This window comes from Urocitellus parryii, chromosome Y, assembly GCF_045843805.1.
Source record: "Urocitellus parryii isolate mUroPar1 chromosome Y, mUroPar1.hap1, whole genome shotgun sequence".
Lineage (NCBI taxonomy): Eukaryota > Metazoa > Chordata > Mammalia > Rodentia > Sciuridae > Urocitellus > Urocitellus parryii.
In genome coordinates this window covers 1,105,237-1,176,934 of record NC_135548.1, presented here as the reverse complement: position 1 = coordinate 1,176,934, position 71,698 = coordinate 1,105,237, and the positions used below count along the sequence as shown (strand labels likewise).

At 41.1% G+C, this 71,698-nt stretch overlaps 4 protein-coding genes and 1 pseudogene across 4 annotated transcripts in view; all 5 read left to right on the top strand.

The window, feature by feature from the left end:
* The window catches only part of LOC144251140 (uncharacterized), a 10,195-nt pseudogene extending 3,677 nt beyond the window's left edge, over positions 1 to 6,518 (top strand).
* Positions 6,519 to 29,120: 22,602 nt separating this feature from the next.
* Positions 29,121 to 31,799, top strand: LOC144251062 (uncharacterized). The gene is made up of 4 exons (XM_077794192.1): positions 29,121 to 29,241; positions 29,426 to 29,486; positions 30,050 to 30,111; positions 30,439 to 31,799. Exons 1-4 carry the CDS (start codon positions 29,121 to 29,123, stop codon positions 31,797 to 31,799), a joined length of 1,605 nt encoding a protein of 534 aa, XP_077650318.1.
* A 5,107-nt stretch (positions 31,800 to 36,906) lies between these two features.
* Positions 36,907 to 56,557, top strand: LOC144251138 (uncharacterized). Its single transcript, XM_077794235.1, has 4 exons — positions 36,907 to 37,047; positions 53,837 to 53,963; positions 54,143 to 54,203; positions 55,357 to 56,557. Exons 1-4 carry the CDS (start codon positions 36,907 to 36,909, stop codon positions 56,555 to 56,557), a joined length of 1,530 nt encoding a protein of 509 aa, XP_077650361.1.
* Positions 56,558 to 59,895: 3,338 nt separating this feature from the next.
* LOC144249041 (uncharacterized) lies at positions 59,896 to 61,062 on the top strand. Its single transcript, XM_077794234.1, has one exon. The coding sequence runs from the start codon at positions 59,896 to 59,898 to the stop codon at positions 61,060 to 61,062; it is 1,167 nt and encodes a 388-aa protein (XP_077650360.1).
* A 10,201-nt stretch (positions 61,063 to 71,263) lies between these two features.
* LOC144251137 (uncharacterized) overlaps positions 71,264 to 71,698 on the top strand; it is a 10,685-nt gene continuing 10,250 nt past the window's right edge. Inside the window, exon 1 of the mRNA XM_077794233.1 lies at positions 71,264 to 71,330. Within this exon, the coding sequence (XP_077650359.1) occupies positions 71,264 to 71,330 (67 nt within the window). The remainder of the gene's footprint in view (positions 71,331 to 71,698) is intronic.

Here is a 71,698-nt window from a genome sequence, read left to right as displayed (position 1 = left end):
GGTAGCCTCAACAACTTAGGTGCTGAACTACTTAGAGAATTCCTCTGCCAAAATAGAAATAATTAAAAATAAAAAAAAGTGCAGTCGATGTGGCTTATTTGTTAAGCAACCCTTGGTTCAATCTTTGGTACAAAATATAAAGAAATAAATGAATAGAAAGAAAATTTAGCCCAGGGATTCTGGAGTCTTATCTTACTCAAGGATGGTCAATTTAAAATGCTTTATTTCCCATTCATGAGTCATGTTTTCCTGTGTGTCAGTATTCTTTGTACTTTTTTTTTTTTTTTGATAAAGTGAATGAAAATGTGTTTCTTGGGGCTGGGGTTGTGGCTCAGTGGTAGAGCATTTGCCTAGCATGCATGAGGCACTGAGTTGGATTCTCAGCTCCATATACAAATAAATAAAGTTCCATTAACAAAATTTTTTTTTAAAGAGAGAGAGAGAGTTTTGATATTTATTTATTTATTTATTTATTTATTTATTTTAGTTTTTCGGCAGACACAACATCTTTGTTGGTATGTGGTGCTGAGGATTGAACCCGGGCCACACGCATGTCAGGCAAGCACGCTACCACTTGAGCCACATCCCCAGCCATCCATTAACAAATTTTAAAAAATGTGTTTCTTTCTTTTCTCCTATAATGTGGGTCCTGTTTGTTGAAGGCTTCATGCCTTTGTGTAGAGACTATGACTATGAGATCTGTTTAGTAAATATTTTGTGTTCAGCTCTTTTGAAAGATTTCCCTGAATGCTAGGGTCATCGAACAGAATGGAAACTTTAACAGTTTCAGAGATGCCAGGCTCTGGATTTGCAGGCTGACACCCAGGAGCTGTGCTCTCTAACATTTCACCATGCAGGCTAGCAGCAGCTACAGATACCTGTAATGCAGTAGCACAAGTAGCCAACAAAGTAGCAGAGAAAGAACAATCCCTCTTCAGGTTGAGCATAGTAAAAGTCCCTAATATGTTTGAGCTGAGTCTTTAGGCCATTAACAAGCTTATTTTCATATAAGAAATATAAAATTCTCCCTCCAATATATTGCCCCAGCTCCCTTGCCTGGATGTCCTCAAAAGTTTTTATGTATGAAAGTAAAAGCCCTGCTGTACTCAGGGCTCAGGCTTTGGAAATTATTTTTCTGGGTTGTGGTGCCACCAATAAAGTATTGCTGCTAGATCTCAGTGACCCCTGGCCTCATTTCTCCATACACCAGAAACTAGAGAAGAAGAGTAGAAACAGCAAAACCTCACTTGTCTGGTTTTTGTGGGTAGTTGTGCTGTGTTCTCTGCTTTAACGCACAGTGGTGCTATTTAAAGCTCTGCTGGGCCTTTGCTCTGCAGAACCCAGCCTGTGAGCAACCACTGCTGAGCATGAGTGTCATAGGCCTCTCTGAATGGTTTCCTCCTAGTCTGTGAGCTTCCTTCTTTCCTCAGAAATCTCCATTGTTTTATTTGGGGGAGCATACTGTGCAGTGAACCCTCAGGTGCTTAACCACTGAACAAAATCCCCAGCACCTTTCCCCTTAGCTTTTTTTCTTAAGTTTGATTCAGGCTTTTTCCAACTTCCTAAGGGCCTAACTAAGTGCTAAGGCTGGCATTGAACTTGCCTGCCTCAGTCTCCTGAAACTGGGTGTTTTTGAAACCTGATTTCTAATTTGCTGCTCTTGCCAGATGCAGGTTGTTTGTTTACTTGAATCCTTCTAATGAATTCCTGCTGATTTTTCACAGTGATCACTTCTGACATAGATGAGTGAGAATTGGTATTAAGACATTAAGATATTTCCATGGTGATATTAGTAGGAATTGCCTAAACTTGGATAAGATGTGCTGCATGTAGTCTGGAGCCAGTGACCAGGCTCTCACACTGAGATTTCAGGCCAGTGTCCTGCATCGGAGAGGGTCAGTCTGAAGGGCTAGTGAAGGTCACACCATGCTTGCTGCTCTGCATTCTTCTATATGTCTGCTTCATGTACCTGTTGGGAACCTTTCAGGGCTTTGGGGCATGATGACATTGTTCCGATGGTTCTGCTTGTGTTTCCATTTCTGTTCTACTTCATGGCAGTACTGAGATGGTCCCAGGCTCCCTGTTGTGTCAGTTTGCTATGAGTTTTTAATTTTTCCCTTATTCTCATCAGTATAGAATTGTATATCTTGCTCTTTTGCAAAACTAAATTTCCACAGGTGCAATGGTGCATGACTGTATTCTCCTTAGCTGGGGAGACTGTGGCAGGAGAATCATAAATTTCAATGCTGGCCTCAGCCTCTCACAAGGTCCTGAGCAAGTTATTGAGTACTGTGTCAAAATGGCAAATGTGGTGGGGATGTGGCTCAGTCATTAAGTGCCCTATGTTCAATCCCTACTCATTTTTTTTCTAAATATTTCTAACCACAAATAAATAAATATCATGAAATTTCTTGTGAGCTTATTAAAAGTATTTTAGTGTTTCACATTTGAACATATACTAAATGGATTTTGTCTACAGAATTGAGGATGTAGTGCCTTTGGCCACCTGGATTCCAGTTTGCCTGGACGATCATGTGATCCGTATCCAAGACACCTGCTGTCATTCATCTTTCCCTCCTGTGAAGGCTGGCCCACTGAAGGCTTCCTCATGGTCTCTTGCTCACCTCTGCTAATACTGTGCTGCTCAGGATGTGACATGTTTTAAATCCTTGAGTATGGTTGTGTATCATTGGCAGGAGCACCTTCTTGTAGGTGATCTTTTTGGCTGCTCCATCACAGTGCAGATATCATAGTATTATTATGATTGTACATAGAGTTGCTTGTTTCCCACCCAAATTGTGTTAGATAGGTGAGGATTCTGGGTTGCAACCTTGCTTCTTTACCACCCTGGAAATGCTTCTGTCTTAGGTTTGCACCACCATCATTACAGGCAGGAGGAAACTCTTTCACAACAGACATCCAGTGCACATGTGGTCCACTCTTGATCAAAGTGTCTTGAGCAGTACAAGGCTATGGGCCACATGAACTTATAGCAGTGAAGTGACTGCTTTTCACTAGAGTTTTAGACACTTGATGTGCATTCAATGTTGCTATGAGATTTAGAAATTAGTGTCGGCTGTTCATTAATAAAATTGTGCTGAGACTTATAAAACTTTGCAAGGTTGTTGTTTGGACAAGGTGACATCTTTGGGTCATTGGTTTATATCTAAGTCATGTTCCATCATTTCATCTTACCACATTCTGCTTTAACATGAGAAACCATCAAATTTTTGTGTTTATTAATCATTGTGCTTGTTTACTATTTGACTTTTTTTTTTTTTCTGGAGAAATGTACCTGCAAACATCTAGTTGTTCTCTTGGTGTAATCACAAAAAATGAACTCAATCCCCAGCACAAATTGTGACAACCTGAGTGTAAAGTTGTCTAAATGTAGTCTGTAGGGGAAGCTTCTTAGTGATCCATGTTCGGAAGTTAAGGGTGGGGTGTTCTAGACATTTCTTTAAAGATGGAACAATAGACTGTCACAAGGAATCAAGATATCAGTCAATGCCATGTTGTTCATATTAACTCTGTAGGCTCAGTGAGTCACTGTGGTTGGCAGAATCTCTCTTAAATTCTGAGTTTTATAATTCCAGCAATTTCCTTCTCATTCAGTTTCTTTTCTAAGGGTAAGTACTATCAGGGTTGCTAATATCAGCTCTGCACTGGACAGAAGGTTTTAGGACTTGTAATAGAGGTGCAACCAAGAAAGAAGTTAGGAGTGACCCAGGAGCCTGTCTCACTTCCTGTGAACTCACCAAAGGAAGAGAGTAAAATACTAAGTTGCTTGCCTTCTGAGTGACCCAATTCTAGTGTTGGAATGTCTGTGAGGAATTGAGTACAGGAAGGATTTGATGGACCAAATCATACAATTAATCAGGCATTCAGAGATTCATGTGGACATCAAGCATGTTGACTATACATTTCTCATGCTGTCAATCTCTCCTGGCCTCCACTATACATTTGTGGGATATTTTAGATCTCAGTGACCTTTGAGGATGTGGCTGTGAACTTCACCCAGGAGGAGTGGGCTTTGCTGGATCCTTCCCAGAAGAACCTTTACAGAGATGTGATGCTGGAAGTCCTCAGAAACCTGGCTTCTATAGGTAATAATAATTTTTTTTAAAATTAATCTACTAGAGAACTCATGTTTATTTTGGTCATTTATATACAATATAAAAAGGGAATCAGTTATTGAATTATTGCAGCATAAAAGGCACCTGCAATTTGACAAACCATTCTGTCTCCTAAAAATTCATAAAGATCGTTTTGGTTTCTCATTTTAGGAAACAAATGGAATGAAAAGAACATTGAAGATGAGATCAAAAATTTTGAGAGCATTCTAAGGTAATTGTACTCACAAGAGAAATTCTTAAGGGAATCTGAGAATGTCATATAATTTTTAAAACAGACCAACCCAAGAAGTATGCACAATTTGAGAAGTATTTATTCTTATAATATTTTTTCTCCCAGAAATATATACTAAGCTGTAACAGATATTCAGTCTTCTCAAAGTACTTGACATGCCAAAAATATATGAAATTGCATGTGAATATCACTATTTGGATAATCACCATAGAGAGGCTGCATTGCAAAGGGTTGTTTCCTTTCAATCTGTAGATTTTCAGGCAATTTTAACACATCAGGAAACCTCACCTTACCTGATGTTGATAGTAATGTAAGCCTAGGTCCTATAAATAAGTATAAAATCATGAATGAATTCAGCATTGATAATGTGCTGGTCATTGTTCAAAGAAGCCATATGGTAAACTTCAATGGCCCAGAAGATAGTGTGGGGAAAGTTTCAATGAGATTCCAGTTCTTTACTGGACAAAGAAAACTTTTAATAGAGTAAATCCAGGCTGGGGATGTGGCTCAAGAAGTAGTGGGCTCACCTGGCATGCGTGCAGCCTCGGTTCGATCCTCAGCAGCACATAAAAACAAAGATCTTGTGTCTGCCGAAAACTAAAAAATAAATATTAAAATTCTCTCTCTCTCTTTCTCTCTCTCAAAAAACAAAAGAAAACTAGAGTAAATCCTTGTGGTTGTTATATGTGTACCAAAGACTTCATATGCCCTTCATTCCTTCATAGGCAGATCACATCTCAGAAGCCATGTGAATTTAAACAGTATAGGCAATCCCTGGTTTCTCTCAAAAGTGTTCACAAACAAGTATTAACAAAAACTGGAGATGGACCATATGAAAGTACAGTACGTGGGAAACTCTTCATTTCCAGTGACATTCAAAGGCATAAAGATACTCATACTGGGTGGCAACCCTATGAATATCAACAATGTGGTGAAGCCTCATCTTCTCCCACAGCTGTTCAAAGACACACGAGAACACACAGTGGAGGTAAACCTGTTCAATGTGAGGTATGTGGGAAAGCCTTTCATTTCTCCTCTTTATTTAGAAGAATTGAAAGAACTTATTCTGGAGAGAAACTCTGTGAATGTAAACAAGGTGGTCAATCCTTTATTTCACCCACAAGTCTTCAAAGGCACAGGATCCCACACAAGGGGAAAGCACATTTCAAATGTACAGTATGTGGAAAAGACTTTGCTTATCCCAGTTTACTTAGAACACATCAGAGAACACATACTGGAGAGAAGCCTTATGAATGTAAACAGTGTGGCAAAGCCTTCACTCAGTCCACTCACCTTCACTCACATGAAAAAACTCATACTGGAGAAAAGCCCTATAAATGTAAGCAGTGTGGCAAAGCCTTTGCTAGCTCCGGTAACCTTCAGAGTCATGGAAGAACACATAGTGGAGAGAAGCCCTATGAGTGTAAGCAGTGTGGGAAAGCCTTCACTCAGTCCTCTGGCCTTCAGTCACATGAAAAACTTCATACTGGAGAGAAGCCCTATGAATGTAAGCAGTGTGGCAAAGCCTTCGCTACATCCAGTTACCTTCAGATTCATGGAAGAACACATACTGGAGACAAGCCCTATCAATGTAAGCAGTGTGGAAAAGCTTTTGCAAATCCCAGTAACCTTCATAGACATGGAAGAACACATACTGGAGAGAAGCCCTATGAATGTAAGCAGTGTGGCAAAGCCTTTGCTATGTCCAGATACCTTCACAGACATGGAATAATACATACTGGGGAGAAGCCCTATGAATGTAAGCAGTGTGGCAAAGCCTTTGCTAAATCCAGTCACCTTCACTCACATGAAAAAACTCATACTGGAGAGAAGCCCTATGAATGTAAGCAGTGTGGAAAAGCCTTTTCTACATCTAGTTACCTTCAGATTCATGGAAGAACATATACTGGAGAGAAGCCCTATGAGTGCCAGCAGTGTGGAAAAGCCTTCACTCAGTCGTCTGGCCTTTACTCACATGAAAAACTTCATACTGGATAGAAGCCCTATAAGTGTAAGCTTTGGGGCAAAGCCTTTGCTAGTTCCAGTGACCTTCAAAGATATGGAAGAACACATACTGGAGAGAAGCTCTATAATTGGAAGCAATGTGGAAAAGCCTTTGTTACATCTGTTCAGCTTTATTTACATGAAGGAACACATCATGCAGAGAAATTGTACTCATGAAAACAATTGGCAAAGTCTTCTGTTAATAAAGTTTCCCTTTTAACATGTAAGTTTTCTGTAGAAAAATTCTTTGAATGTGAAATTTGGGAAATCAGTATTGTTACAAAGAGAAGAAAGATTCATTGATTCTGATATATAGCACTATCTATCTATCTATAAATTGTACTTGGGATTTAGTCTGAGGTCCCTCCATCACTGAGCCATATTCCTTTTACTTTTTATTTTGAGACAGGGACTTGTGGAGTTCCTTAGTGTCTTCCTAAGTTGCCGAGTCTGGCTTCACATTTGTGATCCTTCTGCCTGAGCTCCCCGAGACTCTGGGATTCAGGGCCGACACCACCACATCTAACTGAATAATGCTTTAAATGTAAAAAATTTGGAAAATCATTCCATTTTCCCTGGTGCCTTCAAAGCCATTTCACTGACACCGGGGGGGGGGGGATCCTCAGAATGTGGAGGATTGATACATCCTGTTAGCTTCCCATCTCAGCCCTGCTTTCCTTCTCCTATATGAAAGTACTCATGGAGAGAAACCCTGAGAATGTGAGAAATGTGGGAAGTCTTCTAATTTTCCCACTTTTTTCCCAAGGACTGGTAAAATTCATGTCAAAATGAATAAATTGTATGCAAGTAAGAAATACAAAGGGCTCAGGTGTTCTAGTTTTGTTCTGTTGTATGAAAGGACTCATACTGTAGAAAATCCTGTGGATGAGCCATATGGGGCAGTATTCAGCTTTCATGGTTTCCTCCAAAGACAAAAGGATTCACATCAGGGAAACCCTATTAAACAATGTGGTAACAGTTTCACCTTCCCAGCTTCTTTTTGAGTATCATGGGAGAACTCACTCTGGAAAAAAGCCTTGTATATAAAAATGTGGTGAGACCTTCAGTTGTTCCAGTTGGTTTTAGACTTACTCATCAAACTTGAGGGAATTTTTTTTTACTTTATTTTATTTTACTTGTTTTGGTACCAGGGATTTAGCTCAGAGACACTTAACCACTGAGCCACATCCCAGTTCTTTTGAATTTTTTTTTTCAAATAGTTAGACATATTCTCACTGAATTGCTTAGGTCCTCACTATGTTGCGGAGGCTGACTTTGAACTTGTGATCCCCTGCCTCAGCCTGGTTTTTCACTGGAATTAGTCATTCAACCCCTGCAGCAAGGAACCTTTTTTTTTTTTTTCAGGAAACCACTGTATGTGTAAAAAGGGTGTGTGCCTTCATTTTTTTTTGTCTATTTAGAGGTAATGAGTGTGCACCCTGGAGTGGATGTAGGGATTGTTTCAGCATGAAGATGTGAAAGCAATATGTTTCTCCCAGTTAAATATCTCTTCTTGTTAGATTTAATTTTTCTATATTTTAAGTTTTTTTTCATCTGTAGTCATCTCTCACATATTATGCCATAATAAATATTATTATCATCATCATCACCATCATCACCACCACCACCACCACCACCATTATCATCATATCTGGAGTACTTAGGCACTGATCACATCCCTAGATATTTTTATTTCTTAATTTTGTTTGAAGATCCTGGTAAATTCTTTTCAAGAGCCTCAGTATGTTGCTGAGGCTGGTCTTGAACTTGCGATCCTCATTCTATAACCACTGGGATTAGACATGCTACCATGCCCGACTCCTGGGTGTTTCTTGAAACCCTGATGTAAATCAAAATATGCCTTTTTGTGTAGAATTTCCAAGTGTTAACTGGTTAAGAAGCAAGAATTAGTTAATATACATAATGTGTTTATGTATATTAATGCCATTCAATTTCTAAGATTCTAGAATGATTCTGAGCATCATCAGAACATTAATTCACACCTTATACTCTAAATTTTTATTAGTCTGGTTGGACTAAACTGAAGTCCATTTGGAAAAAGTTTATTTTAGATAATTTTTGTTAAAAACAGGGTGGGAGGTCTGTTCAAATATTTAAGGGAACAGACTATTTCTATTAAGACCTTACGATAGGATGAAATTTAAGTAATCACAGTGAGTATTATCAGATTTTTAAAAAACAATTTGTTGTTCCCTCTGTGCACCAGGCATGAGCTAAACAACTTTGCAGAGTCACGGGGGCTATGGACATTGCCTGGTGCTCATGTAAGTGTTCTCTAGAGCACAAGTGAAATGACAAAAGCAAACACCTGGGAGGTGAGTTTTGGCATCCACACATGCACACTCACACCCATGTGCACACACATACACGGGATCAAGTCACCTTTTTCTGTACATACACTCCCTAGTGCAGTTCTTTCTTCCTCACTGTGTAATGCAACTATTGATTTCTTTGATTTTTCTCACAATGTTGCTGCCCACTATTTTTTTTTCTCAAAAATCAGTTGTTCTTTCCTGACTTCACAATTTATTTGTGTCTTTCTAAAGTTTTATTACAGATTATGTATGTTAGTTGAGGCTTCTCCACTCCAGCCTTAAGTGCAGATTAGTGAAATGTCTTTTCCTTTCCCTTTGCTTCCTTCCCTCCTTCAGATTTCACCGGAAGTGCTCCTCCACTGAGCTTCACCATAGCTCCTTTGTTGTTTTCTGAGATGGGTTGAGGCTGGCCCTGAACTTTTGCTCAGCCTGCCTCAGCCTTCTTGCAGCTGGACCATAGAATTGTGCCCTTGTGTGTCCTGCTTCTGGCCTCTTTCTTTTTCTTAATGCCTGTTCGGTCTGTGGATGACTCTGGGACCACCACTGTGTCACTCTTGCTTGTTCTAAGTCTCAGGTGTTTTGTTGTATATAGGCACGTTAAAGAGCATTTAAAAAAAATGTCATTTGTATTTATTGCTTCAAAAGGCACCTTCTCAAAACATTTGAGTTGCCTTCTCTTTCCTTTTTCTGGTGCCAGGGTCCCAATCCTGCCTTGTGCATGCTAGGCAGGTGCTCTAACACCTAGCACTCCCCTAGCTCAGGTGGTGAGTTTGCTGCTTCTGTGTGTGTGGACTCCGCTACTGTCCATGTCAGTAGATGCAGCACTAGAGGGCTTTATTTCACATTTTCAGCTAGTCCCTTTCTTCTTGAAGGTTTTTGACATCAGTGAATTTTAAAAACTGACATCCACTTAGCTTCTCTCCTCATAGTTAATATTAGTTGGAATATGCCAGAAAATCCAGGCTGGACTTCTCTCTGTGTTTAGAGTACCTCAGTAACCCTGAGAATATCATGTGATGATTTTTTTCCTACCCAGTGTGTGACCAAAGGCAAGGTAAGGAGGGTCCCAGTCTGATGTCCTAATGTAGTGGCACTCCCTTCTCCACCTCAGAATCTTAAATAAGCTTCTCCAGAGATTCTCGCCATAGTTTTCTTTAAACACAATGTCAGGAAAAGGTTTTGCAAAGAACTCAAAGTGGGTTAGAACTCAGACTTGATGACCTTACTTCTGCTTTTCTGGGAATGCTTAGAAAACCTCTGACTAATCTCACAAATGGTACAAAAAGCACTTTCTGTGAACTAAAAAAGAAAAAAAAAAACTTTATATAAACTCCTAGAAACAATGTACACCTCCACCCCCTCCCACTGGGTGTAAACAATGAAATTTCAAACTCGAGGTCCAGAAAATTTTAGGAATACCCCTCTAAGTCCTGCAGCTAGTAAGTTGGCTCCCTGAATCTTCCCTGGGTGTCCAGCCTCATCTGCCCCACATCATTAATGGGGCCTCCACTGGTAAAAAATATCCCAGGTCATAGCCAGGAATTCTTGTTTGGACATGAGTCAGCAGGGTCTCTGGTGCGAATTCAGGAGCACTGGATTCAAGGTTTCCAGACACTTTAGAGCTGCAACCTTCTTACCCAGTGGTCATGGCCCACACAAAGTCCACAGTGGGTACAGCACCCCGGAGGTGGTCAGCACTCATGAGGGTAATACCACTCTCAACACTACAGCCAATAAATTCCCAGGAGTCCTGCTTCCCAGGGCTTGCCCTGTGCTGCAGGGGGGTCCTACTTGTTGCTATAATCTTCTTGGTGTCCTTGCTGTGCTCTGCTGGGGTCATTCTACCAAGAAGACCTGGAAACCACTGGACCTGGGATCTGGAGGCACTTGCACAGATGCCCATTTACCCCTGGCCTGATGACCTTCCTGTGCCACCACCACCCAGTCGTGTCTGGATCTGCTCTTCACTGTCTCTTTCTTCCCTGCACTGCCTGAGCTCAGAGTCCCCTCATTCTCCACACTCACATTCATTTTCCTGATGGCTTTGGTGATCACCAGAGACCATGCCCCCTATCGTGGGGCCTCTGGGGCTCCTTCCATCCCTCTCTTTGCACAGGGTCACCCAGGTGTGTGCTGTAGGGATGGCATCTCCCCCTGCTGTGGAGCCTTGTTACACTAGGCCCCGGGTGTGGTGTGTGCCACAGGTTGGGCATCGCACCCTGTTCTGTGGAACCCTGGGTATACTTGGCCCCTATCTCAGTATTCAGCCAAGATAAGAAAGAGCTTATCCAGCAAGAACCTGAGTTCTGATCTGCTGCCAGCATGTGGTTTAAGTGACCTCCATTGACCTGTCCTTGGCCACTGTAGGGAAGACTCTGCAGGTATACCTATTTGTATTTTGCTTCCTGAAACATGCCACCAGGAAGAACTGTGTCATCTCTGTGTGGCTGTGATTTATGATTTAAGGTTTTAGTCATAGTCTGAGGTAACTATAAAACCCATTCAGCCAAACATGAGTCCACCAAGTGGGAAAAGGTTTTGGGGATGCAATGTTTTTTTTCTCTCAATCATTTTTTGTTTGAATATTCCTTCTTTGGTGTTCCACATTAAGGCCTATTTTTGCTTTGACTTGAAATAATTTTTTTGTCAGCAATTTGCTTGTTTTGTCAGTGCCTAAAATATGCATGAGAATGGTAAAATAACCCCTGAATTTGCCAACCCCTAGAATTGATCCAAATAGCATTTGAAAAGGGTCTGCAGTACATACTGTGGAGAGGGCTATTTCTGCTTAGGCTAAGGGATTCACTCACCTGTCCTAAGGATTCAAAGCATCCTGAGAAAAACCTCACCCACAACATATTCAAGAGTCATGGGTCTTGTGTGGTCATTGAGTAGAGTTTCTTATGTACTTGTGTCCAAATATTTTAGATGGCAAACATGATAGAGATCAGTGATTGTCACTGTTATCTTTGTTACCAGCCATTTGCTGCATCTCTCATAGTGTTCATTTGGAAAGGAAGGTGGAACTTCTGATTTTAACAAAAACAGCTTAAGCTATCCCATAGCATTTAGTCTCAAAAGACAGTTTTTGAAACTCCCATGATTACTGAAAACTTTCTGTCCGCCTAATGAGACAGTTTGGCCATTTTCTAATATTTCATCTTTGATTCAGTAGAGATATTGCATAGTGGCATGTGAGCACTTGATGCAGTCTGGACTGCTTTGTAATGAATCCATTTGCCAAAGGCAGGAGTTATAGGCTTGTTACTGGCCAGCATGAGTGCATGCACCTATGCTGGCATGCAGGCATTGTCTGTAGTTCAGCCTTGGTGAGTACATCAGTGCAGGAATCAGGCTCCTGAGAGGGCTACAGAATGTCCTGTGAGGACATGCCTACTGCTTCTGGGCAATAGAGTTGGCATGTCGGCTGCCAGGTGGAGGACCACCTTCTGATGTGTTTGGGTGTGTAGCTGAGCCAGTTGGGAGGATGTACAATGATTTAAATGAGAATTAAAATATTCTTTGCTATACTGAAGATATTATTTGGCACCAAACACCTTAACAAGTAACCTCTTGGAACTTGAGTCTCATGTTTTATTTTATGTATGCATTTTCCCACAAGCTTTTTTTTTTTCTGAAGAGAGAAAGTGGGAGAGAGAGGAAGAGAATTTTTAATATTTATTTTTTAGTTTTCAGTGGACACAACATCTTTGTTTGTATGTGGTGCTGAGGATCAAACCCGGGCCGCATGCATGCCAGGTGAGCACGCTACTGCTTGAGCCATATCCCCAGCCCTACCCACAAGCTTTTGTAGAGTGATGCTTTTGTGGAATAAACTGAGATGAATATAAAGAGGCTTACTAATGGTATAGCATACTAGAAGTTTTGAAGGCCTGCAGCAGACTGAAATTGCAACTGTTGTTATAATTTTATGAAAGACTGTGAAATTCTCAAAATGCTTGTGAATCACCATGTGCTATGGCACACACCTGTACTCCAAGTGGCTTGAGATGCTGAGGCAGGAGCATTGTGATTTCAAAGCCAGCTTCCAGGAAAGAGAAGCACTAAGCAACTCAGCGAACCCCTGTCTCTACAAAAAAATAGAAAAGAAGGCTGGGATGTGGCTCAGTGGTGGAGTGCCTCCAAGCTCAATTTCTGTTACTCTCCACAAAAATTCATTAGGCAACAAGTTTTCATAAACTGTATGATGGGTGGATGGGCTCATACATTATATTGTTTTATGGGTTTTAAAAATATAGATATAGCAAGGGACTTGACAGGAAGCTTCCTGCTCTAGGACACCTCAGTAATTGATAGTCTCACAAGCGGCCATCGTCTCCTTATCATGAAGTGGTTGTGAAAGCTTCTGCTGTGCAAGGGTCTCTGAACGTGCTAAGAGTTCCTGTCTTAGAGATTTTGGGTGGAGGAAATCCATATGGAGGTCTCTGATTTTTAGATGATGTCACTGGGGAGATCAAGTGAGACTGATAAGGAAAAAAAAAAACGTTGTCACATGGTCAAGTGCAGCCTAAAAGATGTCAGATTTTCCTGTATTTAAGGAGTGTGTCAGGGACATTTGTGAAAGACTGATGAGTAGTCTGAAAATTTATATGGTCTTTTCAGTGGTAAGAACAATTTGCAGTAGAATGCTATTGAAAAAGAGAAAACAGAAAATATTAGCCAAATCTGAGACCAAAATATATTCCAGTTGTTGATTAGACAGGATTAGTAATTTAAATTATATTTGGTATTGGGTGTGGATACTTATAGATGGGACCACATCATCAATGAGCAGTAGTGTGCCCCAGGCAAAAGTTAAGATAGAATATATCTGTGTTTCATTGTTTCACTGTGATGATTAATGCTACTGTGTTGAAATATTTCAGGATACCCAGATATAATTCTCATTTTTCCAGATTTAATGAACTAGACAATATTAGACTATTAAATATTCTGAGATCACTACCCCAGCTCTCTAGGAACCCAGTTTTATAGCCCAAAATATGCAATGAGGGGTGTCTTGAGAACTTACAGATAACAGGATTTTGGCAAGCATAACACAAAGGCAGACAGTAGGTTAATGAACTACATGGCTTAACATTTCAAGGTAGGGAATAAATTCAGATTCCAACATCAGAATTCATGAGGTGCTGAACAAGGAGCCTCTACCTCAGAGCAAAGACTATCCAAAGAACCCTGGTCCTTGGAAAGACCCACAGAGCACTCCTAGGTACATACCCACCCTGCTGAGTTGTTTGTCTGCAAATAATGGGAGAAATCTTCAGAGCCAGGTGTCCCTGACTCAGTCAGGCTAGGTGAGGACCCATTGCCACCCCCTAGCAACCACCAATGAGCATGAGACAGGAAAAATACCTGGGATGCCAGATGACCCTCCCTGTAGTTATGGTGGTTGATAACATGTTGGGAAACCATGTAGTTCAGCACATACTCCCCTTGTGGCTTAAATCAATCAGTTCAATGGAATCCTCCTATTGTACTAACCAATCACCCTTACCCAACTTGTTCCCACCAGTGAATATGCTAATCGTGTTTTAGAGTTGTTTTATGATTTTTGCAGGGTGTGTGATGATTTGCTAAGAGATGCTACGACATATGTGGGGTCCCTGCCTTCCCCAAAGAGTGTATAAGACTGCTGCAAACGCTGGGCTCAGGAACTTTCAGTGTCACCATTTGCTGTGTGCATGCAGAGGACCCAGCTAGCTCGCCATAAACACTTGTTTGCTGCATACATGGATCTTGGTGTCTGATGGTGGTTTGGGGGTCCTGAATTGGAGCATAAGGGTACCACTGAAGTTTCAGAGAGGGTTGTTGTCTGCTCAGGAGGAGCCAGGTATGGGTGACTTCAAGGGATGTGCAGGCATTCTAAGCAAGGTTAGAAAACACAGTAACTTATAGTAAAACAGAAATTAGTTTTCATGAGTTTTGGATGAGATGGCTCCCAATCTTAAGAAGGAATTAGAAGGAGTTTGAGAGTTTCATTCTCAAACTCATTACATTTATGCTCCCACCCACCTTCTTTGTACCACAATAGAAAAAAGGGCTGGGGGTGGAGCCCAGGGGTTTTGTATCCCTGCCATGGATTCAATGGGGGGGGGTTGTTGGGGGTGCACCTACAGTTGAGTTCTCAGCCCTCAAGGGTTATGTGGCCACTATTCCACACTTGGGGAAATGTGACTGTTTATATATAAGCCCCCCTCCCCATTCTCATTGGCAATATTGGTAAGTAGACTGAATTTGGGCCAGTGTACAAGATGTGAAAGACTTCACCAATTCAAGTGAAGAGTAAGAAATAAAATTGTATTTACTTTCCAGGAAGGGCAGATACTGAAGCCAGAAATAGACAGGCAGTCAGTATAGACAGGTAAATGGAGTCAGGTCTGATCTAGGAGGCCAATGTTGAGTGAGTCTGGCAAGTTGGAGACTGTCCCCTGAGGGATGGAAATGTTAATCCCTTCAGAGCCCTTGCTCCACCCTCATCAAGGACCTGCCCTTGCTCCTTCCTGTTGCTAAGGTAGCCTGTCCCAGGAATTGCCCCTCCCTACAGGGGGCTATAAGGTTGTTAATGTGTCCTTGGCTGCTGCATCCTGCCCTTCCCCCTTCAGCCCCGCTGTTTGTCACCTTTGTGCCATCTCACCAAGCATTCCTGGGCCTAGTCACCAAGGCAGGAAGGAGAAAGATAAGGGGAAAGGCATGGAGAACACAGGAAGCCTAGGACTCATAGAAAGCTGAACACCTTGCTTCTGGTGATTCCAGGATACCAGCTATGGTCCCCCCTCTTTCCTGGGGAGAAGTCTGTATTACTTCTTTTAAAATGAACCCTGCTTTGTGTGCTTGCCTGGGCTTGCTTCTCTAATGTTCAAACTTCAACGTGTGAGGGAGCAGAACTCCTCCCCCGTAACCAGCGGTATCAACACCACAGGCCATATGGGCCCCAAGTGGGGTTTCCTATGCAGGCTTTATGGGCCGAGCTGAGCAGGGTTATTGTTTCTTTCTGGTTTAACTATCAGTTGAAACCCAGGAAGCTGAGAGCCCTGGGTCAGCAGCTAGGGATATGGTGCTTACCAGGCAGGAGCAGGTGGGCTTGTGGCTTTTCTTGAAAATGTTGGTGGCTCTGAACCATTGACATGGATAGAACACATGGGACAGGACCCTTCCTGAGAGGTCAATTCAGGTCAGCCTGTGCAATGGGGTTATGTGTCTCAAGGCGGCATGTGACCATGATCTCACTGATATTTTATGAGACCCACAGATGCCTGAAGTTGCAGCCAGGTTTAAAGTTAGGTAGTGTAGTTAGGTAAATCGGGTCTGATATGGAGTAAGATCCAAAATGGAGGCCATGATTAGAATGAATTCCTGGAAAAGTTGAACAACTCTTGGAATATTAATTAAGTCCCGGAAAAGCCCAAGGCCAAAGCCCATCCCAAAGAAGTGTTAATGACTGTCCCCAGCAAACTTGAAGATGCTGACTCAAAAATCATTCCTGCCCTGAATACTCCTTTGGCCCACCTGTGCCCCACCCTTGACAGAACAAAGGACAGGAATGTGACAGGAATGCCGGAGAGCTAAATGAAGATTTCAGCTATAAAAATGGGAGACAACCATTTCATCTCTTGGGTCCCCTTCTTCCACCAGGAGAAGTCTTTTCTGCAGTCCTTTAATAAACTTCTATTTTCCACTCTGACCTTGCCTGGGCGTGCTTCTCTGGTGTTATTCTTCAACATTGGGGAAGCAAGGACTCATCACTGGTCAACAGCGGTAACAAAGTCACAGGTGACACCAAACATGCATAAACTTTGCCCTCTACACGCATGCCTATGACTGAATTAAGGACCCCCCAAAGACCATGAGAGACCAAGATCTATGTAAGCAGCAAAGAGGTGTTTATTGCAAGCTAGCTCCGTCCTCTGCGTGCACACAGAAACTGGTGATGCTGAGATGCCTGAGCCCAGGGTTTGCAGCAGTTTTCCAAACTCTGGAGAGGGCAGGGACTTCACATACATCATAGCATCTCTTAGCAAATCATCACACACCGCAGGAAAATCATAAAACAACTCTAAAACATGATTAGCACATTCACTGGCAGGAACAAGTTGGGTAAGGATGATTGGCTAGTAAAAGAGGCGGATGGTTTAAGCCATGAGGGGGTACTTGCTGAACTACATGGTTTCCCAACATGTTATCAACCACCATAAACTACTGGGAGGGTCATCTGGCATCCCAGGTATTTCAGTGTCTCATGCTGATCGGTGGCTGGGGGGGGGGCTTGCTATGGGTTCCCACCTAGACTGACTGAGTCAGGGACACCTGGCACAGCAGATCTCTCCTGTTATTTATAGATAGACAACAAAGCAGGGTGGGCATTAGCCTAGGAATGTTCTGTGGGTCTTTCTGAGGACAAAGGACAGGCACTCTTCCTTGGACAGGCTTTGCTCTGAGGTCGAGGCTGGCTTTTCAATTAGCCTTTCTATAACAGCCCCTGAAGAGAGGGCTAAGGACATGGTGCCCTGGTCTTCCTGGTGTAGCTTCACTGATCAAAGTTCCTTTCCTGCTTTTCATCATGAACTTTTCTGTTTGGTTTTGGGGTAAACAGATGACCTGATGTGTGGAATCACCAGAGTGAGGTCGTTTCCTACAACTCCCCTAATAGTGGAATGTAGAACTTGGACATTAAGCACAAGGCATCCATTATATTTCCAGCCCACATTGCTGCCTAAGAGGATTGACTCCCCTCCCCTGTTTTCCCCCTTTCTGCTGGGGAGAGAACACTGAGTGAAATCACCAACACAATTGCTTCCTTTCTTAGCTCATGCTATATCCTCAAAAAAAGATCAGTGGTAGAAGGTGATGAGAATTACTGCAACTGTTTTTATTTTTAGATATCATACATGTGTGATATATGTGATATCTTTAAATATTGTTTTAAAACTTTTGAGACTATGTCTTGATAAGTTGCCTGAGGTCACACCAGCTGATATTATATATGTATATAGGTATCTTTGTCTTTGAGGTTCTGTGGGATAATCCCTGTGGGGCTCAACCTCTGAGCTAGATCCCCAACTCTCTTTATTTTATTTTAAGCTAGGATCTCCCTGTTTTTGAAGCCAGATTGAAAGATCTGTGTAGCTAGATAAATGGAGTCTAATATAAGGTTCAATAAAAAAAAAATGGAATCTTACCTGAGCCTGGGAAACCAAAAAAAAAAAAAAAAAAAAAAAAACACCTGAGGAGTAAGTTTTCATGTCCCCATAGCCTTGGGCAGGTCCCAAATAAGGTTAAAGAAGTAGCTCCCAGTAAAACAGGGAGATGCTAATCAAACCCCCCTAGGCTGTTCCTGCCCAGGTTTCTGCTCCACGCCCCACTAGTCCACGAGTTCCCCACCCTCTGTCCTTCCCACCCATATCCCGTACCATGTGCACAATAAAGGGAAACAAAGGACAGGAATGTGGGAGGACAAAGAAGACCTTAGGTTTAAGAGGGAGAAGACCTCCCCCTTCCAGGGATTCTGCCTTTTGGGTCCCCTTCTTCCTGGGGTGGGGGGAGTCTTTTGTGCTTTCTCTGATGAAAGCCTTCCACTTTCCACTCTCCACCTGCTTCTCTGGTGTTATACTGCAGGATTCGGGGGGAACAAGGACTCCTCACGGTAAACAGCATTAACATTTGTCAATGCTCACCTGAACTTGGGCTCCTCGTGCCTTAGACTCCTTAAGTAACTGTTTTTTGTTGATTTTTTAATTGTTTTTTTTTTTTTTTTCTTTCTGTGGTGAGGTTAAAACGCAGGGCATCACCCGTGCTGGGAAAGCACTCTCCCTCAGCCAGAGCTCAACCCCAGATGTTACCATTTGTACCAAGTTCAAGCAAAGGCTTGCCACCTGGATTAGTTCCCAGCCCAGGAAAGAAGATCCACCTGAAAAGGGCTGGGGCAACTCTAGGCAATTTTGGTTAGTGATTGGATAACCTTAGCTGTCAGTCACAATGCAGAGGCCAGACTAGAGGAGGCCCATTAAGGATGCTGGGGTGGAACTGTCCAATCAGGTTCCTGGACAGAGGGGAAAGGCGGGCTTCCGCAATCTCGCGGGGTTTTCTTTCTCACCAACTCTGCTCCTTCCCACGTGCTCTGCCCAAAAGGCCTGAGTGGTTCTGAGCAGGCTGTGTTCCCCTTGATCTCGGCTGCCTTGAGGTCCTCGAGAGAACTCCAGGTCCCCTAGAAAGACAAAAATGGTGAGTTTGTGTCCAGGGCTGAAGGTACCTGCCTTGGGCCCCCTCAAACGGGTGAGCTGCAGAGCCTGGCAGAGTCACCTCTGGAGGTGGCCCTGGGCCCTGTCCCTTGGCTTCCATTGTTGGATGGGCTTCTCAGGTGCCCAGCTTCCCCTCCCCTCCCTGCTGCTGGTGGCCCGCCCCACTCTTCCAAATGTGTAGGAAGCAGGATCCCAAATCCACTTTCCTTCCCCCAGTTTAGTTCCTCCAAAAGCTGCTGGAGGTCTTTCAAATTGCAGTTACCTGCTGCATCCTAAAATGCCACCATCTTTTCCACTTCCCGTCATAAATATCTGGTCTTCCTCCTTTGTTTCAAATGGACACAGCCTACTAATTTTCACTTTTTCTCTACTGATATACTGCAAAGAATATTTTGTTTTTGTATTGAAGTTCAAAACTAAAGAAGCTTTATCTGAAATCCTCAGGCATACCCCCTCCCAAATTAAAAAAAAAAAATATGAGATGTTATCCCAGTTGCTTGGGACATTGCCCTCCAACTTCTTTTTTTTTATGAGAGAGAAATTTTAATATTTATTATTTTTTTTAGTTTTGGGCAGACACATCTTTATTTGTATGTGGTGCTGAGGATCCAACCCAGGCCGCATGCATGCCAGGAGAGTGCACTACCACTTGAGCCACATCCCCAGCAAAGCCCTCCAACTTGTGATCCTCTTGCCTCAGCCTCCTGAGTCCCTGGAATTACAGGCCTGTGCCACTGTCCCTGGCAAGAATAACACTTTTGTTTTCTTTTTCTGAATATGATACTTGAGGGAAAAGAATAGTCACTTGACACATGCTGTGTTCCGATAACATAGCTACTTTAAATGAAATAAGGCAGTGGGTTATTGGTACTAGGGATAGTGAATCTTTGTTTACATCCACAGCCCTTTTTTGTTTGTTGGTTGTTTGTTTTTGGCAGAGTTATTTATTTATTTTACTTTGTTTCCATTACTTATACATGACAGTAAAATGCATTTTGACACATTATGTGTAAATAGAGTGTAACTTCTCCTTTTTCTGGTTGTACCTCGTGTCCATTCACACTGGTCATGTAGTCTCATATGCAAATAGGATAAAATGTCTGATTTATTCTCTTGCCCTTCATCTCCAGCCCTTTTAAATTTTGTTTTCAAAGTGGATCTGGCCATGTTGTCCAGCCTCGCCTGGAACCTGTGATCCTCCTGCTTCAGCTTCTCTAGGTGATGGAATTAAAGGCACTGGCCACCATACCTGAGGAAAATAGTTTATTTTGACCCAAATACTAATGACCATACTCAGGAATGTGTATTCAACTTATCCTGAATAATGTATGTGTTTTAACCAGGAAGAGATTACATTTTTTTTAAATACCAGGGATTGACCCCAGGGGTACTTAAGCACTGAGCCAGATCTGCAGCTCTTTTTATATTTTATTTTCAGACATGATGTCACTAAGTTTCTTAGGGCCTCACTAAGTTGCTGAGGCTGGCTTTGAATTTAGCTGTTCTCCTGACCTAGTCAAGCTGCTGGGGTTACAGTTGTGCCCCACTGTGCTTGGCTGACAAGGTCATTTGTAAAGGAAAGTTTTGTATGAATACATTAACCAATTGCATTGGTAGGATCATCAGATGAGTGGCTAAAGAAAAAAAAGCGGGGGGAGTTTCTGTTAAATACATTGTTAACTTTGGAAGATGGTGGTGATATGTCAGGTAAGGTTGGTAATATATTCTGAGAAGTGCATTTGTTTTGAGAATTTGGGACTAATATAGAAATTAAGGTAATTGGCTATGAAAGGGCTTAAGATATCAGATGAGAATTTTTGCCATCCATCCAGGACCCCATTTTACTATCCTCATGGCGGTGTAGTTTCCCAAAGTCACGTGGTCTGAAGGTTCATTGATATAGAGCAAGTTCATAGAGAACTTCAGTTCATACCTGGGAAAATCCTGTGCTTCTCTCTTTATCTTTCTTAGGTATAGACAGCATATCAGATTTCTCAGGCTGGTTTTCTTTTGGTACCTCAGAGAGTCCTATGTTCTCAGCCACTATCCATTCCTGGGTTGCCACCATATGCCCACAGCTGTCCTGTGCCCTGCATGGTACAAGGAACTTTAGGCCCTGGGTCAGCTCCTCTTAGAGGACAGCCTAAGTTGTGAGGTACAGCGTCTTGGGGGCTCAGCTGAGGTCTTGGGTCTAAGGAATGTCCCGGAACAGGCCTCATCTAGACAGCTAACTTCTTGGGATCTTGTTTTCCCCAAGCCTTGTTCCCTTTCCTTGGAGACAGGTGGACAGTCAGCCTGTGAATGCTGGTGGTGAGAGGCCATGTCACCAGTGATTCCTGACCCTTGCATTCTCTCACAGTGTGGAAGAGCAAAAACTCTCCCAGAGCATAAGGACCAGCCACCCCCGTGCAGTGCTCTGCAAATCTGAAAAGCCTCATAGCCTGGAGTCATGGCCTAGATCTCCCCGGAGAGTGATCATGGAGTATTTCAGTGAGCATGCCCAGGTGTGAGGATGTCCCAGCTGGCAGGGGGACCTTCCCTGCCTCTTGAGCCTGATATGTTTGCTCCCTCAGCAACAGCCATCTGTGGTTATCACTGTGAAATGATCTGCTCACTTATCTGAGGCCCAAGTTTATTTATTCAGAACCAAATATGATGAAATATGATGAAAGAGTGAAAAAAGAAGTGGAATAAAAAAGCCTACTTACATTTCCATTTAGTTAACATTCTAATTTATGGCAAGGTGCAGTGGTGCACAGTGGTACTCCTTACTTCTAAAGAGGCTGAGGCAGGAGGATTGAAAGTTTGAGGACAGCTTTAACAATTTAACGAGACCCTTAAATCTTGGTGAGACTTCAAAGACTTGGGATGCAGCACAGTGGTCAACTGCCTCTGGGTTCAATCGAAAGAATCAAAAAGAAAAAAAAATGTGCCTTATCTTTAATCCACCACTTTGGGAGCTGGGCTGTTAGATTATAAAATTTGGGAGTTACTTGAATACTCTGTCTACACTCACTGTGATCACTATAAGATTTTGACTGATCTTAAATATGGTCTCCTATTTTCATTATTAGAAGTAGTTTTTTTTGTTGTTGTTTTGTTTTTTTAATTTCACCAAGAAGCACAGCACACCTGGCCCTGGATTTCACAGAATTTTCTAAATTGCTCAGGGGTTTTCAGAGAGTGTAGATCATGGGAAAGTTCAGTCTCCTTAATCTTGGTAAGAAAGTATATTGTCTTTCTATTAATTTCATTGTATTTTATGCCTCTCATTTTGTATTTTTCCGATTATAAACATTTTTTGTCATTCATGTGATGTAGTTTAGTAGAGTTATATTGTGTGGGGTTTTTTATGTGTGTGTGTGTGTGTGTGTGTGTGTGTGTTTGTGTGTTTGTGCCCTGCTTCATATTGAACCCAGGGCCTCATGCATGCTTGGCAAATGCTCTACTGTTGAACTATATCCCAGCCCAAGAAAGTGGACAATTATTGATTTATTTACTTATGTATTAAGTGGTGGGATTTAAGCCAGGAACTTGCTCCTGCTTGTTGTCATTCAACAAATACTTTCAAGTTGGTGAAAGAATTTTTTGATGATGGGTGTGTGTTTTCCTAGGGATTAAACCCAGAGGAACTTGACCACTGAGCACATCTCCAGCATTTTTTATTTTTAAATTTATTTTTAATTTTGTTATAGTTGGAGATGGACAGAATACCTTAATTGTGTTGATTTTTTTTTTTTTTTTGAAATCTAAGTTTCAAACCAAGTGCCTCAAACATGCTGGGAATGTGCTCTGTCACTCAGTGACAGCCTCTTTTCCTGATTGTAATTTTTGATTAAGACCACGTCTGACTGTGTTTCTGATGGTTTTGCTCCATTGCTGAGACTGGCTTCAGTCTTGTCATCTTTCTGCCCTGACTTTCCTAGTTGCAAAAATTTTAAGGGGACTCCACCAAACCAGGAGTTATAATGAGATAAGTCACCCCATTTCTCTCAAAATGGAAACAGTATTGAAAATCAGTTTCCTTGCTTTTCTTCATAGTTTTGAAATTTGCATATATAACTCTTCCTCTTTCCTTTACTCATTCATTATTATGGAAAAGGTATTCAGGATGTAATATTGTTTCTTCTATATATATTTGTGAATCTTCCATGGTGTGGTAGTTGATTCATTTTTTATTGAATTTATTTTTCAGAGCAATTGTAGTCTTATATAGTACATTAGTTAGGGTTCTCCATTGGAACAGAATCAACAGGAAGAATGAATACAAAAAGGGGATTTGTTAGATTGTCCTAGGTGACCAGAAGCTGGAGAGTCCTGTGTGGCAGTCTGCTGGCTGGGGAGCTGGAGAACTAGTAGCTGTGCCGCCCAAGATGCTGAAGCCTCTGAACAAGAGGGATCAATGGTGCTACCCTAGTGTGAGATCCAATGCTTCTGGAAACTCCCTGGAGAATCACTGGCAGAATCAGCTTTGGAAGAGTAAAGAAGGAAAAGTTGATATCCTCAGGCAATCACAGCAGCAGTGGAAAACCCATCTGTGTAGAATCCAGCTTGCATCTGCAGCTGCTACCATGTTCTTGCAACTTTTATTCCATGCAAGACACCATCCTATGTGGATGACATTACCCACACTAAGGGAGGTTTTCCAGTTTGCTATCCCACATGCCAATCACTCCTAGACACAGCCTCATGGACACACCCAGAAGCCTATTAATCATTAGTGTCTCTTAATTCCATCAAAGTGAACATTCCAGTGAACCATCACCCATAGTATCATACACCTCTTCTCTCTAGCTTATAGTCTCCAGTGTTTTCAACATCTTGTACTTGGTATGCAATTCTTTTTATTAATTTCTAGATTCACTTAAGTAATGTTTGTGGAGGTATTTTGCATTTATGATCATGAGAGTAATTCATGGCTTCCTCATTTTATCAAGATAATTTTGATAATAATGTAACATATGCCTCCAAAGGAATTAGAAGGTGTTTCCTGTGCTTCTTCATTCTCAAAACAAATGTAGAAAATTGGTGGCAGTTCTGGAGTGTCTGGTGGCAGCCTGTAGGATCTAAAAGTCCTACATTTCACTTTTCTGATGGTAATGAGTTATTGAGTCAGTTTCTTTAGTAGGCAGAGGCTCATGTGTTTTGTGTATTTGTCCTTCTGTGTACGTTGTAAGAGATAGTCTCTCTGAAATTATTGGGCTACTTCCTCTAAGTTATCAGATTTGTGTCAAGTGCATGTTTATGATATTATTGAAGAGCCCATGGATGGTAATGGTGGCTATTTTAACTCTAATGGGTAGTGTCTGTGTCTTCAGGTTTCTTATTTGTTTAATGTTATTGTATTTCTCATACCTTTCTTCTATTTATTTACTTTGATGTTCTGGTATGGATTCAACCCAATGTCTCACTGGTGCTATATGTGGTGCTGAGAATGAAACCCAGTACCTCACACATGCAAGGAGAGTGAGATACAGCTTCGCCCCTGCTGATTTCTTGATTGTGGTTTCACCAACACCCCCTCTTACCCGCCTGTGCTTAATGAATACTTACCTTGCTCTTTTTTCTCTCCTTTCCTTAAGTACAAGGGTCAATGATTGCTTTCATCTCTTCTTTTCTGGAATGTGCTTTGGATGCTGTAGTGCACCATCTGTGCTGTTTCCCATTTTGGACTTTTATATTTCATTTTTCTCAACATGGTCACATTTGCCCTTAAATCACCTCTTCCTCCTGTGTCTGTTTAGAACCCTGTGTTGCATCTCCCATTGCTTAGAGGTTTTCCAGCTGCTTCTGATCTGATTTCTGCTTTAACTCCCATGTTCTTTGAGCCTACTTGGGATTTCACTGGCATTGCATACTTGTTGAGGTGAGGCTTATGGCTCAGAATGTGGCCTGTTCTGGGTGGTGGTACTGTGATCCTGAGAAGGCTGTGTGTTTCACGTTGACTAATGGCCAGGGAAGCCTTCCTGTCTTTTGCTCTGCTACATGATCACAGACCCAGCAGTGTTGTGGTGAGGTCTCCCAATGTAGCAGTTTATTCTTCCCTGTCCTGGGGACTTTGTATGTCTCTGCCTGATGTATTTTGACTTTTTTTCAGGTGCATGCATAATAACAATTCAAGAGAGTTACTTGAAAATTTAGCCTAGGGCCCCCACATCCTTTTAATCCTAGCAGTTCAGGACTCTTAGGCAGGAGGATCACAACTTCAAAGGAAGGTTCATCAAGTTAGGCACTGAACGACTTAGAGAAATTCTCTCTCAAAATAGAAATAATTAAAAATAAAATAGGGCAGTGAATGTGGCTTGTTATGCACCCTTTGGTTCAATCCTTGGTACAAAAATATAAACAAACAAATGAATAAATGAATAGAAACATAATTTATCCCAGGGATTCTGGAGTCTTGTCTTACTCAGGCATGGTCAATCTCACGTCTGTTATTTTCCACTCATGAGTTATGTTTTGCTGTTCCTCAGTATTCTTTGTATATTTTTTTAAGTGAATGAAATATGTTTCTTGGGGCTGGGGTTGTGGCTCAGTGGTAGAGCACTTGCCTAGCTGCATGAGGCACTGGGTTTGATTCTCAACACCATATACAACTGAAAAAAGTTCCATCAACAACTAAAAAATAAAAAAAGAAAATGTGTTTCTTCCTTTTTTCCTATTCTGTGGTTTCTGTTTGTTGAAGGCTTCATGCCTTTGCCTAGAGACTAGGTGTCTGAGCTATGTTTAGCAAATTATTTTGTATTCAGCTCCTTTGAACAATTTCCCTGAATGCTAGATCATCCAACAGAATGAAAACTGTAGCAGTTTCAGGGCTGACAGGCTGTGGTTTTGCAGACTGACACCCACCAGCTGTGCTCTCTGACATGTCACCATGAGGGCTGGCAACAGCTGCAGGTACCTATAATGCAGTAGCAGATGCAGCCAACAAAGTAGCAGAGAAAGAACAATCCCTCTTCAGGTTGAGCATAGTAAAAGTCCCAAATGTGTATGAGTCTTTAGGCCATTGGCAAGCTTGTTCCCATATAAGAAATAAAAAATTCACTCTCCAATATATTGCCCCAATTTTCTTTCTTGATGTCCTCAAAGCTTGTTTATGTATAAAAGTAAAAGCCATGATGTTCTCTGGACTCACGCTTTGGGAATTATTTTTCTGGGCTGTAGTGCCACTAATAAACTGTTGATGCCAGATCTCAGTGTCCCCTGGCCTCATTTCTCCGTACACCAGAAACTAGAGAATAACAGTAGAAACAGCAAAACCTCACTTGTCTGGTTTTTGTGAGTAGTTGTGCTGGTGCCTGTGCTTTAATACACAGTGGTGCTATTTAAAGCTCTGCTATGCCTTTGCTCTGCAGATTCCTACCTGGAGAGCATCCAGTGCTGAGCATGTGGGTCATGGTCCTCTTTTTAACGTTTCCTCCTAGTCTGTGTGAACTTCCTTCTTTCATCAGTATATCTCGGTGGTTTTATTTGGGGGGCATACTGTGGAGTAAATCCTCGGGTTCTTAACCACTGAATCAAATCCTCAGCACCTTCCCCCTTAACTTTTATTTTTGTTAACTTTTATTCAGGATTTTACCAACCTGCTTAGGGCCTAACTAAGATGCTAAGGCTGGCATTGAACTTGAGAACCTCTTGCCTCAGCTTCCTAGACCTGGAGGTTTTTAAAACCTGATTTTTAAAAGAAACTCTCTGAAGCTTTCTTGGTCAAATTTTAGGTGATGGTTGAGTGGGTAGACAATAGTTTGCTTTCTTGCTATTTGCAGGCTGTTTGTTTACTTAAATCCTTTTAAGGAATTTCTGCCTATATTTTATAGTGATTACTTCTGATGAAGAAGATTGAGAGTTGGTTTTAGGTGTTAATATATTTCCATGGCTGAGCTGGGGTTGTGGCTCAGTGGTAGAACACTCACCTAGTACATGTGAGGCCATGCGTTCAATCCTCAGTACCACATTTTAAAAAATAAATGAATAAATAAAGGTATTGAGTTCAATTACAATTAAAAAACAAAATATTTAAAATATATATATTTCCATGGTGATTTTAGTATGAATTGCCCAAAGTGGAAGAAGATATGCTGTGTGTAGTCTGGAGTGTTAGAGGGTCGGGCTGAAGGGATCATGAAGGTCAAACCATGGTTGCAGCACTGCACTCTTCCATATGACTGCTTCACGGAGCTGTTGGGAAACTTTCAGGGCTTTGGGGCATGATGACATTGTTGTTCTGATGGTTTGGCTTGGTTTCCACTTCTGTTCTATTTCATGGCTGTACTGAGATGATTCCAGGCTCCCTGCTGTGTCATTTTGCTCTGAATGTTGAATTTTTTTTCTTTCTTCTAATCATTAGGGAATTGTATAACTTGTTCTTCTACAAAACTAAATTTCCACAAGTGCAATGGTGCATGATTGTATTCCTAGCAGCCTTGGAGGATGAGGCAGAAGAATTATAAGTTTAAATGCTACCCTCAGCCTCTCACAAGGCTCTGAGGAAGTTTTTGAGTACTGTGTCAAAATGGCATGTGTGCTGGGGATGTGGCTCAGTCATTAAGTGCCCTATAAATAAATAAAATAAAATTTCTTGTAAGCTCATTAAATGTGTTTTAGTGTTTTACATTTGAATGTATAGTAAATGGATCTTTGTCTACAGAATTGAGGATATAGTGCCTTTGGCCACCCAGATTCCAGTTTGCCTGGACCATCATTGTGATCTGTATCCAAGACACCTGCTCTCACTCATCTTTCCATGCTGTGAAGGCCAGCCCACTGAAGCCTTCCTCATGGTCTCTTGCTCACCTGTGCTGATACTGTGCTGCTCAGGAGATCACATGTTTTAAGTCCTTGAGAATGGTTCTATGTCAGTGGCAGGGGCACCTTCTGGTAGGTGATATTTTTGGCTGTTCCATCATGCAGCAGACATCATAGTATTGTTATAATTATACATGGAGTGGCGTGTTTCACAACCAAACTGTGTTAGGTAGATGAGGATTCTGGGTTGAAACTCTGCTTCTTTACACACCCTGTAAATGCTTCTGTCTTAGGTTTGTTTGCACCACCATCATTACAGGCAGGAGGAAATTCTTTCACAATAGACACCAGTGCACATGTGGCCCACTCTTGACCAAAGTGTCCTTGAGTGGAACATGGCTATGTGGAACATGACCTTATGGTAGTGAAGTGACTGCTTTTCAGTAGGTTATTGACAATCCTTGCACATTCACTGTTGCTGTGAGATTTAGAAATTTGTGTCTACTGTTCATTAAGAAAAATGTTTTGAGACTTATAAAACCTTGCAATGTTGTTGTTTGGGCAAGGTGACATCTTTGGGTCATTGAGTTATAACTAAGACATGTTCCATCTTTCCACTTACCTCATTCTGCTTTGACAGTAACCTTGAGAAATCATTAAGTTTTTGTGTTTTTTAATCATTGTGCATGTTTTCTATTTTATTAATTTTGTTATGGAGAAATGCACCTGCAAATATCTAGTTGTTCTCTTCGTGTAATCCCACAAGATGAACGCAATCCCCAGTTCACAAATTGTGGCAACCCGAGTGTCAATTTGTCTATATGCTGTCTGTACGGGAATCTTCTTTGTGATCCATGCTCAGAAGTCATGGGTGGGGACTGTTCTAGGCATTTCCTTAAAGAAAGAACAATAGACTTTCAGAAAGAATCAAGAGATCAGCGAGTGCAATGTTGTCTATATTAAGAGTGCAGGCACAGTGACCCACTGTGGTTGGCAGAATCTCTCTCAATTGCTGAGTTCTATGATTGCAACAATTTCATACTCTGTCAGCTTTCTTTCCTAAGGGTAAGTACTATTGGGGATGCTAATATTAGCTCTCCACAGCAGAGAAGGCTGTTAGGACATGTAATAGAGGTGTAACCAACAAAGTGACTCATGATACTGCCTTACTTCCTGTGAACTCACAATGGAAGGGAGTAAAACACTTAGTTGCTTGCCTTCTGAGTGGCCAAATTCTAGTGTTGAAATTTTTGTGAGGAATTGAGTGCAGGAAGGATTTGATGGACCAAATCATGGAATTAATCAGAAATTCATAGAATCCTGTGGACATCAAGCATGTTGAGTACATATTTCTTCTGCTGTCAATCTCTCCTGACCTCCACTATACATTTATGGGATATTTTAGATCTCAATGAGCTTTGAGGATGTGGCTGTGAACTTCACCCAGGAGGAGTGGGCATTGCTGGATCCTTCCCAGAAGAACCTTTACACAGATGTGATGCTGGAAGTCCTCAGAAACCTGGCTTTTATAGGTAATAATGATGTTTTTTTTTTTTAATTAATCTACTAGAGAACTCATGTTTATTTTGGTCATTTATTTAGAATATAAAAAGGTTATCAGTTATTGAATTATTGCAGCATAAAAGGCACCTACGATTTGACAAACCATTCTGTCTCCTAAAAATTCATAAAGATTGTTCTGGTTTCTCATTTTAGGAAACAAATGGAATGAAAAGAACACTGAAGATGAGATCAAAAATTTTGAGAGCATTCTAAGGTAATTGTGCTCACAAGAGAAATACTTGAGGGAATCTGAGAATGTCATATAATTTTTAAAACAGACCAACCCAAGAAGTATGCACAATTTGAAATGTATTTATTCTTATAATATTTTTCCCAGAAATATATACTTAGCTGTAACAGATATTCAGTCTTTTCAAAGTACTTGGCATGCCAAAAGTATATGAAATTCATGTGAATATCACTATTTGGATAATCACCATAGGGAAGCTGCATTGCAAAGGATTGTTTCCTTTCAATCTCTTGATTTTGAGGCAATTTGAACACATCAGGAAACCTCACCTTTACCTGATGTTGATAGTAATGTAAGCCTAGATCCTATAAATAAGTATAAAATCATGAATGAATCAAGCATTGATAATGTGCTGGTCATTCTTCAAAGAAGCCATTCGGTAAACTTCAACAGCCAAGAAGATAGTGTGGGGAAAATTTCAATGAGATTCCAGTTCTTACCTGGACAAAGAAAAATTTTAATAGAGTAAATCCATTTGGTTATTATATGTGTGTCAAAGACTTCATATGCCCTTCATTCCTTCATAGGCACATCACATCTCACTCTGGACACAAATGCAACAACCACGAGGAATGTGAAGAGAAGCCACGTGAATTTAAACAATATAGGCAATCCCTGGCTTTCCTAAAAAATGTTCACACACAAATGTTAATACAAACTGGAGAGGGACCTTACGAAAGTAGAGTACGTGAGAAAGTCTTCAGTCGTTCTAGTGACATTCAAAGAAATGGAGATACTCATACTGGGTGGCAACCCTATGAATATCAACAATGTGGTGAAGCCTCATCTTCTTCCACATGTGTTCAAAGTCACACGAGAACACACAGTGGACGTAAATCTTTTCAATGTGACATATGTGGGAAACCCTTTCATTTCCCTTCTTTATTTAGAAGACATGAAGGAACTCATTATGGAGAGAAATTCTATGAATTTAAACAAGATCGTGAAACCTTTATTTCACACACAAGTCTTCAAAGGCAGAGGATCACACACACGGGGAATGCACGTTTCAAATGTAAGGTATGTGGGAAAGACTTTGCTTACCCCAGTTTATTTAGAATACATCAGAGAATGCATACTGGAGAGAAGCCCCATGAATGTAAGCAGTGTGGAAAAGCCTTTTCTACATCCAGTTACCTTCAAATACATGGAAGAACACATACTGGAGAGAAGCCCTATGAATGTAAGCAGTGTAGAAAAGCCTTTGCTAGTTCTACTGACCTTCAAAGACATAGAAGAACACATCCTGGAGAGAAGTCATTTAAATGTAAGCAGTGTGGAAAAGTTTTTTCAAGTTCCACTGAACTTCAGAGACATGAGAGAACACATACTGGAGAGAAACCCTATGAGTGTAAGCAGTGTGGCAAAGCCTTTGCTACATCCAGTAACCTTTACTCACATGAAAAAACTCACAATGGAGAAAAGCCCTATGAATGTAAGCAGTGTGGCAAAGCCTTTGCTACATCCAGTTACCTTCAGATTCATGGAAGAACGCATACTGGAGAGAAGCCCTATGAATGTAGGCAGTGTGGCAAAGCCTTTGCTACATCAACTTCCCTTCAGATTCATGGAAGAACGCATACTGGAGAGAAGCCCTATGAGTGTAAGCAGTGTGGAAAAGCCTTCACTAATTCCTCTGGCCTTCACTCACATAAAACAGTTCATAGTGGAGAGAAGCCTTATCAATGTAAGCAGTGTGACAAAGCCTTTTCCAGGTCCATTAGCCTTCAGATACATAGAAGAACACATACTGGGGAGAAGCCCTATGAATGTAAGCAGTGTGGAAAAGCCTTCATTCAATTCTCTGGCCTTTACTCACATAAAACAATTCATACTGCAGAGAAGCCTTACGCATGTAAGCAGTGTGGCAAAGCCTTTGCTCGTTCCTCTGAGCTTCACTTACATAAGAGAATTCATACTGGAGAGAAGCCTTATGCATGTAAGGAGTGTGGCAAAGCCTTTGCTGCATACAGTAGCCTTTACAGACACAGAAGAAAACATACTGGGGAGAAGCCCTATGAATGTAAGCAGTGTGGAAAAGCCTTTTCTAGTTCCAGTGACCTTGCCAAACATGAAAAAACTCATACTGGAGAAAAGCCCAATGAGTGTGAGCAGTGTGGCAAAGCCTTTTCTACATCCAGTTACCTTCAGATTCATAGAAGAATGCATACTGGGGAGAAGCCCTATGAGTGTAAGCGGTGTTTCAAAGCCTTTGCTAGCTCCAGTGACCTTCAAAGACATGGGAGAACACATTGGAAAGAAGCTCTATGGTTGTAAACAATGTGTAAAAGCCTTTGTTACATCTGCTCAGCTTCACTTACATGAAGGAACCCATAGTGCAGAGAAATCATACTCATGAAAACAATTGGCAAAGTCTTCCTTTAATAATGTTTCACTCTTTAACATGTAGTAATTTTTCTGTAGAAAAATTCTTTGAATGTGAAATGTGGGAAATCAATATTTCTTGTCAAAGTGAAAAAAGTGCTCACATGTCCAAATCAATCAATCAATCTATCTATCTATCTATCTATCTATCTATCTATCTATCTATAGTACTGGGGATTTAGTCTGGTGGTCATCTATCACTGAGCCACAACTTTTTTCCTTTTTATTTTGAGAGAGGGACTTGCAGAGTTCTTTAGGGCCTTGCTTAGGTGCTGAGTTTGGCTTCACATTTGTGATCCTTCTGCCTCAGACCCCGAATCTCTGGGATTAATGGCAAACACTACTAGATCCAACTGAATAAAGCTTTAAATGTGAAGAATTTGGAAAATTCCATTTTTCCTGTTGCCTTCAAAGTCATTTCACTCACACTGGAAAACATACCCTCAGAATGAGGAAGATTGGGTACATTCTGTCAGCTTCCCATCCCAGTCCTGCTTTCCTTCTCGTATATGAAAATACAGAGAGAAGCCCTGAGAATGTGATTAATGTGGGAAGTCTTCTAATTTTCCCAGTTTTTTATAAGGTCTGGGAAGACTCTTCTGGAAAGATTCATGCCAAAATGAATAAATCATGTTCAAGTAAGTGTTCAAGTGTTTCCGTTTTGTTCACTTGTATGAAAGGACTCATACTGTGGAAAATCCTGTGGAAAAGCCATGTGGGGCAGTATTCAGCTTTCATGGTTTCCTTCAAAGACATAAAGGGATTCGCATCAGGGAAAACCCTTCTGTTCTTTCAACAGTGTGATGATACTTTCACTTTTCCATGTTCTTTTTGAACATCATTGAAGAACTCACTCTGGAGAAAAGCCTAGTATATAAAAATGTGGTGAGACTTTCAGTTGTTTCAGATCCATTTAGATTTATTTAGACTTGAGAGAATTTGTTATTTTAATTTCTTTTTCCTTTTTTTTTTTTTTTTTTGGTTCCCAGGGATTCAACCCAGAAACAATTGATCACTGAGCCACATCCTAGTTCTTTTTATTTATTTATTTATTTTTTAAAGAGAGAGTGAGAGAGGAGAGAGAGAGAGAGAATTTTTAATATTTATTTTTTAGTTCTCAGCGGACACAACATCTTTGTTGGTATGTGGTGCTGAGGATCGAACCTGGGCCGCACGCATGCCAGGCGAGCGCGCTACCGCTGAGCAACATCTCCAGCCCCTCTTTTTATTTTTTTTAAATATTTAGCCATGGTCTCACTGAATTGCTTAGGTCCTCACTATGTTGCTGAGTTTGATGTTGAACTTATAATCCCCCGCCTCAGCCTGCTTTTCCAGTGAAATTACAGTTATGCAACCCCTTTAGCAAGAAACTTCTTTTTTTGAGAAAACCACTGTAGGCTAGTAGAAAGGGTGTGTGACTTCATTTATTTTTTGTCTATTCAGAGGTAATGAGAATGCACCCTGGAGTGGATGTAGGAATTTTGTCAGCATGAAGATGTGAAAGCAACATGTTTCTCCTGGTTAAATACTCTTCCTGTTAGATTTATTTTTTTCTATATATTTTTTGCATCTGTTGTCAACTCTCCCATATGATGACATAATCCTATATTTACTGTGTATGAGTTGGCAAAATCTAGTGTGTAGTGTGATTTTGTACAAAGAAGTATGATATAGAATAGTACACAAGCTTTGTAGTTAAAATGTAGTAACCTGTATTTGCAGCCTTTTAAATTTTTTTTAGAGTTTTCATCTCTCTTCTTCCCTTATGTTCATTTTCTCTTTTATTGTCCATTTTTATGACTTTTATATATGTTTTGACAAGATAAAAATTGTGCGAAGTTTTCAATATAATTACCAGGGTCATAGAATTGAGGGCAAGAGAAAATAAACATTAATATTTTAATTATCATCACCATCATCATCATCGTCATCATCACCACCACTATCTCCACCATCATCATCATATCTAAAGTACATAAGCCCTGATCCCATCTGGGCCCATTTTTATTTATTTATTTTTAAAATTTTGATTGAAGTGTTTTTTTAAAAATTCTTCTAAAGGGCCTCAGTATGTTGGTGAGGCTGGATTTGAACTTGTGATTCTCATTCTATAGCCACTGGGATTACCGATGTGCTATCATGCCTGGATCCTGGATGTTTCTTGAAACTTTGATGGAAATCATTGTGTGCCTTCTTTCTGTAGAGTTTCCAAGTCTTAGTTGATATAGAGGCAAGAATTACTTTTTAATGTGTTTATGTATACTAGTGCCATTCAGGCTCTAAGACTCTAGAATGATTCTGACCATCACAATGACATTAATTCACACCTTATACTCCAAATTTTTATATTTCCAGTTGGACTAAACTGAAGTCCACTTGGAAAAAGTTTATTTTAGATAATTTCTGTTGAAAACAGGGTGGGAGAACTGCTTTAGTATTTAAGGGAAGAAACCTTTTCATTTCTTTTAAGATCTTATGATAAAATGAAATGCAAGTAATCACTAAGACTATTACGGAATTTTTTTTTAACAAATGATTTTATATTTCCCTCTGTGCACCAGACACCAGATAATCAACCTCGCAGAATCACAGAAACTATGGAACGTGCCCTGGTGCTCATGTGAGTGTTATCTAAAGCACCAAGTGAAACTACAAAAGCAAACACCTGAGAGTTGTGCCACCCACACATGCACACTCATACCCACGTGCACACGCATGTACAGGATCAAGTCACCCTTTTGTCTACATACCCTCCATAGTGCAGTTCTTTCATCCTCACTGTGTAATGCAACTATTGATTTCTTTGACTTTTCTCACAACATTGCTGCCCACTATTTTTTCTCAAAAATTATTACTTCATGACTTCTCAATTTATTCTTTTGTGTCTTTCTAAAGTTTGCTTACACATTGCGTATGTGAGTTGAGGCCTGTGCACTCCAGCATTCTGTGCAGATTGGCTAAATGGCTCTTTTTTCCTCCTTTGCTCCCATCTTTCCTTCAGATGTCACTCAGGATTGCTCCACACTGAGATTCCCCCTAGCCTTTTTATTATTATGTTTTGAAATGGGGTGACGCTGGCCTCAAACTTGTGGTCACCCGGCCTCAGCCTCCTAGCATCTGGGACCATAGAGATGTGCCATTTTGTGTCCTGCAGCTGGCCTCTTGATTTTCCTTGGTGCCTTATTGCCTGTTGATGACTCTGGGACCACCACTGTGTCACTCGTGTTTCTTCTAAGTCTCATGTGTTGTGTTGTATGTAGGCACATTAAGGGGCACTATAAAAGTTGTAATTTGTATGTATTGTTAGGAAAGGCATCTCCTCAAAATATACTTTGCCCTGTACTTAATTGAGTGGCTTTCTATTTCTTCTCTTTCCCTGGTGCCAGGGACCCAATCTTGCCTTGTGCGTGCTAGACAGGTGCTTTAGCACTGAGCACACCCCTAGCTCAGGTAGTGAGTTCGCTGCTGCTGTGTGCGTGGACCCCACTGATGACCACCTCGGTAGATGCAGCTCTGCAGGTTTTCCTCCACGTTTTCACCTGGTCACTTCTAAAACATTTAACAGCAGGGAATTGTATTTATTTATTTTTTAATTTTATCAATTGAATGATTAACAACCATCAATAGAGTTTAACCTCCTTTGACATTTCTTTTTTAAGAGAGAGAGAATTTCAATATATTTTTTTTTTAGTTTTTGGTGGACACAACATCTTTGTTTGTATGTGGTGCTGAGGATGGAACCCGGGCCACAGGCATTCCAGGCGAGCATGCTACCGCTTGAGCCAATTCCCCAGCCCAAGATAGCAGGGAATTTTAACCACTGACATCCAATTTAGCTTTTCTCACCATGATTAATACTTAGGTGGAATATGCTGGAAAACTCAGGCTGGACTTCTCTCTGTGTTCAGGGTACCTCAGTAGCCCTGGGAACCTACTGTGATGATTTTTTTTCATACACAGCATGTAATCAAAACTAGGTAAGGAGGGCCCCAGTCGAATATCCTAATGTATTGGTGCCCCCTTCTGCACCTAAGAATCTTAAATAAGCTTCTCCAGAGACCCTTACCATAATGTTTTTTAAAAAAAATATCAGGAAAAGGTTTTGCAAAGAACTCAATATGTGTTGAATGAAGATTTAATGATGTTAATTCTTCTTTTCTATAAAGCTTGGAAGAAAACTGAATAATCTCAAAAATGATTAAAAGTTCACTTTCTTTGAACAACCAAAATTTTTTGTAGAGTCCTATAAATAAATAAATAAACCTCCACCCCCTCCCACTAGGTGTAAAGATAATGAAATTACAACATCAAGGTCCACAAAATTTTAGTTGATACCCTTCTAAGCCCTGCTGTGAATAAGTCTGCTCCTGGAAGTTTCCTGAGTATCCAGCATCATCTGCCCCACATCACTAATAGAGCCTCAACTGGCAAAAGATTTCACAGGGTAGCCTGGAATTTTTCTTTTAACAGTAACAGCAGGGTCTCTGATGGGATTCAGGAGTACTAGTTTCAAGGCTCCCAGACACTTTAGAGCTTCCTTACCAGCATTCATAACCCACTTGAAGTCCACAGTGGGTGTAGCACCCTAGAGGTGGTCAGCATTCATGAAGGCAACACCCCTCTTGACCTTACAGCCATTAAATTTCCAGGATCCTGCTTTCCAGTGCTTGCCCTGTACTGCAAGGGGTTTTCATGTTTATATATACTTCTGGGTGTTCTTGCTGTGCTCTGCTGGGGTCTATTAATGACTGTGGAGCAGGAGGCACTTGCATGGATGCCCATTTACTCCTGGGTCTGATGAACTTCCTGGGCCATGACCACCCAGTCGTGCCTGGATCTACTCTTCACTGCCTCCTTCTTCCCTGCACTGCCTGAGCTCAGAGTCCCCTCAGTTCTCCACACTCACATTCCTCTTTCCTGATGGCCTTGGTGGGCACCAGGAAACATACCCTCTGTTAGCTCATGGGCTCCTGCCAGACCCCACTCTGCACAGGTCGACATGGTGTATGCCACAGGTTTGGCATGTCCCCCTGCTGTGGAGTCTTGGTACACTGGGCCCCAGGGTCAACCTGGTGTGTGCCACAGGGTGGACAATTCCCGCTGTCCTGTGGAACCCTGGTATACTCTGCCCACACCCTGGGTACCCTGCCAGGTGGGGAGAGGGCCTCCAGCAGAGAACTTGGGTTCTGATCTGTTGTGATAGTGTGATTTAAGGACCTCCATGACCTGTCCTGTGCCCACCCAGGGGAAGACTGCAGGGCACCCTGGATGTATTATGCTCCCTGGAACATGCCCCCATTTAGAACTGTGTTTGTGTCATCTGTGACTGGCTGTGATTTATAATTTGTTTTTACTTGTAGTCTGAGGTAAACACAAATTTCATTCAGCCAAAAGTGAGTTGACCAAATGGAACAACGGGTTGGAACAGAATTTTTTTTTTTTCTCGGAGAGCATATTTCTTGATATTGTAAGTGCTGCTGAAATGGAGACTGCATGATTTGGAGGGAATATAAGAAAAGCAAAGCAATAGAAAACATTGTGACATGGGCTTCTGGAAAGGTACTTTCAGCTGATTCAATGGATAAAAATGAAATTGGACCATTGATCTCAATTTGATGTATTTTTACATAAGAAAAAAAAATCTTTCCATTACTGAAACAAATTCACGATGGTTAAGGCTGGAAATCATAATGTAGAGCTTATGTTTTATTGCATTAGGATTTAACTGTTATTAGATAACAGTATTCTCTGTTATGTGATGTCTTGAACTTTCTCACCTTCCCCTATTCAAGCAACCTCCCTCAAATACCTCTCCACAGGGAAGCAGCTCCCTGTGACCCCAGAGCATTTGTAACCCAGGATCATGCTCAGTACATTTGATAGTCTACCTAGCAGCACACAACATACTTACTTTCTGAGATTCTATGACATCTCTGCTCCCAGGACCCAAGGTCTCCTTAATAAACATAGTCTCGTCTGCCGTGGTGGTGTATACCTGTAATCCCAGCTGCTTGGGAGTCTGTGGCAGTCAGATTGCAATTTGGAAGCCAGTCTCATCCATGGGATGCAAGGCTGGTTCAATAGACGGAAATCAATAAATGTTATTCACCACATCAATAGACTTAAAAATAAGAACCATATGATCATCTAGATAGATGCAGAAAAAGCATTCGACAAAGTACAGCATCCCTTTATGTTCAAAACTCTAGAAAAATTAGGGATAACTGGATCATACCTCAACATTGTAAAAGCAATCTATGATAAGCCACAGGCCAGCATCATTCTGAATGGAGAAAAATTGAAGGCATTCCCTCTAAGATCTGGTACAAGACAGGGATGCCCTCTCTCACCACTTCTGTTCAACATAGTCCTCGAAACACTGGCCAGAGCAATTAGACAGACGAAAGAAATTAAAGGCATAAAAATAGGAAAAGAAGAACTTAAATTATCACTATTTGCAGATGATATGATTCTATACCTAGCAGACCCAAAAGGGTCTACAAAGAAGCTATTAGAGCTAATAAATGAATTCAGCAAAGTGGCAGGATATAAGATCAACACGCATAAATCAAAGGCATTCCTGTATATCAGCGACAAACCCTCTGAAACGGAAATGAGGACAACTACTCCATTCACAATATCCCCCCCAAAAATAAAATACTTGGGAATCAACCTAACAAAAGAGGTGAAAGATTTATACAATGAAAATTACAGAACCCTAAAGAAAGATATAGAAGAAGACCTTAGAAGATGGAAAAATATACCTTGCTCATGGATAGGCAGAACTAACATCATCAAAATGGCGATATTACCAAAAGTTCTCTATAAGTTCAATGCAATGCCAATCAAAATCCCAACAGCATTTCTTGTAGAAATAGATAAAAGAATCATGAAATTCATATGGAATAATAAAAGACCCAGAATAGCAAAAACAATACTAAGCAGGAAGTGTGAATCAGGTGTATAGCGATACCAGACTTCAAACTATACTACAGAGCAATAGTAACAAAAACAGCATGGTACTGGTACCAAAACAGGCAGGTGGACCAATGGTACAGAATAGAGGACACAGTAACCAATCCACAAAACTACAACTATCTTATATTTGATAAAGGGGCTAAAAGCATGCAATGGAGGAAGGATAGCATCTTCAACAAATGGTGCTGGGAAAACTGGAAATCCATTTGCACCAAAATGAATCTGAATCCCTATCTCTCGCCATGCACAAAAGTTAACTCAAAATGGATCAAGGAGCTTGATATTAAATCAGAGACACGGCATCTGATAGAAGAAAAAGTTGGCTATGATCTACATACTGTGGGATCAGGCTCCAAATTCCTCAATAGGACACCCATAGCGCAAGAGTTAACAACTAGAATCAACAAATGGGACTTACTCAAACTAAAAAGTGTTTTTCTCAGCAAAAGAAACAATAAGAGAGATAAACAGGGAGCCTACATCCTGGGAACAAATCTTTACTCCACACACTTCAGATAGAGCCCTAATAACCAGAATATATAAAGAACTCAAAAAATTAGACAATAAGATAACAAATAACCCAATCAATAAATGGGCAAAGGACCTGAACAGACACTTCTCAGAGGAGGACATACAATCAATCAATAAGTACATGAAAAAAATGCTCACCATCACTAGCAGTCAGAGAAATGCAAATCAAAACCACCCTAAGATACCATCTCACTCCAGTAAGATTGGCAGCCATTAGGAAGTCAAACAACAATAAGTGCTGGAGAGGATGCAGGGAAAAGGGCACTCTTGTTCATTGCTGGTGGGTCTGCAAATTGGTGCAGCCAATTTGGAAAGCAGTATGGAGATTTCTTGGAAAGCTGGGAATGGAACCACCATTTGACCCAGCTATTCCCCTTCTCGGTCTATTCCCCAAAGACCTAATAAGAGCATGCTACAGGGACACTGCTACATCAATGTTCATAGCAGCACAATTCACGATAGCAAGATTGTGGAATCAGCCTGGATGCCCTTCAATAGATGAATGGATAAAAAAAAATGTGGCATTTATACACAATGGAGTATTACTCTGCATTAAAAAATGACAAAATCATAGAATTTGGAGGGAAATGGATGGCATTAGAGCAGATTATGCTAAGTGAAGCTAGTCAATCTTTAAAAAACAAATACCAAATGACTCCTTTGATATAAGGGGAGGAAACAAGGACAGGGTAGGGACGAAGAGCTTGAGACGAAGATTTACATTAACAGGGTTGAGAGGTGGGAGGGAAAGGAAGTGAGAAGGGAAATCGCATGGTAATGGAAGGCGATCCTCAGGGTTATACAAAATGACATATAAGAGGAAAGGAGGGGTAAGACAAGATAATACAAATGGAAGAAATGATTTACAGTAGAAGGGGTAGAGAGAGAAAAGGGGAGGGGAGGGGAGGGGAGGGGGGATAGTAGAGAATAGGACAGACAGCAGAATACATCAGACACTAGAAAGGCAATTTGTCAATCAATGGAAGGGTAACTGATGTGATACAGCAATCTGTATACGGGGTAAAAGCGGGAGTTCATAACCCACTTGAATCAAACTGTGAAATATGATGTATTAAGAACTATGTAATGTTTTGAATGACCAACAATAAAAAAAAAAAGGATGGGCATGTGACTCAGTGGTTTAGCGCACTGAATTGAATCTCTAGTACCAAAACCCACAAAGAAATAAATTATATTAAATAAAAATGAAAAATGAAGTGGAAACAACCCATACAATGTACTGGGCTGGTAATCTAGGATGTTCGCAGGTGAGATTTGTGAAATGCATTTTGAATGTACTGTATTTGGGGTTTCTGGATGTGACCCCATCTGTAAGTCCGGCCCCTATGGAAACGTGAATATTCAAATTTCCAAATTAAAACAAAGACCTTTACTCCACCTCCAGCACCCTCTTGTGATTCCAACTCTGAGTTGAGGGGGGTGAGCCTCCTGCATGCATTTTCAATCAATACTCACTCCTCAAGGATTTAGGCAAGCCTGGCAATACAGGAAGCTCTAGTTTTCTTTAGTAAAAATACAGAACTGATTTGGAATAGTGAAAACAGATTATCTGTCACAGCAGAAGAACCAGGGTCCTGCCGAGAGCACCATCACACAGGTCTCCCATAAGAAGATACTTGGCCTGCGGTCCCCTTGGCTTAGTATGCAGATACCCCAAGCCCTGAGTGCATCCATGGAGCCTGGAGTCGAGCACCCTACAGATTCCAAAGGCAGAGCCCGGTGGAGCTGAACACTCACTGATTCTCTGAGGTGGGTTATGCTATCCCAAGATTCTTGGTGGTGAGAAACTGATGTGACTTGATTTTTTAAAAAAAACAGCCTCTACCTCAGAGCAGGACCTGTCCAAGGGAGGGGTGACTCTTGATCTTGGAAAATCCACAGAGCATTTCTAGGCACGGAGCGAGCTATGTGCTGAGTTGTTTGTCTATAAATAACAGGAGAGATCTGCAGTGCCAGGTGTCCCTGACTCAGCAATGCTACTTCCTGGAAAGTGGCCTACACCTTGACCCTGAAACCCATAGCAACCGACTAGCAACTACCAATCAGCAAAAGACAGGGGGAAATAACTGGAATGCCAGGTGACCCCCCTCCCCCAGTAGTCTCAGTGATCCATAACATGTAAGGAAACCATGTAGTTTGGCACAGCACACTCTTGCAACTCATCTTGGCCCCACCTCTTTTTTTTTTTTTAAAGAGAGAGTGAGAGAGGAGAGAGAGAGAGAGAGAGAATTTTTAATATTTATTTTATTTTAGTTCTCGGCGGACAATCTTTGTTGGTATGTGGTGCTGAGGATCGAACTCGGGCCGCACGCATGCCAGGCGAGCGCGCTACCGCTTGAGCCACATCCCCCGCCCTTGGCCCTACCTCTTGAACTCACCAATCCCCCCTACCCAACTTGTTCCCTCCAGGGAATCTGCTAATCAATGTTAAGGGTTGTTGTTTGATTTTCCCATGGTGTGAAAGTCTTTGTGTGTGATGTTGTGACATGTAGAGTATCTCCCCCAAAACCTATATAATCTCAACAAAAAAATCAGGACTCACTTCCCGTGACTGCTGTCTTGAAAACGGTTGTGAGTCCAGGCTCGAGCTTGTAGTAAAGACTCCTGTGTGATTGCATCAGATTCGGCTCCTGGAGGTCTATGGGGTCCCAGGAATCTGGTATAATAGTGGGAATAAAAAATGGACCCCCCCCACTATACTCAGGCCCCACCTTGTTAAAAATCTCCAGAAGCCGCAAACTCACTGGGCAGCCAGATAGGAGAACCTGTCCCCAAGGGCACCGCCCAGGCCAGAGTTTGCAGGTTAATTGGAATTAGCCACCAGGGCAGGCGGGATCTGGGTGGAGATGCCAGCAGAGGTTGGGGTGGATTGTGGACCCTGGTCCGGGGACAAGATCCTGCAGCAGCTCCAATCGCAGCCTTGGGATCCCCAGAGCAGAGGGGCGCTCGGCAACTCGGGCCCCACTCAGGCCCGGGGAGGGGTTTAGCGACGGCCCCTGGGGATAAAGCTATGGTGTCCTGAGACCCAGAATGACCTAAACCCAGCCCTGGGCGCCTTCTCTGGGTGGCCTGGAGAGCAGCGCTGGGGTGGGGTGCAGACGGAGGTAGGGGGCTCTACCGGAGAAGAAGGGGAACTGGGTCGAGCTGGGGAAACTGCGCCTGCAACGCTTGCAGGGGTGCTGCTCCATGGTTGAGCGGGGTGACACGCCCCACCCCAGGGCCTCCAATACTCGCCTTCCCAAGCTGAGACCCTGGGTCAGCTTCTGGGGGTATGTTCTTTCTATGGCTTGTGTCTTTGCTTGAAAATGTTGGTGCATCTGAAACCTTGACATGGAAACAATACACTAGAGGGGGACTTCCTCCTGAGAGACAAAATGAGGTCAGTCTGTGCAGTAGAGGGACATGTGTCAAGGGGGCAAGTGAGTGTGAGCTCACAGACATGAGACCCACAGATGCCTGAAGCCTAAGTCCTACAGATAATACTGAATCCTACATACACTTTTCCCTTTCTTTACATGCCTATGATTGTCCTTCTATAAAACCTCAAAGTCCTTGTCAGCACCTGAAGACAGCATAAGGGCAGGGTTTCCTTGTCTTCCTGGTGTAGCTGCACTGGTCAAAGTTCCTTTCTTGCTTTGCATCATGACCTTTTCTGTTTGATGTTGGGGCAAACACCTGACCAGACCTGTGGGATCCCCAGAGTCAGGTCTCTGCACAAGACTTCCTAACAGTCGAAGTAGAACATCTACACTAAGCACAAGGCACCCATTTTATTTCCACTGCACATTGCTGCCCTAGAGGATTGCCTTCCTTCCTCCCCCACCCTCTGTGCTGGGGATGGAACCCTGAGCATCAGAGCCAACCCCAATTGCTTCCTTTCATAGCTCAGGCTGCCTCCTCAAAGCCACAGAGGCCGGAAGGTGATGAGAATTACTAAAATAGTTTTCAAATTGTTCTCATTTTTAGATATTATGTATGGGTCATACATATGATATCTTTAAATAGTGTTTCAAAAATGTGGAGACTGTGTCTTTCTAAGTTGCTTGAGGTCGCATCGTCTGAAAAAAGAAAAAAATATATATGTTATATAGTTCTTTCTTTTTCTTTGAGGTACTGGGGAATAAACCCAATGGGGCTTGACCTGGACCTCTGAGCTACCACCCCACCCTTCTCATTTTATTTTAAGAGAAGGTCTCACTGACCTTGGGCTCCTCCAGCCCCAGCCTCCCTGAGAAGCTGTGCTTTGTTTTTTGTGTTGAGGGTAAACCCAGGGCCTCGCCATGCTCGGAAAGCACTCTATGGCTGAAGCCTAGCTCAGCGCCAGGTGTCACCTCTGTACCAGAGGCTAAGCCAAGGCTTCCCACCTGGATTAGTTCCCAGCACAGCCGGGAAGCTCCGCCTCAAAAGGGCTGGAGCCAGGAATCTGACACTAACCCAATTTCAGCCAGTGATTGGATGATGTTAGCTGTCAGTCACGATGCAGAGGCGGGCCTGGAGGCCATCCATTTAGGACGCTGGGAGGAACTGTCCAATCAGTGCGCAGAGGGAGGGGAAGGGCGGGCTTCGCAATCTCGCGGGCTTTTCTTCCTCACCAACTGGGCTACTCCTTCTCTGGCGCCTGAGTTCTCTCCTCAGGGACCGCAGGTGACTCTCGTTCCCTGTGAACCCCGCGATCTCGGGTGACTGGAGGTTCCTCAGAGGACCCTGGGTCACCAAGGAAGCCAAAAATGGTGAGTTTGAGACCAGGGCTGAAGGTGCGCAGTCAGCACCTTCCTTGGGGCTTGCACGCAGGTGAGCTGCTGATCGAGGTAGAGTCCCCTCTGGCGGGTGGCCCTGGGCCCTGTCCCCTGGTTCCCTGGGTTTGGAAGGGCGGCTCAGTTCCCTGGTGTCCCCTTTGCTCCCTACTGGTGGCCCACACTCACTCTTCCCAACGTGGAGGAAGCAGGGCCACAAATGCACCTTCCTCCTCCCAGGGGAGCTCCTCCGGAGGCTGCTGTAGGTCCCCCAAATTGCAGGCGCCTCCTGCCTTCTAAACCCACCTTCCCTCCACCTCACAGCTCGGCCAGACGTCCGTTCTTCCCACTCGGTCCAAATGGACACCCTCCGCTAATTGTCACTTTTCATCTAGTGAAATATTTGAAATAATCTTCCTCCCTCCCTCCCCAGCCATAACTTTTGATCCTCCTGCTTCAGCCTCCCACGTATCTGGAATGACAGGCCTGTGCCACTGTCCCTGGCAAGAAGGACACTTTTGAAAGCATGTGTTTTCCATTTGTGAATGTTATACTTGAGGGGAAAGAATAATCACTTAACACTTCCTTGTGTTTGCTCAAAATAACTGCCTTAAAGGGAATAAGGAGGTTGTGTATAGATCCCAGGGATATGGAATCCTGGGCTCCATCAATAGAGGATAACTGCTCCCTTTTCTGATAGTCCATGATGTAGAGTCCCCCCAGTCGTGTAGTCACCTAAGTGCACAGGGAAATGATGATGTAGGGGAAAGAAGGCAAGGCACTGAAGATAACCAGAAAGAGTTTTATCTGGCTGCAGCCAGTCTCAGAGGCCACAGCTTTTGCTGTAATCAATCAATCAATCCCCTGAACCCTGAGTTCAGGTGGTTTTAGGATTTTATACTCATTATGTAAGAGGAGGGGCTTAGAAGTTCACATCGCAATACTGAGACCCTCAAATAACTCTCAGACCACACAGTCTCATTCCAGTTAAGCCTTTATTGCTGGCTCTTGGCAGACACTCTGCTCTCGAAAGAATGAGGTTGTCAGAGTGGGGCCCCTGCCTTCAGTTGGCTCCATATTTAAGCACAAAAACCACAAAAGGGACATTTGGGGTTCGGGCAATGCAAGCAAGGCTGAAAGCTGAAGTCAGTCAGTCTGCAGTTGGCACCATAGATCATTCTGTATTCTTGGGGATTTTCATGAATAAAAGAATACAAACTGCCCCAGTCATGACCTTTTTGTGTGTCATGGCTAAGTTCACAAAATGGAGTCACCATAGTCAAGTTGTCACATCACACACATAAAAGCAGCTTTTTCTTTTTCTGTTCTGACCAAGTGAACACTTCAGGACAGCACCTGAGAAGGGGAGAGCTTCTTCTCCCCTTTTTTTCCTCCTCTACCAGCTGTTACTATGGAGCCTAGTTGGTAAGTTCTCTGTGAAGCCCAGCTCAAGGCCAGAGGCCTTGTTTGCACATTTCTACAAACTACTATACTGGATACAAGTGTGTAAAAAACTAGTAAGGGGAGTTTGAGTCCAGCACTTGGAGTGCTAATTTCTCCCATACTAGCCACCTGGTAAAATAGGGCAACACAAAAATAGGAAGTCTATCTACACTGAACTTTTTTGTGGACACTCTCTTGTTGACAGTCCTAAAATTAGCCATGGTGAAGATTTCTGGAGAAACCCAGTTAAAATCTTCTGTGAATAAAGAGGATGCCACTACAATAATGTCTGATTCATTTACTGTCTTTCATCCCCAGCTCTTTTCAATATGATTTTCAGAAAAAATCTGGGTATTTTTCCCAGCCTGGCCTGAAAGTTGTGATCCTCCTGCCTCAGCTTCCAAAGCTGTTTGGATTAAAGGCATTGACAACCCCAGCTACAGAAAATAGTTCATTTTAACCCAAATATTAATGACTATACTAAGGAACATGGATTCAAGATACCCTGAATGATGTGTGTGTCCCTCCCTGGAAGAGATTACATGATTACATAATTTCTTTCTTTCTTTCTTTCTTTCTTTCTTTCTTTCTTTCTTTCTTTCTTTCTTTCTTTCATGCATTCTTTCTTTCTTTTTTATTTTCTTCTTTCTTCCTTTTGTTCTTTCTTTCTTTCTTTTTTAATATATCAGGGATTGAATGCAGGGACACTTAAACACTGAGCTACATCCCCAGCCCTTTTTATATTGTATTTTCACATATGATCTCACTAAGTTTGTTATGGTCTCACTAAGTTGCTGAGGCTGGCTTTGAATTTAGCAATCCTCCTACCTTAGCCTCTCAAGCTGCTGGGATTACAGTTGTGTGCCACTGTGTCTGGCCTACATGAACTTTTATAAAATAAATTGTGTATCACTGCATTAACCAACTGCATTCATAGGAACATCAGATTAATGGGGTACAGACAAAAATAAAGAAAATTTCTTCTGTATTTCTGTTATTGCATTCTGAGCTTTGGTAGATTTTGGAGCCATCTGGTAAGGTTAGTGATATATTCTGAGAAATTTTGATATTGTGGTCTGTTACAGAAATTAACATGATTGGCTATTGAAGGGCTTAAGATAGTCCAAAATTATTTTTGTTCTCCATACAGAACCCTGCCTTTCTACCCTCATGGCGATCTAGTTAGCTAAAGTCAAGTACTCTGAAGGTTCTTTGATGTAGATGCAATGTATAGAGAACTTGAGTTCACAGCTGAAAAATCTTGTGCTTCTTCTTTTATCTTCCTTAGGTGTAGACATCATATCAGATTTCTTGGGCAGAGGTTCCCTATGGACACTTCACAGGGTGCCAAGTCCTCAGCCACTATCCTCTACTGGAGCTGCCACAAAGTGCCCACAGCTGCCCTGTGCCCTGCAGGGTGAACAGAACTCCAGGCCCTGGGTCAGCTCCTCCTAGAGGACAGCCTGAGATGTAGGGTGGAGTCTCTCAGGGAAGCTGCTGGGGGCTCTGAGCTGAGGAATCTCCTGGAACAGGCCTCATCTAGACAACTACTTCCCTGGGACCTTGTTTTTCCCAAGCTCTGTTCTCATTCCTTGGAGACAGGTGGACAGTCAGCCTGTGGATGCTGGTGCTGAGGGGCCAGGTCAGCAGTAACTCCGGCTGTTTTAGTCTCTCACAGTGTGAAGGAGCAAAACCTCTCCCAGAGTATAAGGACTACCCACCCCAGTGCAGAGCTGTGCAAACTGAAAAGCCTCATAGACTGGAGTCATTGTCCAGGTCCCTGGGACAGTGATCCTGGAGGCTTTCAGGGAGCAAGACCAGGAGTGAGAATGTCCCTGCTGTCAGGGACCTTTTCTGCCCCTTGTGCCTGACACATGTGTGCTCCCTCAGCACCAAAGCTTTCTGTGTATCACTTTGAAATGATCTGCTCACTTATCTGAGGCCCAGGTTTATTTATTCAGAGCCACATGGGATGGAGTGTTATTAAATAGGCAAGAAAGAGGTGGATTTTAAAAAGTCTAGTTACATTTCCATTGTTACAAATCCCAACTTGCAGCCAGGTACAGTGGTGCTCACCTGTGATTCTTCCTGCTCCAGGGGCTGAGACAGGAGTGTTGCAAATTTGAGGACAGCCTTAGCAACTTATCCAGGCCTTATGCAATCTGGTGAGACTGCATCTCAAAATAAAATATAGAAATGACTGGATGACTTGGGATGTGGCTTAGTAGTAAAATGTCTTTGGGTTTAATCTTGGGGTACCACCCCCCCAAAAAAGAAAGAAAGTCCTAATTAACTAATTTACCTTTTGCTACCCCTGAGTATGTATAGAAATTCTGTAAGATTCAATCTTGTCTTTTCAGTGATTTCAAATTGAACTCCAACCCTAGATTCCAAAATGCCACGTAAGATACAGAGAAACTCTGTCTTCAATTCTTGCTGCAGAATTTGAGTAGAATTCTATAAAACTAGTGGTGGATAAATTTATGAACGTGATTTCATGAAAACTAGTATCTATCCTTGACAATGTGATGAATTTGACAAAGGATGACAGTTTTTCACTGTTGTTGTCTGGACTTGGCTGGTTCATGTTAACTGTGTGACTTTTTTTGGTATCAGGAATAGAGCCCAAGGGTGCTTAACCACCAGTCCCTTTTAGATTCTTTGTTTTGAGACAGAGTCTTAATACATAGCCGGGGGCCTCAGACTCCTGAACCACTGGGTTACTGGTGTGCACCATCACTCCCATCTTCATTGTAAATTTAAAGGAAAATTTTGGCAATATCTGAAATACCCAATTATGATCATTTAATCACTGAATTTCAGTGAAATAGTAAATGACACTTATTTTCTGGAAAGGAGCGATATGTCTGTCTAAATAAGGGTGCTGATCCCTTCAAGAGCACTCCCACTATATCACCTGATTCCTGTTGCCTCCTAGTTGCCTCCTGCTAGGGCCACCCCTTTGGGAGCTGGCCTTTTAGCTTATGAAATTTGGGTGCAACATGCTCTCTCTACTCTGTCCTGTACAACATTTTGGCTGATCTTAGATACAGTCTACTATTTCCAATATTTTGAAAAGTATTTTTTGTTGTTGCTGTAGTTAAACACAATACCTATTTATTTATTTTTATGTGGTGCTGAGGATCAAACCTAGGGCCTCTCATGTGCTAGGCAAGCACTCTACTGCTGAGCCAGAATCCCAACCCTAATATTTCCATTTTTTGATGTAGTTTTTCTAAGTTTACCCCCAAAATACAGTAAACTATGCCCTAAATTTCACAGAATTTTCTGAAATTCTCAGTGCTTTTTCAGAGAATGTCGATCATGGGAATATTCAATCCCCTTTGTGAGAAAGTGTGTTGTCTTTCCATTGATTTTGTTGTATTTTATGCCTCTAATTGTGTACCTTTTGTATTATAATAATTTTTATTTCTCATTACATGTATTTTTTTTTTTTGTGTGTGTGTGTGTGTGTGTGTGTGGACTACTGGAGATTGATCCGAGGGAGGGCCACATACATGCTTGGCAAGTTTTCTACTACCGAGCTACACTCCAGTCCAAGAGAATTAGTATTGTAGACTGTTTTTTATTTATTTGCTTACTTATTGAGTGCTGGGGATTGATGCCATGGACTTGTTCATGCTTGTTATCCTCCAGAAATGAATTTCTATTAGTGAGCAGCATTCTGGCGTTGGGCAAGTGTTTTACTGGGGAGTAAACCTACAGGCACTTGACCACTGAGCAAATTCTCAGCCCTTCTTCTTATTTATTTATTATTTCTTTTTCTTTTCTTTTTTAATATTTTGTATAGATGGAGATAGACAGAATATATTTATTTTGTTTGTTTATTTTTCTGTGGTGCTGAGGATCATATCCAGTACCTCAAACATGCTAGCAAGTGCTCTGCCACTCAACTACAATCCCAGACCCCCTTTTAATTTTTGATGAAGACCAGTCTCACTAAATTTCTGAGTATCTTGCTACATTGCTGAGACTGGCCTCCAACTTGCCATTTCCCTGCCTTGACCTCCCTAGTGGCTGAAATTACAGGTGCACACCATCCCACCAGCAGTTGGAATGACTTTTTTAAAAAATATTTATTTTTCATTTGTAGTTGGACACAATACCTTTATTTTAGTTATTCATTTTATGTGGTGCTGAGGATTGAACCCAGGATCTTGAAAGTGCAAGTTGAGTGCTCTAGTGCTGAGCCACAACCCCAGCCCCTGGAATGACTTTTAAAACTTATTCAGAGGCTGGGGATGTGGCTCAAGCGGTAGCACACTCGCCTGGTATGCGTGCAGCCCGGGTTCGATCCTCAGCACCACATACAAACAGATGTTGTGTCTGCCGAAAACTAAAATATAAATATTAAATAAAAAATTCTCTCTCTCTCTGTTTCTCTCTATCTCTCTCTCTCTCTCTCTCTCTCTCTCTCTCTCAAAAAATCAGTTTTCTTCCATAGTTTTGAAATTTGTACCTATGACGTTTCCTCTTTGCTTTATTTTTGCATTATTATGAAAATGGTATTTAGCATATATTATTATTTTATGTATATATTTGTAAAACTTCATGGCTTGGTAGATTATTTACTTCTTTATTAGACAAACTTTGTTTTTATGAGCAATTTTAGGCTTACATACTTTATTAGTCAGTGTTCTCTAGAGGAACAGTATTAAGAGGAAGTATGATTATCAAAGGGGATTCATTAGATTGGCCTACTTGACCTGAAGCTGGATGTCTATAGTGGCCGTCTGCAGCTGGAGAGCTTTAGAAGTAGTAGCTACAGAATCCAAGAGGCTGAGGCCTCAGAACAAGAGGGATCAATTGTGCTGCCCGACTCCAGACCAGAGATTCTGGAAACTCCCTGGAGAATCACTGGCAGAGTCCACTTTGGGAGAGTGAAGAAGGCAGACTCTGATATTCTCAGGCCATTGCAGTAGCATTTAAGAAACCATTGAGAAGAAAGGAGCATGCTCTGCTCCTGCTTCCTTCTTCTTCCAACTTTTGTTCCACAAAAGACACTGTCCTATTGGATGGTGCTGCCTAGCTTAAGGAGGTTCTCCAGTTTGGTTCACTGTTCCACATGCCAATCATTTGTAGACACACCCTCATGGACACACCCAGAAGCTCATTAATCATCAGTCTCTTTAATCCAATCAAGGTGACAATTAAATGTGCCATTACTCATAGTATCAAATACCCCTTCTCTCCAGCCCATAGTCTCCACTGTTTTCAACATATTGCATTGTTGTAGGGTGTTTGTTAATTACTAAACCAGTGTTGAACATTTGATAAGGAAAATGGATGAAGCAACACGTTATGATAAGCCAAAGTTCATCATTTACCTTAGGCTTCCTCGTCTGTGTGATGTGATTTTGTGTGTCACGTACTTTACAAGATAATGTCATACAGAAGAGTTTCACTGCTCTGGGAATCCTGTGTTCCCCCTCTTCATCACTCCTCCTCATTCCTCCTTCCCTCTCTGCTCCCTAAGTCCCTGGTACCCATCAGTTCTGCTACTGCATCTATAATGTTGTCTCTTAAGGAATGTTCTTGAGTTGGAATCTTACTGCACATGGCCATTTGAGTCTGGCTTCTCTCACAGGTCTGCCTGTAAGGGTGCTGTATCTTTCCAGGCTGCAGAGCTCATTTTCTGGGTGATGTTCTTTGATGTGGATAAACTGCAGCTTGTCCATTCAGTATTGAAAGGTGCATCTTCCTTGCATCTAGCTTTGGGCAGTTTTGGATATGGCTGCTGTAGTCACTGCAGTGAGGGTTCCTGTGCCCATAATTTTCACATCATTTGCATAGACACCTGAAGTGTGATGGCTTGATTGTACAGTTTTTTGCATTTATGATTAAATTTTGCATTTATGATTATGAGCATCATTCATAGTTTTCTTTTGTATTTAATAATTTTCTTTATCTACTTAATTTGGATAATACAGTAACGTATGCCTCAGAAGGAATTAGGAGGTGTTAACTCAGCTTCTATGTTCTAGAAAAAAATGTAGAAAATTGGTGGCAGTTCTTAAGTGTCTCATGGAAGCCTGTTTGAGATGTCAGAGCCTTGCCTTGCCTTTTTGGATAGTAATTAGTTATTCAGTCTGTTTTTTTGAGCTGCCATGGGCTCATCTGTTTTGTGTAATCTCTCTCAAAGAAGTGGTCCAGTTTCTGCAAGTTTCTAATTTGTATCAAGCACGTTTATGATAATCTTGAAGTCCCAATGCATTATTGATGATGACATTTTAAAATGTGTTAGATGGTGATGTTCATGAAAAACTTGATTTTGCAAACTGTGAATGTCCTGATTGTGGTTTCATCAACACCTTTTCTGTTACCTTCCTGTGGTTAATTTAGGTTTACCTTGCTTTTCTTTCTGTTTTCTTGAAACAGCAGTTTCAATGATTGCTTTTAGCTCCTTTTCTGAAATGTGCATTGGATGACTTAGATACCAATACAGCACCACCTCTGGTATTCTCTATAAATTTCCTATGATGGACTTTTACATTTTTTTTCCTTCAAAATGGTCACCTCTTCTCTTGAGTCACCTCTTTGTCCTGTGTCTGTTTAGAGTCTTGTGTTTCATGTCCCCTTCCCTGGAGGCTTTTCAGCTACTTCTGATCTGATTTCTGCTTTAGCTCTCATGTTCTTTGAGCATACATGTGATTTCACTGGTGGCGCACTTGTAGGGGTGTGGTTTATGTCCTGTGCAGTGTTGCTGTGACCCTGAGACCTCAGTGTGCTTCCCCTTCTGTTAAAGGCTCATGAAGCCCTCCTGCTTGCATCATTGTCCTGACAGAGTTGAGCTGATGTCTCTAAGTGTAATTGTGGATTCTTCATTGTTTTGGGTGGTTCTGTATGTTTTCAGTCCTTGAGTATGGTTCTGTGTCAGTGGCAGGGACATTTTCTTTTTGCCTGTTCCATCACTGTGCAGACATCTTAGCATGCTTATAGATGTGAATGGTGGCCTGTTTCACACCCAGATTGTGAGGGATAGTTCAGGAATCTGGGCTACAAACTTGTTGCTTTAGCACACTCTGGAAGACTTTCTGCCTTAGGTTTGTTTGCACCACCATTGCTGCAGGCACGATGATTGTCTTTCACAACAGACAACCATTGCACATGTGGCCCAATATTGATCAAAATGTCCTTGAGCAGAACATTGGTATGTCTCTCATGACTGTACATTGTGGTAGTGAACTGGCTGCTGTTAAGAAGAGTTTGACAGTCTTTAGACATTCATTGTTCCCATGAGACTTACAAAAGTAGTGCCTGCTGTTTATTAAGAAGATTATTTTGAGAGTTATTGTAAGGCTGTTGTTTGGAGAAGGTGACATTTTTGGGTCATTGAGTTATTTCTAAGACATGTGCCATCTTTCACTTACCCCATTCTGGTTTGACAGTAACCACAGGAAATTATAAAATTATTCTGTTTATTAATAAATTAAATTAATCAAATAGAGAACTCATGTTTATTTTGGTGATTTAATAGTAAGCTAGTTGACTAAATTTGTTCTGGAGTAAAGCACCTGCAAACTTCTAGTTGTTCTCAGTGTAATCACACAGGATGAGCTCTATCTCCAGCTAATGCATTGTGAAAACCTGTGTGAAAGGTTGTCTAAATGTTGTCTAGGAAGGAATCTCCTTAGTGACCCCATGCCCAGAGGGTGTGGGTTAGGGGGTGTTCTAGGCATTTCTTTAAATATGGAACAATAGACTTTCAGAGGAAACAAGACATCAGTATTGCCATGTTGTCTATATTAACTTTGTAGGTACAGGGAGCCAATGTAGTTGGCAGAATCTCTCCCAAATGCCTAGTTTTATGATTCCTGCAATTTCCTTCTCATCACCTTTCTTTTCTTAAGATAAGTACTATCAGAAGTCCTTATATTAGCTCTGTACCACACAGGACATTTCTAGGACATGTAATAGAGGTGCAACCAATAAAGAAGTTAGGAATGATCTGGGAGCCTGTCTTACGTCTTGTGAACTCACCAAAGAAAGGGTATAAATCACTATGATGTTTGCCTTTTGAGTAGTGAAATTCTAATGTTGGAATGGTTGGAAGAAGTTGAGTGCAGAAAAGATTTGATGGACCAAATCGTGGAATTAATCGAGAGGCCAGGGAATCATGTGAACATCATGCATGTTGAGTATAGATTTCTCATGCTGTCAATCTCTCCTGGCCTCCACTATATATTTGGTGGGATATTTTAGATCTCAGTTACCTTTGAGGATGTGGCTGTGAACTTCACCCAGGAGGAATGGGCTTTGCTGGATTCTTCCCAGAAGAACCTTTACAGAGATGTGATGTTGGAAGTCCTCAGAAACCTGGCTTCTATAGGTAATAATGATGTTTCTAAAATTAGTCAAACAGAGAACTCATGTTATTTTGTTCACTTATGTAGAAGGTTAAAAGAGAATCAGTTGGTGAATTATTGCAGCAAAAATGGCACCTACGATTTGGCAAAGCATTTCTAGCTCCTAAATATTCATAAAGATTGTTCTGTTCTTCCATTTAAGGAAACAAGTGGGAAGAGAAGATCACTAAACATTGGATTGAAAACTCTAGGAGCAATATAAGGTAACTCTACTCACAAGAGGAATTCGTGAGGGAATCTGAGAACTCTCATATAATTTTTAAAGCAAACTAACTGAAAAAGTATGCATAATATGAAATGTATTTATTCCTTTTTTTTAAAGAGAGAGTGAGAGAGGAGACAGAGAGAGAGAGAGAGAGATTTTTTTTTTAATATTTATTTTTTAGTTCTCGGCGGACACAACATCTTTGTTGGTATGTTGTGCTGAGGATCAAACCCGGGCTACACGCATGCCAGGCGAGTGCGCTACCGCTTGAGCCACATCCACAGCCCCGAAATGTATTTATTCTTATAATATTCTTACCAGAAATATATACTTAGCTGTAACAGATATTCCGTCTTTTCAAAGTATTTGACATCCAAAATGTACTATGAAATTGCATATGTGAATATCACAATTTGAATAATAGCCATAGAGAATCTGTATTGCAAAGGACTGTTTCTTTTCAATCTCTTTATTTTCAGGCAAGTTGAACAAGTCAGAAAACCTAGCCTTTACCTGATGTTGGTAGTAATGTAAGGATCTATAAATAAATAGCAAATTGTGAATGAATCAAGCATTGATTATGTGCTGGTCACTTCTTCTTCAAAAAAGTTATATGGTAAACTTCAAAGGCACAAAATAGTGTGGGGAAACCTTCAAATCAATTCCAATTCTTTTTTTTTTTCCAATTCCAATTCTTAATTGAACAAAAAAAAATTTAATAGAATAAATCCATGTGACTTCATTATATGTGCCAAAGAGTTCATATGTCCTTCATTCCTTAATAGGCACATCACATCCCACTCTGGACACAAATACTACAAGCACGAGGAATTTGAAGAGAAGCCATGTGAATTTAAAAAAATTTGGAATTCTCTGGTTTCTCCTATAAGTGTTCACACACAAACATTAACACAAACTGGAGATGGACTATATGAAAGTATAATACATGGGAAAGTCATCAGTTGTTCCAGTGACATTCAAAGACATGAAGAAACTCATACTGGGTGGCAACCTGATGAATGTCAACAATATGGTGAAGCCCCTTCTTTTCTCCTAGGTGTTCAAAGTCACACGAGAACACACAGTGAATGTAAACCTGTTCAATGTGAGGTATGTGGGAAAGCCTTTCATTTCTCCTCTTTATTTAGAAGGCATAAAAGAACTTATTCTGGAGAGAAACTCTGTGAATGTAAACAAGGTGGTCAAACCTTTATTTCACACACAAGTCTTCAAAGGCACAAGATCACACACACGGGGAATGCACATTTCAAATGTAAGGTATGTGGGAAAGACTGTGCTTATCCCAGTTTATTTAGAATACATCAGAGAACACATACTGGAGAGAAGCCCTATGGATGTAAGCAGTGTGGAAAGTCCTTTTCTACATCCAGTTACCTTCAAATACATGGAAGAACACATACTGGAGAGAAGCCCTATGAATGCAAGCAGTGTGGCAAAGCCTTTGCTACATCCCATCAGCTTTATAACCATGGAAGTATACATACCAGAGAAAAGCCCTATGAATGTCAACAATGTGGAAAATCTTTTACTACTGCCTCTTGCCTTAAGATACATGAACGAACTCATACTGGAGAGAAGCCCTATGAATGTAAGCAGTGTGGGAAAGCCTTCACTCAGTCCTCTCACCTTCGCTTACATGAACAAACTCATACTGGAGAGAAGCCCTATGAATGTAAGCAGTGTGGGAAAGCCTTCACTCAGTCATCTCACCTTCACTCACATGAAAAAACTCATATTGGAGAGAAGCCCTATGAATGTAAGCAGTGTAGCAAAGCCTTTAGTATGTCCAGTAACCTTCAGATTCATGGAAGAGTACATACTGGAGAGAAGCCCTATAAATGTAAGCAGTGTGGCAAAGCCTTTGCTAAATCTGGTGACCTTCACAGACATGAACGAACTCATACTGGAGAGAAGCCCTATGAGTGTAAGCAGTGTGGCAAAGCCTTCACTCAGTCCTCTCACCTTCACTCCCATGAACAAATTCATACTGGACAGAAGCCCTATGCATGTAAACAGTGTGGCAAAGGCTTTGCTAGATCCAGTGACCTTCAAATACATGGAAGAACACATACTGGAGAGAAGCCCTATGAGTGTAAACATTGTGGCAAAGCCTTTGCTAGATCCAGTGACCTTCACATACATAAAAGAACTCATACTGGAGAGAAGCCCTATGCATGTAAGCAGTGTGGCAAAGCATTTGCTCAGTCTGGTCAGCTACACTCACATGAAAAAACTCATACTGGAGAGAAGCCCTATGAATGTAAGCAGTGTGGCAAAGCCTTTGCTTCGTCCCATCAGCTTCACAAACATGGAAGAATACATACCCTATGAATGTCAACAATGGGGAAAAGACTTTGCCACATCCTGTCTATTTCACACATGTGAAAGAACACATACTGCAGAGAAATCATATGCATGAAAACAATTGGTAAACTCTTCTGTTATTACTGTTTCACTCATATACATGTAAAAAGTTTACTGGAGAAAAAATCCTTTGAATATGAAATATGGTAAATCAATATTTCTTTTTTTTTGGTGATATCACAGATATTTTGGTAAATCAATATTTCATGTTATCCTCAAACACAAGAAATGGCTCACACTTCTGGAAATGTGTGTTTATGTGTGTATATTTGTGTGTGTGTGTGTGTGTGTGTGTGTGAGAGAGAGAGAGAGAGAGAGAGAGAGAGAGAGAGAGAGAGAGACGGACTGGGGATTTTCTGGTGGTGCTCTACCACTGAGCTACATTCCATTTCTTTATTACATTTGATTTTGAGACAGGGACTTGCTGCATTTCTTAGGGTCTTCCTAAGGTGCTGAGGCTAGCCTCCAACATTGATCCTTCAGAATCAGCCTCTCAAGTCTCAGGGATTAAAGGCATACACCACCACATTGGACTCAATAACTCTTTAAATGTGAAAAATATCACGAATCATTCAATTTTCCCTGTTGTCTTCAAAACCATTTCACTCACATTGAAAAACAAACCTTATGAATGTGGGGGATTTGCTACATCCTGCAAGCTTCCCATTCAGCCCTGTTTTCCTTCTCATGTATGAAAACACTCACAGAGAGAAGCCCTGTGAGTGTGAGAAATGTGGGAAATCTAGTTTTCTAAGTAATTTACTAAGGAGTGGGATGATTCTTTTGGAATAAAAAGAATAAATACTATGCAAATAAGAAATATAAAGGTTTCAGCTGTTCTAGTTTTGTTCAGTTGTATGAAAGGACTCATACTGTAGAAAATGCTGAGGATAAGCCATGTGGGGCAGTATTCAACTTTCAGAGTTTTCTTCAAAGGTGTAAACAATTCACATCTGGGAAGATCGTTTTTCTCTCTTTAAAAATTGTAGTAAGACTTTCAACTTTCCAGGTCCCTTTGAACAGCATTTAAGATATCACAGTAGAGAAAAGCCCTGTATGTAGAAATGTGGTGGGACCTTTGCTTGCTTTAGATCCATTTGAACTTGTTCAGACTTGAGTAAATTTTCATTTTATTTATTTATTTTGAGACAACCACTGTGGGTGTGAGAAAAACTCTGTGCCTTCATTTCTTTTTTTATCTATTCAGAGGTAACAAAAATGCACCCTGGGTTGGAGAGGAGCATTGCATCAGCATGAAGATTTGAAAGCAACATGTTTTTCTGGGTTAAATCTCTTTGATTGTTAGATTCCATTTTCATGTGTTTTCAGTCTTTTCTTGTCTAATATTTCATTACATATTGTGAATGTTAGTTTAAGCCTCTCTACTGCAGCCTTTGGTACAGACTGGTGAAATGTCTCTTCTGAACTTTTTTCCTCTGTTTCTTTATTCACATTTCACCCAGGAGTGCTCTACCGCTGAGTTTTTCCACAGTCTTTTTAATTGTTATTTTGTGAGATGGGGTGAGGCTGAGAGCTGGAACCATAGAGATGTGTCTGTGTACCCTGCAGCTGGCCTCTTTCTTGTCCTTGATTTCTTATTCATCTGTTGATGACTCTGGGACCCCACTCTTGTCACTTATGCTTGTTCTAAGTCTCATGTGTTGCAGTGTATGTAGGCACATTAAAGAGCATTGAAAAATAATGTCATTTGTGTATATTATTTGGAGAGGCACTTTCTCAAAATATATTTGCCCTATATTTGAGTTGTTTTCTCTTTTATTTTCCCAGTTCTGGGGACCCAATCCTGCCTTGTGCATGCTAGGCATTCTAGCATCGAGCACTCCCATAGCTCAGGTAGTGAGTTTGCTGCTGCTGTGTGTGTGGACCACACTGATGACCACATCAAGAGATACAGCTCTGCAGGTGTTTCCTCCACAATTGAAGATGGTCTCTTTCTTCTGAAAGGACTTTTTTACCAGTGAATTTAAAAAAAAAAAACTACATCCAACTTAGCTTTTCTCCCCATGAATAATACTTAGGTGTAATATTCCAGAAAACCCAGGCTTTTTTTCTCTCTGTGTTAGAGTTCCTCAGGAGCCCTAGGAAAATAGTGTGATGGTTTTCTTAATACACACTACATGACCAAAGGCTTGGTAAGGAGGATCCCAGTCTGAAGTCCTAATATAGTGGCACTACCCTCTCCACCAATGAATCTTAAATAAGCTTCTCGAGAGACCTTCACCATAATCTTCTTTCAACAGAATGTCAGGAAAAAATTTCGCAAAGATCTCAATGTGGGTTATAACACAGAGTTCCTTTTTTTGTGTTAAAGCTTAGAAGACCTCTGATCAATCCTACAATTTGTACACAAAGCACTTTCTGTGAACTAAACAGAACAAAACAAAAAACACCTTTATGTATACCCCTACAAAAAAATATAAACCTCTATCCCTGTTACACTGGGTATAAATAAAGATCAATGAAATTCCAAGCAGTGATCTAAAAAATTTTAGGTGATACCCCTCAGAACCCTGCATCTAATATTCTGCTCCTGGAACATTCCTTGGGTGTCTAGACTCCATTATTGATGTACTCATGTACATCACTAATGGAGCTACAGCCTCCAACCAGGTGATATTGTGCAGTACATGATGTGGAGAGGGCTGTTTCTGCTCAGGCTAAAGAATTCAATGACCTGTCCTAAGGATTCAAAGCATCCTGAGCAAAACCTCACCCACAACCTTTTCAGGAATCATGGATCTTGTATGATCATTGCTAAGAGTTCCTTACATACTTGTGTTCAAATTTTTAAGGTAACCAACATGCTAATGATGGGATGATTTGAATAATAGCCTACAGAATCTGTGTTGCAAAGGATTGTTTCCTTTCAATCTCTTTATTTTCAGGCAAGTTGAACAAGTCAGAAAACCTAGCCTTTACCTGATGTTGGTAGTAAAGTAAGGACCTATAAATACATACAAAATTGTGAATTAAGCATCGATTATGTGTTGGTCACTTCATCAAAGAAGTCATGGTAAACTTCAAAGGCACAGAATAGTGTGGGGGAAACCTTCAAATCAATTCCAATTCTTAATTGAACAAAGAAAAATTTTAATAGAGTAAATCCATGTGACTTCAGTATGTGTGCAAAAGACTTCATATGTCCTTCATTCCTTCAGGCAGATCACATCTCTGGACACAAACACTACAAGCATGAGGAATGTGAAGAGAAGCTATGTGAATTGAAACAATATAGGAAATCTCTGGTTTCTCTAAAAAGCGTTCACACACAAATGTTAGTACAAATGGTAGATGGATCTTATGAAAGTACAATATGTGGGAAAGTCATCAATTGTTCCAATGACATTGAGAGACATGAAGAAACTCATACTGGGGAGCAATCCAATGAATGGCAACAATGTGATGAAGCCTCTTCTTATACCACTGGTGTTCAAAGACACATGATAACACACAGTGGCGGTAAACTTTTTCAATGGGACACATGTGGGAAAGCCTATCATTTCTCCTCTTTATTTAGAAGACATGAAAGAACTCATTCTGGAAAGAAACTCTATGAATGTCAAAAAGGTGTTTGGACCTGTATTTCACACACAAGTCTTCAAAGGCACAGGATCACACACACAGGGGATGCATATTTCAAATGTAAGATATGTGGGAAAGACTTTGATTATCCCAGTTTACTTCGAATACATCAGAGAATGCATACTGAGGAGAAGCCCTATGAATGTAAGCAGTGTGGCAAAGCCTTTTCTAGTCCCAGTCACCTTCACTCACATGAAAAAACTCATACTGGAGAGAAGCCCTATGAATGTAAGCAGTGTGGCAAAGCCTTTGCTAGATCCAGTGCCCTTCAAGTACATGGAAGAGTGCATACTGGAGAGAAGCCCTATGAATGTAAGCAGTGTGGCAAAGCCTTTGCTAGATCCAGTGCCCTTCAAGTACATGGAAGAGTGCATACTGGAGAGAAGCCCTATGAATGTAAGCAGTGTGGCAAAACCTTTACTACATCTGGTCACCTTCGCAGCCATGGAAGAACACATATTGGAGAGAAGCCCTATGAATGTAAGCAGTGTGGGAAAGCCTTTGCTACATCCAGTTCCCTTCAGATTCATGGAAGAATGCATACTGGAGAGAAGCCCTATGAGTGTAAGCAGTGTGGCAAAGCCTTTGCTAGATCCAGTCACCTTCACAGACATGGAAGAACACATACTGGAGAGAAGCCTTATGAATGTCAACAATGTGGCAAAGCCTTTGCTAGATCCAGTCACCTTCAAAGACATGGAAGAACACATACGGGAGAGAAGCCCTATGAATGTAAGCAGTGTGGCAAAGCCTTTGCTACATCCCCTCAGCTTCACAAACATGGAAGAATACATACCAGAGAAAAGCTCTATGAATGTCAACAATTTGGTAAAGGTTTTACCACATCCTGTATGCTTCACACATGTTAAAGAACAGATACTGCAGAGGAATCGTATGCATGAAAACAATTGGTAAACTTTTCTGTTATTACAGTTTCACTCATATACATGTTGGAAGTTACTGGAGAAAAATCCTTTGAATGTAAAAATCAGGTAAATCAATATTTCATATCATCCTCAAAGACAAGAAAGGGGTCACACTGCTGAAAGTGTGTGTGTGTGTGTGTGTGTGTGTGTGAGAGAGAGAGAGAGAGAGAGAGAGAAAGAGAAAGACTGGGGATTATGTCTGGTTGTGCTCTACACTGAGATACATTCCCGTTACTTTTTATTTTGAGACAGGAACTTGCTGAGTTTCTTAGGGTCTTCCTTAGGTTCTGAGGCTAGCCTCCAACATTGATCCTTCAGAATCCACCTCTCAAGTCTCAGTTATTAAAGGCAAACACCACCACATCCAACTGAATAACTCTTTAATTGTAAAAAATATCACAAATCATTCCATTTTCCCTGTTGTCTACAAAGCCATTTTATTCACATTGGAAAAAAAAAACCACTCTGTGGGGGATTTTCTACATCCTGTCAGCGTCCCATCCAGCCCTGTTTTCATTTTCATATATGAAAACCCTCACGGAGAGAAGCCCTGTGAGTGTGAGAAACGTGGGAAATCTAGTTTTCTCAGTATTTTACTAGGGACTGGGAAGATTCTTTTGGAATAAAAAGTATAAATCCTATGCAAGTAAGAAATATAAAGGGTTCATATGTTCTAGTTTTGTTCAGTTGTATGAAAGGACACATACTGTAGAAAATACTGAGGATAAGCCATGTGGGGCAGTATTCAGCTTTCAGAGTTGTTCTCAAAGATGTAGCAAATTCATATCTGGGAAGATCCTTTTACTCTCTTTAAAAGTTGTAGTAAGACTTTCAACTTTCCAGGTCCCTTTGAACAGCATTTAAGAAATCACACTAGATCTCCGGTCGCACAGTTCTCTTGCGGTTGTGACCCAGTAACCAGTCTTCGGTGATGGAAATCCTTCCTCTAGGTTTCGGTGCACCCCAATTTTGATGGAAATTCCTAACAAGATAGCTTTTGGTCGTCCTAACTCGTTATTCACCTGCGCAGTGACGCAGTATATGGGGGTGATGCACTCTATTCACAGCCATCTTCTCCCCAGAAATGCAAATAAAAACCTCCCTAAGATACCATCTCACTCCAGTAAGATTGGCAGCCATTATGAAGTCAAACAACAACAAGTGCTGGCGAGGATGTGGGGGAAAGGGTACACTTGTACATTGCTGGTGGGACTGCAAATTGGTGCGGCCAATTTGGAAAGCAGTATGGAGATTCCTGTGAAAGCTTGGAATGGAATCACCATTTGACCCAGCAATTGCCCTTCTCGGACTATTCCCTGAAGACCTTAAAAGAGCATACTACAGGGATACTGCCTCATCGATGTTCATAGCAGCACAATTCACAATAGCTAGACTGTGGAACCAACCCAGATGCCCTTCAATAGATGAATGGATTAAAAAAATGTGGCATTTATACACCATGGAGTGTTATGCAACACTAAAAAAATGACAAAATCATGGAATTTGCAGGGAAATGGATGGCATTAGAGCAGATTATGCTAAGTGAAGCTAGCCAATCCCTAAAAAACAAAAGCCAAATGTCTTCTTTGATATAATGAGATCAACTAAGAACAGAGCAGGGAGGAAGAGCAGGAGGAAAAGATCAACATTAAATAGAGACATGAGGTAGAAGGGAAAGGGAGAGAAAAGGGAAATTGCGTGGAAATGAAAGGAGACCCTCATTATTATACAAAATTACATATAAGAGGTTGTGAGGGGGAAGGGAAAAAAACAAGGGAAAGAATTAAATTACAACAGATGAGGTAGAGAGAGAAGATGGGAGGGGAGGGGAGGGGGATAGTAGAGGATAGGAAAGGTAGCAGAATACAACAATTACTAATATGGCATTATGTAAAAATGTGGATGTGTAATGGATGTGATTCCGCAATCTGTATTTGGGGTAAAAATGGGAGTTCAAAACCCACTTGAATCGAATACATGAAATATGATATGTCAAGAGCTTTGTAATGTTTTGAATAACCAATAAAAAATATTAATAAAATAAAAATTTAAAAAAAAGAAATCACACTAGAGAAAAGCCCTGTATATAGAAATGTGGTAGGACCTTACTTTTTTCAGATCCATTTGAACTTGTTCAGACTTGAGGAAATTTTTATTTTATTTCATTTTATTTATTTCTTTTGAGAAAACCACTGTAGGTGTGTGAAAAGGTGTGTGCCTTCATTTCTTTTTTTATCTATTCAGAGGTAACAAAAATGCACCCTGGGTTGGAGAGGAGCATTGCATCAGCATGAAGATTTGAAAGCAACATGTTTTTCTGGGTTAAATCTCTCTTATTGTTAGATTCCATTTTCCTGTATTTTAAGTCTTTTGTGTCTAATGTTTCATTACATATTGTGTATGTTAGTTTAGGCCTCTCCACTCCAGCCTTTGGTAAAAATTGGTGAAATGTGTCTTCTGAACTTCCTTCCTCTCTTTTTTTGTTCAGATTTCACCCAGGAGTGCTCTACCACCAAGTTTCTCCACAGTCTTTTTAATTGTTATTTTTTGAGATGGGGTGAGGCTGGCCGCTGGGACCATAGGGATGTGTCTGTGTACCCTGCAGCTGGCCTCTTTCTTTTCCCTGATTGCTTATTGATCTGTTGATGACTCTGGGACCCCACTCATGTCATTTGTGGTTGTTCTAAGTCTCATGTGTTGTGTTGTATATAGGCACATTAAAACGCATTATAATATCATGTCATTTGTGTATATTATTTGGAGAGGAACTTTCTCAAAATATATTTTGCCCTATGATTGAGTTGCTGTCTCTTTTCTTTCCCCAGTTCTGAGGACCCAATCCTGCCTTGTGCATGCTACACAGGCATTCTAGCACCGAGCACTCCCGTAGCTCAGGTGGTGAGTTTGCTGCTGCTGTGTGTGTGGACCCACTACTGTCCACATCAGCAGATGCAGCTCTGCAGGTGTTTCCTCCACAATTGCAGATGGTCTCTTCCTTCTGAAAATTCTTTTGTTCCAGTGAATTTAAAAAAAAAAAAAAACTACATCCAACTTAGCTTTTCTCCCCATGAATAATACTTAGGTGGAATATTCCAGAAAACCCAAGCTTTTTTTCTCTCTGTGTTAGAGTTCCTCAGGAGCCCTGGGGAAATAGTGTGATGTTTTCTTAATACACACCACATGACCAAAGGCTTGGTAAGGAGCATCGCAGTCTGATATCCTAATATAGTGGCCCTTCCTTCTCCACCAAAGAATCTTAAATAAACTTCTTGAGAGAACTTTACCATAATCTTCTTTCAACAGAATGTCAGTAAAAAATTTTGCAAAGATCTCAATATAGGTTATTACACAGACTTCTGTTTTTGTGTTAAAGCTTAGAAGACCTCTGACCAATCTTACAATTTGTGCACAAAGCACTTTCTGTGACCTAAACAAAACAAAACAAAAAAACACATTTATGTATACCCCTACAAAAAATATAAACCTCCAACCCTGTTACACTGGGTGTAAATAAAGATCAATAAAATTGCAAGCAGTGATCTAAAAAGTTTTTGGTGGTGCTCCTGGAACATTTTTTTGGGTGTCTAGCCTCATGTGCCCTATATCACTGATGGAGCTACAGCCTGCAACCAGCTGATGTTGTGCAGTGCGTGATGTGGAGAGGGCTGTTTCTGCTCAGGCTAAAGAATTCAATGACCTGTGCTAAGGATTCAAGTCATCCTGAGCAAAACCTCACCCACAACCTATTCAGGAATCTTGGATCTTGTGTAATTATTGGTGAGTTCCTTACTTGCTTGCGTTCAAATTTTTAAGGTAGCCAACATACCAAAGATGGGGTGATTGTCACTGCTATCTCTCTTGCCAGCCTTTTAGTGTGTCTCAGTGTTCATTTGGAAAGGAAGGCCAAAAGAGTGTGCTGTGGCACTTCTGTTTTAAATAAATACACCTTAAGCCATCCAGGATTGCTGTAAACTTTCTTTCCACCTAATGAGACAGTGTGGCAATTTCCTAGTTTTACATCTTTGATTTAGTAGAAATATTGCATACTGGTGTATGAGTACTTGATGCATTCTGGACTTTTTGGTAAGAAATTCATTTGCCAAAGGCAATAGTTGCAGGCTTGCTCCTGGGCAGTGTGGGGAACTGGAGTGAATGCAACTGTCCTGGGGTGCCGGCATTCTTTGTAGGAATTCAGTTTTGGTGAGTACATCAGTGCAGGAATCAGACTCCTAGGAGGGTTACAGAATCTCCTGACAGGATGTGCCTACCCCTTTTGGTCAATAGTGGGCTGGCAGGAAGATGGCCACCTTCTGATGGATTTGGGTTTTTAGGAGAGCAAATAGTGAGAATATATAATGATTAAATGAGAATTAAAATATTCTGTGTCATACTGAAGACATGATTTGGGGGCCAAACACGATAACAAGTCACCTCTTGGACCTTGAATCACATATTTTCCTTTCATATATGCATTTTGTCACAAAGTTTTGTAATGTGATGCTTATGTGAAACAAACTGAGATGAATATGGAGAAGTTTTTTTAATGATGTATTAGAAGTTTTAAAGACTTGCAACAGACTTAAATTCCACTCTTGTTAGAATTTTATGAAAGACTGTGAAATTCTCAAAATTCTTGTGAATCCCCAGGTGCTTTGGTATACACCTGAAATCCCAGTTGCTCAAGATTCTTAGGAGGATTATTATTTCTTTTCATTTTTTTTAAAGAGAGAGAATTTTTTATTATTTATTTCTTAGTATTTGATGGACACAACATCTTTATTTTATTTTTATATGGTGCTGAGGATCGAACCCAGCACTCTGCGCATACCAGGTGAGTGCGCTACCCTTTGAGCCACATCCCTAGCCCATCTTATCATTTTTTTTTAAAAACTATTTTTTAGTTGTCAGTGGACATTTATTTATTTATTTTTATTTAGTTATATGTGGTCCTAAGAATCAAACCCATTGCCTCATCCATGCTAGGCATGTTGTCAACTACTGAACCACAACCTTAGCCCAAGGGTTTTGATTTGTAAGGTGGTTTACCTGGATGACAGAAAGTAAACAACTCAGTGCGACACTGTCTCTAAAAAACTAACTCAAGGGCTGGGGATGTGGCTCAAGCGGTAGCGCGCTCACCTGGCATGTGTGCGGCCCGGGTTCGATGCTCAGCACCACATACAAACAAAGATGTGTGTCCGCTGAAAACTAACTAAGTAAATAAATAAATAAATATTTAAAAAAAAACTAACTCAAATAATAAATTAAAAAGAAGGCTGCGAGGTTGCTCAGTGGTTGTGTCCCTGAGTTCAATTCCCAGTACCCCCAAGAAAAACGCATTAGGAACCAAGTTTTAATAAACTGTATGATGAGTGGATGGGCTTGTCCATTATACTGTTTTCTTCTCTGGATTCTCAGGCATGGTTTACTAATTCAGGAACTCTGTAAAATTTACCAATTCAATAAAAAGCAAGTGTATTTACTTTAGAAAAATAATAATATAGCAAGGTCCATGAGGAGCAGCTTCTTTCTCTGGGAACCCTCAGTAAATGGTAGTCATCACAAGTGGCCATACTGTCCTTATCATAAAGAGTTTTTGAAAGCTTCTGTTGTGCAGGAGTTTCTGAACGTGCTAAAAGTGCCTGTCTTTTCAGAGCCTTTTGGTGGAGGAATTCCATAAGGAGGTCTCTGATTTATAGATGATGTCATTGGGGAGCTCAAGTGAAACTGATAAGTGAAGAACATGTTCCACATGGTCCAGGACAGCCTAAAAGGTGTCAGATTTTCTTGTCTTTAAGGAGTGTGTCATGGACCCTTGGAGGTGGATGTCAGGAATTTAGGATGTGCTCCTGCAAAAAACGTGATGCTGTGAGTCTGTGCTCAGGTCATTTGTGCAAAGCTGATGAGTAGTCTGGAAATTCATTTGGTCCTGTTAGTGATAAGGACAATTTGCATTAGAACGCTATTGAAATAGAGAAGGAAAATATTAGCCATATCTGAGGCCAAAATATATCCCAGTTATTAATTAGATAGGATTAGTAAATTTCATTATGTTTGGTATTGGGTATGGATACTTATAGATGGAGCCACATCATCAAATTAGCAGTATTCTACCCAAGGCAAAAGTTGAGATAGAGAATATCTGTGTTTCTGTAGTTAAAATTTCATTGCTTCTCTGTGATTATCAGTGACTGTGTTTAAAGATTTCAGGATGCCTAGATATAATTCTGATTTTTCCATATTTAACAAATTGGAAAATATTAAACATTCTGAGAAGCACATCACATTTCATTGGAAATTTTAGTTTCCATACACCTTGTTTTAACGTATCAAAAAACATATGAAGTAATTTAATTGGAGATTGATGGTGTTTATTTATTTATTTATTTGTTTGTTTGTTTATTTTTGCTACTGGGTATTGCTGCGACCAGTGTGGACAAAGTAGCACATTCTGGCAAGGCTGATAGGAGATTGGAAAAAATAAAGAGTAACACATGCAGAACTTGAAGATACAACAGCTGGGATCGGGTGGAGCGCTGCTCTCTGATGGAGCAGCAGGTCTAAAGAATTACACCAGCAATCTTGATTATATATGTCTCATTAATCAGATTAAAGTCTATGCAAGCATTATTCTTTGTATTCATGAAAGTTACACAGTTAGCAACAGTATGCAGCTATTTCCTCAGTTACATTCTACAGTTGCATGCACAATGTTATGAGCACTGTGCAGCTCTCAAGAAAGTCCATCGAGGGGCTGGGGATGTGGCTCAAGTGATAGCCTGCTCGCCTGGCATGTGTGCAGCCTGGGTTCGATCCTCAGCACCAATACAAATAAAGATGTTGTTTCCGCTAAATCTAACTAACTAAATAAGTAAATAAATATTAGAAAAAAAGAAAGTCCATCGTTTAAGGTTACTAATTTCTGGGCAGATCCAGGAGCAGCAGAACTGGTGAAGAATTGTGGTTGTCTTAGCCAGGAAGTTCCTTTTTTTCCCAGAAGCTATGTGCCTGAGAATAAGGTCAAAGCTGAGAAGACTCTTACAACAGAGTCTCCCCCAGGAAAGCATTGCCATAGCAACCAGGCTTCCTATACTTTTGCATAGAAACCTTTCCAGTCACTGAGCATGGGACTGCCATGAAGTCATCAGAGACCCCAATCTCAGACACTTGTCTCCCAATCTCTGTCACTGGTCTCCACAGGGGATTGATCCCAAGACTGCTTTACCACTGAGCTACACCCTCAGCAAAGTTACCCCCCCCTTTTTTTTCCTTGAGACAGTGTTGGCCTCTGTGGCCCAAGCTGACCTCACACTCATCTACAACCGGAGCAATGGGGTCTCTGAACCTTTACCCCAATGGCAGTCACATTTCCAGGGAACTCAGTTGAAGTGATTAAGTTAAAGTAATGACACTTTGGAATTCTATAAGTTGTGACTACTGTTTCCAAACCCATTCTACCAGGCCTAGTAGAAATTTTCAAGTCCCTTTTTGTATCTCTAGATCATAAGAAAACATATTTTTTTCAAATTTTCACAGAAGTACCAATATCAAACAGACCCTAAGAACTTGGTAATGAGTGTGGAGTCCATAAGAAACTTGTTGGAATTGTGTGGAAACAACCTGCCTTCTGATTTGTCTTTCTATTTTCTCTCTATCCCTCTCTTTTTAGTACAAGGGGTTCTTTTTAAAAAAGAAATATATATAGAGAGAGGATTTTTAATATTTATTTTTTAGTTTTTAGTGGACACAACATCTCTACTTTTTAATTTTTTTTATGTGGTGCTGAGGATCGAACGCAGCATCCTGCGCATGCCAGGTGAGCATTCTGCTGCTTGAGACACATTTGCAGCCCAGACAAGGGGTTCTTAATCACTAAGCCACATCCCCAGATGCACTATTATATTTCATTTAGAAACATGGTCTTGCTGAGTTGCTTAGGCCATCGCTAAATTTCTGAGACTGTATTTGAACCTATAATCTTCCTGTCTAAGCCTCTTGGGCCAGTGGAATTACAGATGCATTCCACTGCACCTGGTGCTTTTTCTTTTTTGAAGACAGGGTTTCACTAAATTGCTGGGGATGACCTCAAATCAAAGATCTTCCTGACTCAGGCTCCTGAGTTTCTAGCATTATAGATGTGAGCCACAACAACTGCCTTTTTCATGCATCTGTTTATTTGTTGCAGTACTGGGCATTGGGTGCATTACCACTGAGCTGCATCCTCTCTCAGCCTTGCTACCTGTTTCAAGGTAAGCATTATTATTTTTACTTTTGTTGACAAAGGACTGAATCCACATCAGATTGTAGACAGACATGAACTGAGGGTGCCCCTTCCTTTCCACTTCTTGGAGGCCTCACTTCACGTGGACTCACATTCAATCCTGAGCTTGAAGAATGTTTATTTCTCACTGAATTATCAGTGCTCAAGACTAGGGAGAGTTAGGATGAAGCAATATGTTTCCAGCAAAATGGTAATAGCATCACTGCTCAGTCTTTTTTCTTAAATCTTATTGTATATAATGGATGTTTGGGGATAAGAAATCATCAATTCAATGAATTGTGAAAGCTATGAACTTGTTTGTAAAAGACTTTAAAAACTTCCTGATGCATTTAAATTGAAATTCTTTTAGATTTTCTAATTTCAAACATTTTCTCAATGACAATGATACTTCTGATTAGGCACACCAAATCTTAGTGGCACTGGGGCACACACTCTAATTCTAGGTGCTCAAGAGGCTGAGGCAGGAGGATCATGAGTCAAAGGTCAGACTGGAGAAGTGAGCAAGGTTCTATGTCAAGATCAGTACAAGGGACTGAATGGTAGAGTGCTTTCCCAGCATGTGGGACACACTGGGTGTGACCTTAGCCTGGGGTGGGGTGACATGCAGAATGTCCACTAATTAAGTATTCGTTAGTCTTTTTGTGTGTATGTATGCTTTGAGTTTCAAGATACTTAAAAATATTTCATTTTTTAACAGCTTTTTACATTTTGCACCACAAAATTTTATTCCTATATTGTATATATATAAAACTTTTAATGTGTACATGAATATTATACATATTATACAAAACATACGTTTATGTAATGATACATGTCCTAGACAATAATTGGGCACACTATCATTTTAGAGGAATCCAGATGAGGTGTGGCAGCAGTTTTCCCTTTTTTTGTGTCTTAAACTTGAATTACCCTCAGCAGTGAGTTAACATAATATGGTTAAATATGGATACATGTATCCCAGGCAGTGAGCATGAGGGATAACTACAGAGTGATTCAGCTAACCGGAATCAGTTGTTTTAGTGTTAGATGTACCCCACAAAGACTTGAGGGGCCTATCCTTATTAGTGGGGCCCAAGCATAGGAAGGCCTCCTTGTTCAGTGCAGGCTCAATAAAACCCTCAGTGTGATCATTTTGAGGTACATTCACAGTTGTCATTAGGTGTTCCTCCTCTTGTTTTCTAAGAAGAGAAAACATATCTTGCTACCCAGGTTATGAATGTGTCGGTTCTTAGCCACTGAGCATATTTTTATATTTTGTTTAGAGACAAGGTCTTGCTGAGTTGCTTATGGTCTCTGCAACTTGCTGAGCCTTGCTTTGAACTTGCATTTTGACACATCATACATAGGTGGAGTATAACCTCTCATTCTTCTGGTTGCACATAGTGTAGAGTTACATCAATCCTGTCATCATATATGTACAGAGGGTAATAATGTCTCATTTATGCTACTGTCAGTCCTACCCCTGTGCACCCTCCCCTCCTCCAACTCCCCTCTGTCTAATACACAGTACCTCTACTCTTCCCCAGCCCACCCTCTGTGCCTTCTTCTGAATTTGAATCTGCACATCAGAGAAAACATTTGGCCTTTGATTTGGGGGAATGGCATATTTTGTGCAGCATGATATTCTCCATTTCCATCTATTTACTAGTAAAGACTATCATTTTATTTTTTATTAACTGAGTAATATTCCTGTGTGTGTGTTTGTGTGTGTGTGTGTGTGTACAAATTTTCTTTATCCATTCATCTGTTAATGGCACCTAGATTTGTTCTTTTTTAAAAAATGCCATTGAATCAATGATAGATTATTGTAATAATAATAAAAAGGAGTATGGGGACATAGCTCAGGCCTAATGTGGCACTGCCATGGATTCAATGCCCAGCACAAAGTGGAGAACAAAGCGCCTGCAGTTGAGTTCTCATCCCCCAACTGGTATGTGGCCAGAATTCCACACTTTTGTGAATATGACTGTGCGTATGTTAGCCCCCCCCCATTGTCCATGGGTAATATTGGTAGGCAGAATGACTTTGGGTTACTGTGCAGGATGTGAAAGACTTAACCAAGTCCAAGTTAAGAGTAAAGAATACAATTGTATTTACTTTCCAGGAAGGGGTAGATACTGGAGCCAGAATGACACAGACAGTCAGTATAGATAGGAAAATGGAGTCAATTTTGAGTGAGTCTGGCAAGTTGCAGACTGTCCCCTGAGGGATAGAAATATTAATTCCTTCAGAGCACTTGCTCCACCCTCATCAAGAATTTTCCCTTGCTCCATTCTGTTGCTAAGATATCCTGTCTCA

Excerpts from the sequence above, each read along its gene's own strand:
- LOC144251062 (XM_077794192.1), top strand. The coding sequence starts at position 29,121 with ATGAGCTTTGAGGATGTGGCTGTGAACTTCACCCAGGAGGAGTGGGCA. Across the intron at positions 29,242-29,425 it reads CAGAAACCTGGCTTTTATAG|GAAACAAATGGAATGAAAAG; the intron begins GTAATAATGATG and ends TTCTCATTTTAG. Across the intron at positions 29,487-30,049 it reads AATTTTGAGAGCATTCTAAG|GCACATCACATCTCACTCTG; the intron begins GTAATTGTGCTC and ends ATTCCTTCATAG.
- LOC144251138 (XM_077794235.1), top strand. The coding sequence starts at position 36,907 with ATGGTGTATGCCACAGGTTTGGCATGTCCCCCTGCTGTGGAGTCTTGG. Across the intron at positions 53,964-54,142 it reads CAGAAACCTGGCTTCTATAG|GAAACAAGTGGGAAGAGAAG; the intron begins GTAATAATGATG and ends CTTCCATTTAAG. Across the intron at positions 54,204-55,356 it reads AACTCTAGGAGCAATATAAG|GCATAAAAGAACTTATTCTG; the intron begins GTAACTCTACTC and ends TTTATTTAGAAG.
- LOC144249041 (XM_077794234.1), top strand. The coding sequence starts at position 59,896 with ATGGTAGATGGATCTTATGAAAGTACAATATGTGGGAAAGTCATCAAT.